Source organism: Kogia breviceps, chromosome 5 (assembly GCF_026419965.1).
Source record: "Kogia breviceps isolate mKogBre1 chromosome 5, mKogBre1 haplotype 1, whole genome shotgun sequence".
NCBI classification, from domain to species: Eukaryota; Metazoa; Chordata; class Mammalia; order Artiodactyla; family Physeteridae; genus Kogia; species Kogia breviceps.
Genome location: NC_081314.1, coordinates 12,712,038 through 12,771,130, shown reverse-complemented (window position 1 = coordinate 12,771,130; position 59,093 = coordinate 12,712,038). Strand labels below are relative to the sequence as shown.

The 59,093-nt window shown below is 44.4% G+C and overlaps 1 protein-coding gene across 1 annotated transcript; it reads left to right on the top strand.

Annotated features, from left to right (window-relative positions):
• The first annotated feature begins 15,492 nt into the window (after positions 1-15,492).
• Positions 15,493-54,058, top strand: GRK7 (G protein-coupled receptor kinase 7). The gene is given in 7 exon segments (XM_059065266.1): positions 15,493-15,561; positions 15,563-16,102; positions 17,707-18,144; positions 43,983-44,027; positions 44,029-44,270; positions 53,657-53,924; positions 53,927-54,058. Coding segments are annotated over 7 exon segments (1,734 nt in total).
• Positions 54,059-59,093: the final 5,035 nt, after the last annotated feature.

Genomic DNA, 59,093 nt, shown 5'->3' with positions numbered 1-59,093 from the left:
AGAAAGTTCCAAAAAAGCAAAACAAATGTGTCATGCACTGGCAATTATTTACAAAGCATTCACATTGTGTTAGGTAGCATAAATAATCTAGAGTTGATTTTAAGTATGAGGAGAATGTGTGTAGATTCCATGCAAATACCACACCAGCTTCCTCAGATTTTGGCCTCAGGAGAGGGTCCTGGGACCAATCCCCAGCAGACACTGAGGGATGACTGCGTACGGCTATGAGGATCATTTCTTGTGTGGATCATGAAAACCCATTTCTCTTTTATTTGACAGAATGTGATATGTATGAGCTCCCTAGCATTTCTGGGGCAAGAACAGGCGGCCCCTTAAAGTAGTTGCTCATATTGGCGCCACATCCTTGCCTACCAGCATTGCCGTCGGTTCTATCAACACCCCCCACACCCTCATGTTTGCCTGGTGGTACCCTTCTATGTAGAGCAATGGGAGAAAGGGGCCTGCCATTGACAGAAAGACGCCCTTAAGGAAGAAAATAACATGTAAAAAGTCATTTCTTTCTTGAAGGGTATAGATCTGTGTTATTGAAGAGTGTAGCCACTAGCCAATAAATTTAAATTAATTAAAATAAAATTAAAAATTCAGTCCTTTAGGGCTTCCCTGGTGGCGCAGTGGTTGAGAGTCCGCCTGCCGATGCAGGGGACACGGGTTCGTGCCCCGGTCCGGGAGGATCCCACGTGCCGCGGAGCGGCTGGGCCCGTGAGCCATGGCCACTGCGCCTGCGCGTCCGGAGCCTGTGCTCCGCAACCGGAGAGGCCACAACAGTGAGAGGCCCGCGTACCGCAAAAAAATAAAATAAAATAAAATCTCATTCTCATGGCCTCTCCCTCACAGTCCCAGGATGGCTGCTGTTTTGTATGCCTCGTATTCACATTTTTGGAGAAATGTGAGGGGGGAAAGGATTTTTTTTCTTTAGAAAGACTTTGACTCCTACTCGGGAAGGGCTGTCCTTCCCAGTGTCTTTAGTCTATTACTCATTGGCCAGAATTACGTCACACAGCCCCTTCTAGATGCAAAGGGAAAGAGAGATGAAGATTGGCTTTCCAGCTGTTACAGTAGAGGAATAAAAGAGGAAGAGTAATTGGGAATAGGTGTTGAATGAATCGACCTATATTATCTAACACGATTCATGTTAGCAAATAACTTAACGATTGTTTATAGATGGGGAGTTGCTGCTACATGTGAAACCATATGCCCCATAGGGTTCACAGAAGCTGGTGACTAACAGAATCCTTGAGCTTGTCTTACAGAACAGCAAATAAGAGAACAGCTTGTTAAAAACCCCTCTGCTTGTAACCTGCCTTTACTGGTTAAGCTCGCTTTACTTTTTTTTTTCCTTAACTGCCTACTCGCCAAGCTTCACACAGCCTAGGTAATCTGTCACAAGAGTCATTAACCACCCCTATAGATAACACCTCTGACCTATGGGTTGCTAGTAATGGGGGCTTAAGTTGTTTTTTAGGAAATTGGAGTCAGCTCTTGTCCAGTTTGAGCCAGATAAGGCTGGTTGGGATCACCGATCTCAAAACTGGGCCTGCACGGGTGTCCCATGAATGACCTTTTGATGTTAGAGGGCCAAAAACTCCACCCTCAGACCATGCTAAGCACCTCCATTTTATTTTTATTTATTTATTTATTTATTTTTGTGGTACGCGGGCCTCACTGTTGTGGCCTCTCCCGTTGCGGAGCACAGTCTCCGGACGCGCAGGCTCAGCGGCCATGGCTCACGGGCCCAGCCGCTCCGCGGCACGTGGGATCTTCCCGGACTGGGGCACGAACCCGTGTCCCCTGCATCGGCAGGCGGATTCTCAACCACTGCGCCACCAGGGAAGCCCGAGCACCTCCATTTTTGATCATGCATCCCACGAAGAAGCATGTAACCCAGATACACCTGCACAGAACACTGATTATCTCACTGTTTCTCTACCTCCAGTCACCCTTCTCCATGCCTAAGACCACTCTGCTCATTTATCCCATAAGTATCTCAAGTCCCTCGCCTTCAGGGAGGCAGATCTGAGACTTGTTCTCATAGACTCTTAGAATTGGAAAGGATCTTAGAGATCATTTTCTGTCTGAAATGACATCTTTGTGTTTATGGTTTTTTTGTTGCTGTTGTTGTCTTGTTTATAAATTTATTTATTTTTGACTGTGTTGGGTCTTCGTTGCTGCGCACAGGCTTTTCTCTAGTTGTGGCGAGCAGGGGCTGCTCTTCGTTGAGGTGCGCGGGCTTCTCATTGTGGTGGCTTCTCTTGTTGCGGAGCACAGGCTCTAGGTGCACGGGCTTCAGTAGTTGTGGCTTGTGGGCTCAGTAGTTGTGGCTCGTGGGCTTTAGAGCACAGGCTGAGTAGTTGTGGTGCACGGGGTTAGTTGCTCTGAGGCATGTGGGATCTTCCCAGACCAGGGCTCGAACCCGTGTCCCCTGCATTGGCAGATGGATTCTTAACCAGTGAGCCACCAGGGAAGCCCGTGTGTTTATGTTTTTTGATATGCTGACTTGTAAAGCAAAAAAATTTAATGAGACTTTAGTACATGTCCATTATGACACAAATTTGCATAGTCCTTTAATAAAATTGTATGTCTCAAAAATATAACTCTATAAAAAATCATGTTATACAGGCTGTAATACCACTTTTATATATTTTCCCTAACCAATTTTATGCAGAGATTATAGAGTAATTGGTCTTTGTATTTTGAAACTTTGAACTGAAATAGCACATGGAATCTTTTACAAATAAAAATGGTTACTTCTACAGTCGTCCTGAGAACTTTAAAGTGTTTGGAAAGATATAAATTTAATGCTCTTACCTAGCTATCTCATTTCTGCCTTCACTGCCTTCCTGCAAAACATTCAGCTTCTCTACTAAAGAACATGATCAGTCAACAGAATACTGCCTGATGAGGCCATATTATCAACAAAAGCTTAATTAAGGAGCTGGATATTGGGCAAAATAATTGAAAAGATACTTCAAAAAAGAAGATATACAAACGGGCAGTCAACACATGAAAATACAACTTACATTCCTCATCAGAAATGCAAGTTAAAATTGCCATGAAATACCTCTACCCACCCTGTAGAACAGCTCAAGTTTAAAAAAGACTGATAACACCACGTCTTGGTGAAGATGTGAAGGCTCTGAAATTCTCCTACATTGCTGGTGGGAATGAAAAGTGGAACAGCCATTTTGGAAAACAGAAAGCAGTATCATAAAAAGTTAAGTCTCCATCTATCCTATGACACAGCAATTCTATTCCTAGGTATTGGCCCAAGAAAAATGAAAACATTTGTCCACAAAAAGACATAGATGAATTAAATGAGATTTTTCATACTTATACTAGCGCCAAACTGGAAACAACCCAAAAGTCCATCAACAGAAGAATAATGTTCTATTCATAGAATGGAATGAATTGAATAGCATTTTTTTAAAAAGGAAAAACTGATACATGCTACAATATGGATGAATCTCAAAACATTGTGTTGAGCAAAAGAATCCAGTACTTAACTACATGACTTTGTTTCTACAAAGTTCAAGAACAGGCAAAACTAAACGGCAGTGATAGAAATCAGAAGAATGGTAGCTTCTCAGCGGGGCTATTGACTGGAAAAGGCAGAAGAAAGTTTTCAGTGGTGATAGAAATGTTCTATAAGTTGACTTGGGTGATGATTACATGAGTTTATACATTTGTCAAAACTCTTCCAACTGTACACTTAAGATCTATACATTTTACTCTATGTAAAATAAACCCGCATGTAAAAAAGAGAAATGGGGACTTCCCTGTGGGCACGGTGTTAGGAATCCATCTGCCGATGCAGGGGACACGGGTTCGAGCCCTGGTCCGGGAAGATCCCACACGCCGCGGAGCAACTAAGCCCGTGCGCCACAACTACTCAGCCTGTGCTCTAAAGCCCACGAGCCACAACTACTGAGCCCACAAGCCACAACTACTGAAGCCCGTGCACCTAGAGCCTGTGCTCCGCAACAAGAGAAGCCACCACAATGAGAAGCCCGCGCACCTCAACGAAGAGCAGCCCCTGCTCGCCACAACTAAAGAAAGCCTGCGTGCAGCAACGAAGACCAAAACGCAGCCCATAAATAAATAAATAAATTTAGAAAAGAGAAAGGGATATTATTATTTAAGATCACAGCCAACGCCCTTTTACATTTGCTACTAAGTGGAAAATACAAGAAAATGCATTAATGGTTGTTCCATTCGTCTTATTGTTCAACTCTTCAAGAAAGCACTCAAATCAAAATAATTGTGCTTTCTCATCTTGTTCTGGTCCCCTGTGGAGGTAATCTGAGAAAGCTCCTTGGAGTTCATTAGAAGGGCTACATTTTCAAGAAGTTTAGCAAAATGCAGAAGAAATAAGTAAAGCAAGAAGTGATTTTTTTAAAAGAGCAAACGTTTTATTCTTTCCAACTCTCTTCTAGAACGTTTCTCAGGGTTTTCAATGTACAAAACCTTAGAGCTGCCCCCTATTATAAGATGGGAATTTTAGGGTAGCCTGAAATTCTTCACTGAACTCTAAACTGAACAACACTAACTCTGAACTTTTCTAACAGGCTTAGAACTTCTTAGGGATAAAGTTATGGATGTGCGTCTTTCCCAGACCTTATGGTTAAAATAGCCCTTGCCAGCCCTGAGGCTGTAGTGTTGGGTTTCTGTTGGACAGATGGCCCAGAACTGAGGTTTTATGAGTGCATAGATACCTAATAACGCTTAGGAATGCTGAAATCCCCCCAACTCCTCCACAGCCCTGCTGTTGGGTCCTTTAGGCAGATGCAAAGTCAAAGGAGTTTACTCTTAAAGTCCTTATGAGGTCTCCACACGCAGCCCTCAAATCCATCGTCTAACCGTGTGAATACTCCAGGTCCTCCCAGTTCAGGTCAGACCAACCCTCTGCCAGCTCCTCCTCCGTGGACCAGGTGGGAGGGGCCCAAGTTCTCCACACGAGACCTCTCTCAACTCTGGCCACAGTGGTCCGGTGGGAGCTCCAGCTCTAGCACCCTGCATGCACCCCTCCCTGCCTGGAAAACTCAGAGTCTAACCACCATCATCTGCTTTGAGACGGTCAATCTCACCTGCTCTCCATCCCTAGTCAGCGCAAGAAACCCGGGCTTTCCCAGTCACCTCGCATTCTCTGCAATCTAATCCGAATTAGTTCTTTAAATTCCCTTTTATTCCTTCGTCTCCCACTCCTCCCCAACTTCTGAAAGGCTTCCTCTGTGCCCTCTGATATTCACACCAACAAAACATCCTCCACCCTCATCTTTCTCCAAAAGTTCCTTTCACTTCCTTATTCTCGCTTAAACCTGCTTCTCCCCGGAGAACACTGTTCCTTCTGCAACCCTCCTGGCTCCCTCATACCGCTGGACCTGGCAATGTGTGAGATGCCTTCATTTCTCTCTGTTGCTGCTTCCCTCCCTAAAACCACCCAGCTTGGACTCTCATGTCATTAGACTCCACTGCTCGCTAATGGCCTCACACGTCACTCCCCTTTGTTGGATGAAGATGCTAGCTCCTGGCTCTCTGTCAGTCTCTCCATCACTGCTCTTTGCATAATTCTTGGTGATCTCATCATTCACATGAATGATGCTTCTAGTACCCTAGCTTCTCAATCCCCTGACCTCCTCTCCTCCAGTGATCGTGTGCTCTCCACCCCTACCTTGTGCTCACTCCACTGGTCACACCAGAGCAAAACTCCTCAAAAGAGAAGCTTACGCTGCCTGCTTCCAATTGGTCTCCTTCCATTCCCTGTTGAACTGACTCTAATAAGGGTTCCATCACATCACTCCAAACTGCTCTTGCCAAGCTCCCTAGTGACCCTTAAATTGCAACATTTTTTGTTTCAGTATTTTATTAAAGTACCATATTTAATTGCTATTCATCAGAACTGTGTTAACTTTGTCTCCCTCGCCACCACCCCCGACCCCCCCTCCAGAAGATGTAGCACAACACAGTAATGATTTCAAATATCCTTGATCATGATAACCAACAGAAATATTTCAAAGTCAAATTTGCTAGTAAAAACTAGACCTTGGAAAAATTCTGAATTAAAGCTCTTGAACAGAATTCATTTATCTGCCCAAAGAATCAATGCTGGTGTGCCACCCACCTGACAGTACTACTAGGTTAGTTGGTTGGTTGGTTTTTCTTTATACATAGCATAACTTCTCATCTTTAAGTACCCACTTCGTTGCGGAGCACAGGCTCCGGACGCGCAGGCTCAGCGGCCACGGCTCACGGGCCCAGCCTCTCCACAGCATGTGGGATCTTCCCAGACCGGGGCACGAACCCGTGTCCCCTGCGTCGGCAGGCGGACTCTCAACCACTGCGCCACTAGGGAAGCCCAAGTACCCACTTTTATAAGTAAAAGCAGTATCTTTCATCCCATTTAATATTCCTTTTCAGCTTCACAAAGAAACCAATAAATAAAACTGTCAAGACAGTCAGTTAGTTCTTCAATCCTTATCTCGCTTGGCCTACCAGCAGCATTTGTCACAGCTGATCACTCTCTTCCAGGACACCCTTTCTGCACGTGGTTCCTAGGTTAGCATCCTCTGCCGGCTTTCCTTCTTCCCCAGGGCCCTCTCCCCCTCCCCCCCACCTCTAGGGCTCAGTCCTTAGCCTTCTTCTCTGATATCACCCCAGTGTGTTGCATCCGGTCCCACGGCTTTACATGCCATTTATATGCAGGGTGACAATGAATATCTCCAGCCCAGGCCTCTCCCCTGTGCTCCAGACCCATAGATCCAGCAGATTAAGATCTCCATTCGGATGCCCCGTAGGCAGTTCAGATCGAACAGGTACAAGACTGAGTTCCTCATCTTCCCTGAAACCTGCCCCTCCAGAGGATTTTCAGCTGAGTTTAGGGGAAATTCATCCTTCCAGTTACTCAGGCCCAAAACCCCGGAGTTCACCCTGTCCTCTGTCTTTCTGCCACACCCCACATCCAACTCAGGAACAAGCCCTCTTACCGCCTCAACTGACCTCTCGTCAGAGCTACTGCCATAGACTCTAAATTGATTTTGTTTTTACTCTTGTCCACTTCAGCCTATGATCCTGTCAAAACGTCCATCCACCATAGCATTCCTCTGCTGAAAACTTCCAGTGGCTTCCAGCTCTCCCACCTGAGCTCAGCCGCCTGCCAACCCGCCAGCTGAATGCAGCCACTGAGTGAGACTGGCAAAGAGCTGCCAGTCAAAGTACAGAATCCTGAGAAGTTACAAGCCATTATTTTAGGCTATGAAGTTTTTGGGTAGTTTGTAACACCACCATTTAATATATTATATATTTTACTTATTTTGTTTATTGATATTCTCATCCACTAAAATGTAATGTCCATAAAGACAGGGAGTTCTGTCTATTTTGTTTACTGCTGCATACCCAGTGCCTAGAACAATACTTGACATAATATGTCCTATCTATCTATCTATTTACCTATCTTCTCCCTCTCTCTCTCTCTCTCTCTGTCTCTCTCTACCTGTGGGATGAATGAATACACAGATATATAGTTGATGTATTATACAATAATATATAAGTTACAGGTGTACAAGAGAGTGATTCACAATTTTTAAAGTTTATATTCCATTTATAGTCATTATAAAATATTGGCCATATTTCCAGTATTGTACAATATATCCTTTAAGCTAATTTTATACCTGATAGTTTGCACTTCCACAGTAGTCTTTTATGTTCTACTAAAAATAACTTTGACTTTTACTCCCTTGTTTCACTCTTTATAACCACAAGAACTTTTTCTTGCTGTTTCCCACATTTCCCCCACTTACCAAATATATGTTTAGTGGACTTTATTTTGCTTTTTCTTTGTTAACATTATATTGTTTGGTCTTCTCTAATAATCTCTTGGTCTTTAATAAAATCTCTCACTCTCTGGAGACTTGTTTATAGATGTTTAAAATCTCATTGTGTGAACACATACAGTTCATTTTCTTTTGTACATCTGCCATGATCCATTTCCAAACTGAACCTCTATCGGGAAGTATTTTCTATTTCCTTCAAATATACCAATTACTTAATTTTCTATCTCAGCTATTATGGCTCTTTGTTTAAGAAAAATATACTCGGGCTTCCCTGGTGGCGCAGTGGTTGAGAATCCGCCTGCCGATGCAGGGGACGCGGGTTCGTGCCCCGGTCCGCGAAGATACCACATGCCGCGGAGCGGCTGGGCCCGTGAGCCATGGCCGCTGGGCCTGCACGTCCGGAGTCTGTGCTCCGCAACGGGAGAGGCCACAACAGTGAGAGGCCCACATATAAAAAAAAAAAAAAAAAAAAAGAATAATATCCTCTGTTATGGGCGTGTAGTCATTATTAGAACAATTAGATTCTTGTTTTGAGAGGAAGATATTTATGTTATACCAGATTATGGATCCTAAGGTTCAATATTTATGAATTTAATTTATGATAAAAACAAGAGACTTTAAACAAGGTCTACAGATTCTTTGGGCCTTTGCAACTTCTTCTAAGTAGCCTCAAAAGCAAGATTTCTTGGTATGGCTTTTAAAGATGATCAGGATTCCTGTTGATGAAAGGATTTTTTCCTTCAGATGCACAGTGACTGTTTCACTATCAATTGCAGTAGAGCTGAACCAAAGGCTTGGTGTTATACCATGACACCATGTAAGCCTCAGAACTAGAAAGCTGCCATTTTGGCAGGAAACAAAGCACAAGAATCATTTCTGCATAAAATCCTAGTTTCTTCCAGTCCAGAAGATCATTGGATCACACAGGATCACTTCACACAAATGGAAAATCACGTGGTAAATTTTACCTTCCTCACTAGACGATAAGTTCCGTGGGGGCAGGGACCACATCTGCCCTGGCTCCCCACTGTGGCCACAGCCCCAGCACAATGCCAGGCACATGGGAGACCCCAATAAAGACATGCTGGAGGGAGGAAGAAGGCAGGTGGCAGGGACCTTATTCGCCATTGTACCCCTACAAACTGGCTGTGATTTCTGACACACAGTAGGTGCTTATTCAATGTTCTGAACAAATGAATGCAGTAATACATACGGGCTGACAAACAATTTTAGGATAAGCTAAATTGGGCTGGGTAATAAAGAAACCCCCAATCCTCGACAATTAACACATAAAAGTTTCTTTCTGGATATGAGATTGTATCAAGGAACTATTGGTAACTATGTTGGGGGGACAATGGCATAATAGTTATGCTGATCATGGACATGTTTGTTCTCAGATATGTCCCCTGACTTTGCCCTTCTCTGATCTGCATCTCAGGGGGCTCACCTCCCAGCCTCCCTTGTTGTATCAACCTGCTAGGGCTGCTAACAAAATACCACAGAATGAGTGGCTTAAACAGCGGAAATTTATTCTCTCACCGTTCAGGAGACCAGAAGTCCAAAATCAAGGTGTCGGCAGAGTTGGTTCTTTCTGAAGCCTCTGTTCTGTGCTTCTCTCCTAACTTCTGGTGGTTGTCAGCAATGTTCCTTGGCTTGTAGACGCAGTACTCCAACCTCTGCCTCCGTCTTCACATGGCCTCTTCTCTATGTGTCTCCTCTGTGTCTCTGCATCCTAATCTCTTTCTCTCTCTCTCTTTTTTCTCTTTTAAAAAAAATAAAGATACCAGTCATCAGATTTAGGGCCCACCCTAATCTAGTATGACTTCATCTTGACTTGATTGCATTTGCAAGCTCCCTATTGCCTAATAAGGTCACATTCACAAGTATTGGGTTTCAGGACTTGAACATATCGTTCAATCCACTATAGGCCCCCTCATGGTTCCATGGCCCATTGGGTGTTTGTGGCCCCAGGCTCTGAGAACACACCTCCTCCAGCCCTATGGGTGGGAGCAGCTTTCTGTTAGAGCTAATCTCTGAGCTGCTTCAGCGAACCCTGTTTGTTTAGATTACACAAAATACATAATATACATGTATGCATATGTACCTATATGTATGTATATTATATATACAAAAGTATTTACAGATACAGTGACATGGGATTTTCTTTACAATACTCCAGCAAAGAAAAGGGCTGGGGAGAATCCTAATGTAAGCTGTGGACTTTGGAGGATTATGATGTGTCAATGTAGGTTCATGAATCGTAAGAAGAGTACCACTCTGGTGGGGGAATGTTAATAATGGGGGGAGGCTATGCATGTGTGGGGACATGTGGGAACTCTCTGTACCTTCTTCTCAATTTTGCTATGAACCTAAAACTGCTCTAAAAAAGTCAAGTATTTAAAACAAAACAAGGGGGTGTTAGATGAAAGTGAAAGAATATTGGCAAAATGCTAATAATGCTGATGATAAAGTTGACTGATGAGCATATGGGAGTTTATTTTACTATTCTCACTACTTTTATACACATTTGAGATTTTTCCAAAACAAAAAGATCTCTAAAAATGGTGTGATAAAATGGTGATTTATCCCTTATAGAATTTTTATACTTAGTTCTATGAAAATACCTTGTGTATGACTCCTTTCTTACTTCACTAAGAAAACCTCAATTGTCTGTAGAACCCTGTTGAACACAATTCAGCAGGCCCACCACTGCTCTTACTATTCAATATTTCAATCGAAAAGACAAGGTGCTTGGGCTTCCCTGGTGGTGCAGGTTGAGAGTCCGCCTGCCGATGCAGGGGACACGGGTTCGTGCCCCCGTCTGGGAAGATCCCACATGCCGCAGAGCGGCTGGGCCCGTGAGCCATGGCCGCGGAGCCTGTGCTCCGCAACGGGAGAGGCTACAGCGGTGACAGGCCCGCATACCACCAAAAAAAAAAAAAAAAAAAAAAAACCGAAAAAGAATAAAGGGGAGATTGAAATTAGTGGATATCAAATTTTAAGTCGATGTTATTTAAAGCTGAAAAAAATTTATATAAAAAAAAGACAAGCTGCTTGAAAACTAAATTTCTGTGTGAAAATTCTGTGACTACATTGAAACAATAAAGTTTATCTAGTTCCACCTCTTCTCTGTTTAGTATCAGTGAATTTTAACAATCAAGGGATATCCTTGATTTCTTAAAATTATTAAAATGTGAAGTGTGGTCAGCTGTGGTTGGAAGGATAAGACCCTTTTGCTTTTTCTTCCAGTAGAGGGCTGCTACTGAATGAAAAAAGCAAAAATCTTTACCATGGAAGGATTTAAATCAGAAGTTGAAGAACAATCTGGGTTCTTTGGGTGTCCTAATGCTAACATATTCATCTGCTTCAGAACTTACACCGCTCAAAATACCTTCTGTTTCTGAGACCACATAATACCAAGGTCTATTATTTCATAATTCTTGAACCTCAAATATGTGTTATTGGACCATGCAGATAATTGTGCATTGTAAAGGATGGTCACGTTCTTCCTAGAAACCTAGCTTTACATTTTCCTCATCCTAGGGTGTATTTTCAAAATTAAAAATCCTCAGAAAGAGAAGCAAACCAAGCATACCCTATTACTAACCATTAACCTAAACTTTTAAAAAACTGTTCTTTGTGGGCTTCCCTGGTGGCGCAGTGGTTGAGAGTCCGCCTGCCGATGCAGGGGACACGGGTTCGTCCCCTGGTCTGGGAAGATCCCACGTGCCGCGGAGCGGCTGGGCCCGTGAGCCATGGCCGCTGAGCCTGCGCGTCCGGAGCCTGTGCTCCGCAGCGGGAGAGGCCACAACAGTGAGAGGCCCGCGTACCGCAAAAAAAAAAAAAAAAAAAAAGTTCTTTGTGCTTCAGATGTTGTATGACATCACAGCATTTTAAAATTTAAGAACATACATGTCATAAATAATGCTTTAAACCACATGATACAAAATGTAGACCTGGGTAAAGAGCATATTTTCCTTTTCTTTAGGTTACAAAATTAGACATAAAAGATACTAAAATATTTTCATTGTTTTTCTTCCTAGCATGAAAGTTGTTTTTTCCTTCAAACTGAAATATCTCCTCTTTTCACATGACAGAGTTTAGTCTTCCTTTTTATGGCAGAATATAGTAAATCACTTAGTTGCAATAGTTTGTTGTTCTAAGTCTTGCATGTCACTTAATGAATCCGATCTCCCTGTCTTCCTGCTTCACGGGTCCCCACAGCTTTCCAAGGTCATGTGAGACCCTGAGTTGGCAGCTCTATGCTAGATGGGCATGGAACTCACCTTCTTCCACATTGCTTAGGTATCTCATGTCTCCAATCTGCATATCAGAAAAGCAAAATTCTGGATCAGGTTTTGATGATTGATAGTCACTATTTAAAAGTTAGGGACTTCCCTGGTAGCAAAGTGGTTAAGAATCCACCTGCCAATTCAGGGGACACGGGTTCGATCCCTGGTCAGGAAAGATCCCACGTGGCGTGGAGCAACTAAGCCCATGAGCCACAACTACTGAAGCCTGCGTGCCTAGAGCCCGTGCTCCACAACAAGAGAAGTCACCGCAATGAGAGGCCCTTGCAACACAACAAAGAGTAGCCCCCACTCACTGCAACTAGAGAAAGCCTCCACGCAACAACGAAGACCTAATGCAGCCAAAAATAAATAAATAAATACATTTATTTATTTCATTTTAAATAAATAAATAAATGTATTCATTTTAAAATAAATAAATAAAATAAAAGTGATACTTTTATACTTTGATAAAAAGTATTTTATCAAATATCATTTGATCACCTCTTTGTGCCAGGCACTATCTGGCATTTAATTCTCTCAATAACTTACTCAAAAATCAACACTGATATAAATGGAGTATAACTTTTAAAAATTGTGAATCACTATATTATATACCTGTAACATGTAATATTGTACACAAATTATAATTTTAAAAACAAAGAATTATTAGCTCTGTTTTCACATAATGAGACTGAGACTGAGATAATTAAGTAACTTGCAGAAGGTCACACAGCTAGGACTTGCTAGAGCCTGGACTCAGCTCTCCCAAGCAGTGCTGGAGTTAGTGCTTGTAACCATAGGGCCACATCTCCAATCCAAGATTTCTGATATTTTTCCCCTTTGGCGCAGGTATTCTGAATGTGCCCAGCACCTGGCTGTGCTTCTAAGCTAAGGATTCAGTGCTGTTCTTTAATTGGACCTAAAATTACTGTTTCATCAAGTTGGGAAAAGCCCTGGACCCTAACTGTTAGTAATCACATAGAGTGCTCCATTTTAAATAGACTTTTTTTTTTTCAGCTGGGTAAAACTTTGAAAATAATGGTACTCTGTTTAAAATGGCCAGGGGTCAATGTATAATCATTTTATAACTTCTAAACTTTGTGTCAGATATTATTTAAATCCTGTTCTCATCAGTCAGATCATTTTTAATTATTAAGAGAGTTTTTTTAACCCAGATGGTCTATGATATTCTGATTAGAAAAAAAAAAACCATAAGAAAAATTTTCTCTTATTTATGAATGACAAAGCTACATGCAAAAGGTTTGTCTGTGCTGTCCAAAAAGGTAGACACTGGCCACATGTGGCCAGTGAGCATTTGAAATGTGTGTGGCTAAAACTGGTAAGAGTAAAATACAAAGCATATTCTGAAAACTCAGGACACAAAAAAGATGTAAAATATTCCATTAGCAATTTTTATATCAATTATATATTGAAATGATAATATTTTGCATATACTGGGCCAAGTAAAATATATTTTAAAGCTAACTTCACGTGTTTCTTTTTACTTTTTTTTAACGTGGTTGCTAGAAAATCTGAAATTCTGTATGTGGCTTTGCATTTATCTATTGCACAGTGCTGGGTTAAGTGATTACTCAGGGATAAAAGAAAGTATCAGTGTGAGTGAGATCAAGCAGCTCATAGCAGATATGGCCATCAGTGAAAAACGTTCTTTTTTCAGCGATAAGGTTAAGTAGTCATGTGATGACAATTCTACCATTTTCTCAGAGTTCTGCCCTGTTGCCACTGTATTCATAAGAACCCCAGGAAAAGGCATTTCCTCCTTAGGAGAGAGTCTCAGACTGATTTTTCACTACTCAGAAATGTGGGCCTGGAATGCCATATCAAGAACAAAAAATGTCCCAACATTTCTAGCGTGGGTTGCCAAGCAGATGGCATGGTTCTGAGCGGTGGTCCCTCGTGCAGATCCCCCACCTCTGCCATTGGGCTGAGGGTTTACAGCACAGCAGTGCAAAGCCAAAGGGCACCCACGAGTTCATTACATAATTCTTGGTAGCATGAGGCCAATTGTGTATCTGCTCTGGGGGACAGTCAGCAGGCTCTGTCAGGCAGACCACAGACGTCATGATGATGTTTTGACAGAGTGTGCTACAGGTTGTTTGTTTGGAAAAAGACTCACCAGGTATTCTTCCTCCCCTTTCTCCTTCCTCTCTCTCTCTCTCTCTCTCTCTTTTGTTCCCCCCTTTTAAACACTCTGGCATAATACTGAATGACTTTGTTTTTAAGCTGCCTTAGCCTTGCTTTGTGAAGAAAAAGCCTGAGTGTTCTTTCCCTGTAGGACACAAGTGTTATTTTTGGAGCAGAGATTCTTAGCCTGATCTCTGTCTAAACCAATTTCTGTTCTTTGTGAGGTCGTGGTCTGGGGCGGCTCTGAGTGATCTCTGTGGAGGGAAGCTTCCTGGCTTCATGAGGGAGCCTGGGTCGAGGTGTCAAAGGGCCACCCCTGGAACCTCATGGCTCGGGGTCTCCACACACAGCTCCGTCGCCTTCAGATTCCCCTTGCTAGGCTTTTCCCCTTGGAATAGTCTGGACCACATGATGTGAAGTGGTGTGATTTTCCTGCTGATGTCATTTCACGGGATGTTTTGGGTCAAGGTGACCCTCCCCTTTTTAACTGGGTACTGTAGGTCACAGACTCCTCAGAACTAAGAAAGCCATGGCTGGAGGATCTCTGTAGGCTGTAGACTGTGTCGCCGGCTATGGGAGAGCCACAGTCCACTCTGAGGGCCATGACCTGGGTTCCCAAGGGCCTCTGGGAACATGTCTTGTGACTCACAGCTCAGAGCATCCCCTTCTGTAACCTGCTCTGGATCAGGCTGCTAGACACGAGGAAGGAAACCTCTCCAGCTTCTCACAGCTCCTCTTCCTGATCTGTCATTCCTAAGAGTTTACTTAGCTTGCACCTGCTGGGAAACATGTAAAATCAGACACAGTTGAAAACACTGCCGTCAGCAACAAATAACACACCACCTTATGATGACTCCTTTCCTTTGGAAATTGGTAGCTGGGGATTCAGGGAGCAGGTGTGGATGAGAGAGGTCCCATGATGAACAGGTAGACCCTGCAGGTGTCACAGACTGCTTTCCCCTCGGTGGGTGACCTGTGAGGTGCCCTTCCCTGGCCGGCTATACATAGCCAACAAAGCTTCTTACAGGAGAAACCTCTTTCCTCACCCTCCATCAGCCCCACCCGCAGACCTGAAGCTTCGCTGTAAATCCCGCAGAAGTCATTGCACCTCGGACCGGAGAGCAGCCAGCTGGCCCGGGCCTGACGGCGTCCCCGCAGCAGCCCTCCATCCTTCCTTTTCTGGGCCGAGGGAGCACTATCGGTGCTCAGCCATGGTCGACATGGGGGGCCTGGACAACCGGATCGCCAACACGGCCTACCTGAAGGCGCGGAAGTCCTTGGATGGATGCCGACAGCAAGGAGCTGCATCGCCGACGCCGGACCCTCATGCTGCCCGGGCTGCAGGGCTGCGAGCAGCTCCGCCAGGCCCCGCCCAACGACTTCCACATCCTGTGAGAGCAGCAGCCCATTGGCCGCCGCCTCTTCCGGGGCTTCGTAGCCACGGTGCCTGCGTACCAGGAGGCCGTGGGCTTTCTGGAGGAGGTGCAGAGCTGGGAGCTGGCCGAAGAGGGTCCCGCCAAGGGCAGCACGCTGCAGGGGCTGGTGGCCACTTGTGCGGCCTCCCCGGGGCACCCACACCCCTTCCTCAGCCCAGCTCTGGTCACCAAGTGCCAAGCAGCCACCACGGAGGAAGAGCGAGCATGCCTGGTGGAGCTGGCCAAGGCTGAGGCCATGGCCTTCTTGCAGGACCAGCCCTTCCTAGAGTTCCTGGCCAGCCCTTTCTATGACAAGCTTCTGCAGTGGAAAGTCTTTGAGATGCAACCCGTGTCAGACAAGTACTTCGAAGAGTGCCGGGTGCTGGGGAAAGGTGGTTTGGGGGAGGTAAGTGTTTCAGAATAGCCTGGCTGGAAGACGAAATAGACAGCATAATAGAGTTTTATTTTGCCTCGTTTTTTTGTTTTTGTTTTTTTTCTTTTTAATCTCAAGGGAAGTTAGAACTAATCTCAGTGCCTCATGTGGAGAAAGAATTCCTAGCTTGCTCTCACGTCTTCTTTCCAGTCACCGCGTGAAATAAAGTGAGAATGGCATAGGAAAAACTAACAAAATGTGGAACTGGCCAAGAATCTTTATCGTGGGGTCTGCAACAGGCAGACACACGCTGAAATGCCCCTTTGGTGAATGAAAGCAACAAACAATGGGAAATCCCCCTTTCCCCTTAATTGTGGTAATGGAGGTAATTTGAGAAAAACTTCAGAGAGCTAAGAAAACACTCATCTTGAATTAAAGCCTGGAATCCGTTTTGCACCAATGCTGTGCTCAGTTTTCTTTTTTTTAAGTTGAAAAGAATTCTTTAAGGTAAAAGTCACATTAGCCATTAAACCATTTTAGAGTGTACAATTTAATAGCATTTGGTACATTACAATGTTGTGTAACTATCATCTCTATCTAGTTCCAGGGTATTTTCGTCACCCCTGTGACCATTAACAATTACTACCCATTTCCCCCACTCCCCCGACCCACCCAGCCCCTGGCAACCACTGGGCTGCTTTCTGTCTCTATGGATTTGCCGATTCTGGCGTGTCATATCAATGGAGTCATACAGTATTTGAGCTTTTGTGGCTGGCTTCTTTCACTGCGCGTGAGGTTCGGAGGCTCATTCACACTGGAACATGTATCAGTACTTCATTCCTTTTTGGGGCTGAATAACATTGCGTTGTATGGGAATACTACATTCAATTCATGTATCCATTCATCTATTGCTGGACACTCGGATTGTTTCCACCTTTTTTTTTTTTTTTTTTTTTGGCGGTACGCTGGCCTCTCCCATTGCGGAGCACAGGCTCCGGGCGCGCAGGCTCAGCGGCCATGGCTCACGGGCCCAGCCGCTCCGCGGCATGTGGGATCCTCCCGGACCGGGGCACGAACCCGCGTTCCCTGCATCGGCAGGCGGACTCTCAACCACTGCGCCACCAGGGAAGCCCTATTTCCACCTTTTGACTAGCGTGAATAGTGCTGCTGTGAACATTTACGTACAAGAATTTGTTGGAATACCTGCTTTCATTTCTCTTTTGTATATGTCTAGGAGTGGAATTGCTAGGTCTTGGGGCAATTCTATGTTTAACGTTTTGAGAAATCACCAAACTCTTCCAAGTTTTAAGTTCCCACCAGCAACACGTGAGCGTTTCAATTTCTGCACATCCTTGCTAGCACTTGTTATTTTTCCTTTTTTTAAATTATGGCTTTTAAATTATTTTTTAAAATAATTTGTAATTATTAATTTTTTTAAAAATTATTGTGGGGGTGAAGTGATACCTCACTGTGGTCCCAACTCGATCTCGAAGAATCCTTCACACTCACAGCTTCTCTCTTCTCAGAAGCCTGCCGTCTTTCCACCTTGGTGGTTTTCTGCTCCTCCACCCTCTGTATCCCCCTTCCCCTTCCTGTCTCCAGCGCTGTCTTCCTCTCCCTTTCTTTCTCTCCTTAAGGTATGTGCTGTCCAGATGAAAAACCCCGGCAAGATGTATGCCTGTAAGAAACTGGACAAGAAGCGGCTGAAGAAGAAAAATGGTGAGAAAATGGCTCTCTTGGAAAAGGAAATCTTGGAGAGGGTCAGCAGCCCTTTCATTGTCTCTCTGGCCTATGCCTTTGAGAGCAAGTCCCATCTCTGCCTGGTTATGAGCCTAATGAATGGGGGAGACCTCAAGTTCCACATTTACAACGTGGGCGAGCGGGGCCTGGACATGAGCATGGTGGTCTTCTACTCGGCCCAGATGACCTGCGGCGTGTTGCACCTCCACCCCCTCAGCATCGTCTCCCGGGACCTGAAGCCCGAGAATGTGCTTCTGGACCACCTTGGCAACTGCAGACTGTCTGACCTGGGGCTGGCTGTGGAGATCCAGGATGGCAAGCCCATCACCCAGAGGGTGAGTGGCTCTCCATGGGCCCAAAGGTGGGGCACAGAGTCGGAGAGGAGGGGAGAGGGCCGTTCTATTCCCAGGGCAAGCAGAACCTTGCACTTAATGCTTCTAATTTCCTTGTTCTTAAAGTCCTTATGTTGTCATCTTGCCTTAAGTGGAGTGGTATCAGAGGATTAGCTTAACTGGCTATTTGGGGGCTACTTTGCTTTCTTCTCACTGGAAGCAGAGGGGAGCCTTCTTTGTGAGTTGGAGATGATCTGTGCCTTCACTGTGAGATGGTAAGAGCTGAAGCCGTAGCCAGGATCTAGGTATGTGCCACCAATAACCACCTCCCTGGTGCCATGTTCCTGAGTCAATAGAGCCTTGGTTTCCTTTTCTGGAAAATTTTAGGGGCTGGACCCTAAAATTTCAGGATTCTAGGAGGTAACATTTAATAGGATAAGAAATAGAAGAAACCCCAGCATTTAGCATCTTAAAGTAAGTATCTCCTTTTCTGTTGAGTGCACACCGGGGGAATGTTTTACATTGGACAAAGGTGAAATTTTAAAGGAAAATATATATACAAGACAACAAAGGCAATTGATGTTTATTTTGATCAATTTGGTTCAAGGTGATGGCAGAGAATTCTTGGATTAAAAAAGGAATTATAATTAAGCAATTATGTTAAGTGAACACTACAAAAACCTCTCGAATTCTGACAGTTCTTTACGCTGAGTTTCTGTGCACAAAGGTGGGAGAATTCCCAGGAAGATAAGGGCCCAAGTCAGCTTCCTAAGTACCCACTTAAAACTTTGTTTTTGCACAGTTTCCAGCTTACGAGTCAGAGAGGACAATCGCAGGCAAGGAAGTGAGAAAAATCATGGCAAGTTTGGGAAACCACAGGTGAATTTATGTGGCTGTAATGTAAGGAATGTTGACAAGATGTGGAGGGCTCAGATCATGCAAAGGCTTTGGGAATTCTTTTTTGTGAGGGACAAGAAGCCATTGAAGGGTTTTAAGAAAGGGAATGGTGTGATTAGATTTGCATGTTTTTATTTTATTTTATTTTATTTTTTTTGCGGGCCTCTCACTGTTGTGGCCTCTCCCGTTGCGGGAGCACAGGCTCCGGACGCGCAGGCTCAGCGGCCATGGCTCACGGGCCCAGCCGCTCCGCGGCATGTGGGATCTTCCCGGACCGGGACACGAACCCGTGTCTCCTGCATCGGCAGGCGGATTCTCAACCACTGCGCCACCAGGGAAGCCCTAGATTTGCATGTTTTTAAACACCAATTTGGAGTGTAGATGAGAGGCAGAGGAGCTAGTTAGGAGGCGTATGCGGTGGCTCAGGAAGAGATGATGAGGCCTGTATAAGACAGTAGGATTGAAGAAGTGGGAATAAAGCGGAGCTGTTGGAAGGAAACCTGATGGGACTTCAGGACCAGCTGGGTATGAGGGTAAGTGATGCGGAAGGTCTCTAGCTCCAGTGATTGCAAGGAGGGAGCCGAATTCTGGGAAAGCTGGTAAGTTTAACTGTGAGTGGAGTGTACATGAGGCTCCTATGTGACAGGCAGGTCGACCTTTAGATAAAGATCTGGTGCTCTGATGAAAGGTCGGAGCTAGACATTGGGATTTGGAGTCATCATGACTTGGGAAGCAGCAGACACCACTGGGTTGTTTGGGAAACAGTGGAGGAAGAGGACCAAGGAAGGTAGCTAAGGAACATCAACGTGTAGGGGGTGTTGAAGAACAGGGGCCTTGAAGAGGTTAAAGAAGTAGGACGAGAGTGACAGGGTCATGGGAGCTGTATCAGTTAAGGGTTGATTTCAGCAGCATATCATAGAAAATCCAAATAATAGTGGATTAAACAAGAGAGGGGGTTATTTTTCTTATGTAACAAGTACTGTGGAGATAAGCGTGGTTGCTATTAGTTCCGCAGCTCCAGGATCATGGGATCGACATCTCTGTCATTTTGTCCTTTTTGACGTGTGCAAGATGGCTGCCCTAGCCCCAGCCATCAGGTCCATGTTCCAGGCAGGAGAAAGGAGGAAAGGTCAGGAGTAAATAGGCATGCACACAGCAACTGAATATGTCTCCGAATATGAACTTCCTTGGAAGGCCCATCTGACAGCTTCCATTTAAATCTCATTGGCTAGAACTATTATCTGGCCACCCCGCCTGAAGGGGAAGCTGATAAATGACTTTTTTTTTTTTTTTTTTTTTGGAAGGAGAAACGCAGGATATGGAGCAGGTAACTGGCAGCCTCCTCCACAGGAGCCAAAGGAGAAGAGAATTTAAGGGAGGAGAGTGGTCAGCACTGTCGAGTGCTGCCAAGAGGTCAGGCAGGCAGTGGGATTTGACAGTCAGGAAACCACAGTGTCCTCAGGAAGAGTGATGTTCAAGGTCAGAACTCAGACTCTGGAGGTTGGATTGACCTGGGAGTAGACAGTGAAACAAAGGAAGGAGGGAGGCTGGTCACTACAGGGAGACACAGGGAGGAGGATGGAGTTTTAAGGAGGGGAGATTTAGATGCTGAGACAAGAATCAGGAGAGAAAGTGCTGGTTCTGTAGGAAGGAGAGGCTGAATGAGGGTGGAGAAACCGAGGAAGAGGTGGGGATGGGATGGAGGACTTCTGTATCACTGTCTCCTAAGTTGGGGTGGAAGAAGCGGGAAGATGGCAGGGAAGCAGAGTGTTTGCCTCCGTGGGACTTTGCTATGAAAACAGAAACGTTGTGGGACTTCCCTGGTGGTGCAGTGGTTAGGAATACACCTGCCAGTGCAGGGGACACGGGTTCGAGCCCTCGTCCGGGAAGATCCCACATGCCGCGGTGCAACTAAGCCCGTGTGCCACAACTATTGAGCCTGAGCTCTAGAACCCACGAGCCACAACTACTGAGCCCGCAAGCCACAGCTACTGAAGCCCGCAGGCCTAGAGCCTGTGCTCCGCAACAAGAGAAGCCACTGCAATGAGAAGCCCACGCACTGCAAGGAAGACCCAACACAACCAAAAATAAATAAATAAAAATAATTTTTTTTAAAAAAAACAAAAAACGGAAACGTCGTGAATCCATGTCTGTCTATGCATGGAAAAACCAAAGTGTATTTCTTCAGGATTTTGAATTTTCATTGTCACTTATGCAGAGGAGAAGTGTTCCTTCTGAGGGTCTCATAAGGCATGTATCATGCTAATCGGTGGTACACAGAGACACGTAGCTCTGCCTCTTGTAAATCCTTTCTCAGTCTTCCTCCAGCTCTATTCATGGGTCAAGAGGCTATTTAAGGACAGTTCCTTCAGTGGCTCGTGTGTCCAGCTGTCTGACTCTTTTGGAAACTGGAGGAAGCTTTCCATGCCTCCTCAGTATTGTCCACTATAATGAATGCAGTTGGTGGAGAAGTTTACTCACTAGAGACCTCTCGCCCTTTTGCCTTTCCTGAGTCCCTCTTTGTCCCATGAGACCAAATTTCTGGGTTTAGACCACTTGCCCCAGTCCTCAGACCTGCCTCCAAAGCCCAGGGGACCCTCAGGAAGGGTGCAGGGTGGGGAGGGGAAGAGTCAGAGAGAAAGTTTAGAAGCCATAAAAAGAAAGACAGAAAAAAAGGAAAGCATCCCTCTTTCACTGTTTACCCCTCCACATAGCTAAGTAGAACCCCTCGGTTTCCTATTTACTGTAGCCCCCACACATGTAACTGGGCGCCCAAGTGGATTTTAAGGTCATTATACTCACAACATTTCACAGAAATGAAAAGGAACATATTTACAGGACTTCTGTAACCACTAACATTGTTTTGATGTCAAGATACTGTATAAAGAAGTACTGTGAACATTATGAAGAAGGTGTGAAGGAAAAATCACCCTGATTATGAAGGTTGATACCTGCCTGAACTCTGTGCAATCTTCCAGAAAAGTTAAGGCATCATGGCTTTGGAGACATGGCTAAGCTGTTTCTCATTCAGCTACTCATTCAGTCTTTTGTAAGCTAGCATTGCTTTCTGCTAAATATGAAAGAATGCCAGATTCTCAACAATTTCAATGCCAAGGTCTCTGTGAAAATCTCCTGGCGTTTTCCTCCTGTCACAAGGTGGCTTCTGCAGCTCCAAACATCAAGTCCACATTCCAGGATGGAAGAAAGGAGGAGAAAGGAGAATGCTTACACCCCATTGGCCAGGACCATGCCACATGTTCACCTCTAGCTGTAAGGGAGCCTGATAAATAGTTTTTCATTGTCCAGCCTCTATTTCAGGGGATAATAAGGGAGGTGGGGAGTGAGATCAACTGTTGGATGAGCTGACAGCATCTGTCACCAGCCCCTAGGAAAAAAGTATTGATAAAGATGAGGAAATCTGGTTCAGTTTTTAACTCACACAGGCATTAAAATTAGCAAATAATTGTTACAATGGTGTGGTAGGTAGAATTCTAAGATGACCTCCAATGACCCTTGCCCTTGTATAATTTTTTTCCCATGGACTTGTGGGCAAGACCTGTGAATATGGTGAGATATCACCCCCGTGATTGTATTACATTATAAGGCAAAATGGATTTTGAAGATGCATTTATGGTTACTAATCAGTTGATTTTGAGTTACTCAAAAGAGAAATTAACCAAGTGCGGCTGACCTAATCCCGTGATTCCTTTAAATATGGGTATAGAGGTCAGAGACAGCAGAACTCAGAAACTGAAAGCATGAGAGGGCTTCAACACACCATTGCTGGCTTTGAAGATGGAGTGAACCACATGGCAAGGAATGTAGGTGGTCTCCAGAGCTGAGAGCTGCCTCTGAATGACATCCAGAAACATAGCAGGGACCTCAGTCTTAACAACCACAGTGAACTGAATTCGGCCACATGAACTTGGAAGAGGATCCTGGGCTCCAGATGAGAGTGCAGCCCAGCAGAGTCTTCACTTTGGCTTTGTGAGATTCTGACCAAAGAACCCCTCCAATGCTGTGCTCAAACCTACAGAACCGTGAGGTAATAAATGGGTGTTGTTTTAAGCTACTGAGTTTGTGGTAATTTGTTACACAGCAATAGAAAACCCATACAAGTCATTAATAAAGGAAGATAGCCAATGGAAAGATGAAAAACAGCATCAACATTAATGGTGACGATAGCAAGGTGTTGGACACTGTTAGAGGGACGTTTTCCTTTCCAGCAGGGATCAGTACACCTACCATCTACTACAGATATCCCACAGAGATATTGCGGGTTTGATTCCAGACAGTTTTTGGTTTCCCAGTGTATATAAAAGTTATGTCTACGAAGTATGCAATAGAATTATGTCTAAAAAAACTATATACATACCTTAATTTAAAAATAATGCTATTGGAAAAGTGGCACAACAGACTTTCAGGGTTGCCATAAAGCTTCAATTTGTAAAAAATTCAATATCTGCGAAGTGCAGTAAAGCAAAGCACAATAAAACGAGGTATGCCTGTATAATAGAACTTGAAACTCTTAATTGAATTTGAAACTCTGGAAGTGATTCTTCCCAGTGTGTAACCCTTCCCTAGGTATAGAGCTGAGCCTCTCTGAAGGGACACAGGCCCTATCAGGCTATTTCAGGACACCAGGTGAAATACTTTGGACATTGCTTTATAGGCAGCAGGGAGCCATTGAAGGTTTATCAACAGGAAATAGCATGACCAGAGTGATTCTTTTTTTAAAAAAATTTTATTGAAGTATATTTGATTTATAATGTTGTATTAATTTCTGCTATACAGCAAAGTGACTCAGTTTTATATATATATATTCTTTTTCATATTCTTTTCCATTACGTTTTATCACAGGATACTGAGTATAGGTCCCTGTGCTATACAGTAGGACCTTGTTGTTTATCTATCCTATATATAATAGTTTGCATCTGGTAATTCCAAACTCCCATTCCTTCCACCCCCTTTCCCCTTGGCAACCACAAGTCTGTTCTCTATGTCTGTGAGTCTGTTTCTGTTTCGTAGATAAGTTCATTTGTGTCGTATTTTAGATTCCACATATAAGTGATGTCATATGGTATTTGTCTTTATCTTTCTGGCTTCACTTAATATGATAATCTCTAGGTCCATCCATATTGCTGCAAATGGCATTATTTCATTCTTTTTTATGGCTGAGTACTATTCCATTGTATATATGTACCACATCTTCTTTATCCATTCATCTGTCAATGGACATTTAGGTTGTTTCCATGTCTTGGCTATTGTGAACAGTGCTGCTATGAACATAGGGGTGCATGTATCTTTTTGAATTATAGTTTTGTCTGGGTATACAGATTGATTCTTTAAGGAGATGACTGACACTATAATGAATTCAAGTAGAGGGAGCCTGGGGTTCAGGAGAAAGGGGGGCCGGTAAGGAGCTACTGTACTAATTCCCACATGAGGTAATGAGGGTTGAAGTAGGGCCCAAGGCTCTGAGCAGTCTTACATCCAGAGCTCAGCTGCCTGGCTTCACCTAGGCTCCATCAAGACCTACGTCTGTACTCACTTCTCTTAAATCATGCTGTCCCCAGTGGAGGGGGCGGGGTTGTGCAGAGAATGGAGTCACTTCTAGAAGGTGGTGCCTTTTGCCCCGTGGAGCCCCTGGCTGCTGGTAATTGGGCAGTGACTCAGGAAGGAAAGGCGAGGGTTAGATCTGCTCGAGTCTGAGAAGGACTGAGGCAGACACACGACAAGAGGCAGGGAGGCTTAAGAGCACTGGCCTGGGAGGCAGAAACCCTGGCTTCCTGTTGAGACTTATCTCTGACTCACTGTGTCTGGCATCTCAGGCAGGCCCCAGAACATCCTTAATCGCTAAGATTTCATGAGTCTATGAGAAACGCCCAAGGTAAACACATGGAGTAGGTTTTACTATGATTTACTGGGATATCAGTAAGGGTTCTTACCAGACAAAGGGAAGTTCCTTAAAATGAAATGAATGGTTTACATAACTAAGAAGCCCAGAGTGACCCAGGGTCAGAGCAGCATCACTGGGAAACTCTCCTTCTGTGTCCCAGTTCTGCTCTCCTCGGCGTTGGCCTCACTGTCACTCTCAGGGGCTCCTGAGTGGAGGTCACCGACAGCTCCACGCATATCCTCCCAACCGAGCAATCCCGTGGAAAGAGAATAGTGCTTTACAAACGGTTCCTTCAGATTCCCAGGGAAGACTCTCGATGGACAGCTCAAGTCACATGCCCAACCATAACCAAGTCCATTAGCCAGCCTAGATCTCTGCTGTGCTCAGGAGCCAGGGAGAAGTTCTGTCCTGTATATATATCAGGAACTGAGGGCAGAGGAAAGTGTTCTCCAATGGAAAGTAGGGATGGAGGGACTTCCCTGGCGGTCCAGTGGTTAAGGCTCCGTGCTTCCAATGCAGGGGGCGAGGGTTCGATCCCTGGTGGGGGAACTAAGATCCCACATGCCGCGTGGTGCAGCCAAAAGAAAAAGAAAGAAAATAGGGGTGGAAGAGAATGGTGAAATGGAATTCAGATAAGCAAAAACAGTGGCTACCCCTAATAACTGCTGTTATCTCAAGGGTTTGAAAAGTTTTGAAGAGTTCTGACCTCTTAATCAAGGGATGATGGGATCTGGAGCCTTTCTATAAAGACTTACAAGATAAGGAGTATTATGGAGATGGAGAAATTGAGACTCAGAGAGGTTAAGTTACCCACCCAAAGTCACATCTCTCATAGGTGAGATGAACCCAGGTATGCCAGATTCAAGAGCACTTAACGGTTTTGACTTCACCTTGTCAAGTTCACACACAGAGCGGAATGTGGCCTCTGGTTTGTCATGCTATAAAAGGCCCTCCACTGAGTAAAGCTCAGAATGAGTGCATGTGATGACATAGCATATCTTCCTCAGTCTGGTCTGATATGGATCCCAACCTGAAGCCTCGTCAAACCTCTAACCTCTAACGGAGTTAAGACTTGGGAAAAGGATTGGCCCAACCTTTACAGGGAACCATGTGACTAATATCTCGGTCAGCCTTCCCACACCCAGGCACAATATCAGTAAACGTGGTCGCAGCCACTGTCGATATTCACCTTTAATAAATGTGATCAGCACCGCTGCCTGTTCTCAGCTGACATCCACATGCACACAATAAAACTAACTCTTAGCATGTTTAGAGCTGCCAGGTAAATATAACAGGAAAATTGGGCAATGGGGCTTGTGCCGGGACTTTTCAAATTCAACCATCTGCGTGGAGATCAGTGACCTTCAGATAGTGTGGAACATGGGTCAATCCTTAAAACTTGCTATATTGTCAGGAATTGGAATGAAGTTAGTGCAGTGACCCAAAAGCTTGTGATATGTTTGGTTACCATGTCCTGCCTCTAACCGACTCCTCACATTCAGAGGGATAATGTAATAGAGTTTGAGCATAATATTTATTTTGAAGCTTCTGTCGTGCCGACTACAATGCTAGTGACACACTGAATAAGTGATTTTGTCTATTTATTTGTAAAATTTATTTATTTTATTTTTATTTATTTTTGGCTGCGTTGGGTCTTCGTTGCTGCACGCGGGCTTTCTCTAGTTGAGGCGAGCAGGGGCTACTCTTCGTCGCAGTGTGTGAGCTTCTCATTGCGGTGGCTTCTCTTGTTGTGGAGCACGGGCTCTAGGCACGCAGGCTTCAGTAGTTGTAGCTCCTGGGCTCAGTAGTTGTGGCTCGCGGGCTCTAGAGCGCAGGCTCAGTCGTTGTGGCGCACGGGCTTAGTTGCTCCACGGCATGTGGGATCTTCCCGGACCAGGGCTCCAACTCGTGTCCGCTGCATTGGCAGGCAGATTCTTAACCACTGTGCCACCAGGGAAGCCCTGAATAAGTGATTGAAAAAAGATCTCTGAGTGTGTTTCATCAGAAGTTAATACCTACATACATCACAACCATTATGAACCTGCTCCAAAAATTTTTCTCTTCGAGAATTTACTTCTGAGAACCACACAGGACAAGCATTCTGGCTACTTCATGGTCACATATTGGTCTCTACCAAATTCATAACCACCATCGTTAACTAAATTTAGTTCTAAGTTACTTCTGACCACTTCAAAAATTTCACATCCATTCTCAAAGCATTTACCACTATTAAGGGCATTCAGAAATATTCATTACAGTCTTGGAATTACTTTTTAACATTTCTTCATTCAAAAGGCGTTCATTAACTGATTCATGCATTCACTCGTTCAACCTATATTAATTGAGCATTTCCCACATGCCAGGACGGTGTTAAACATAAGGCACAGAAAGAATTGTGTCAAAACAAAGCCAAAAACCTGCTTATTATCTATCTATGTCTTACTTATTCAGACCGTGTCCGATGTCTTAGCCTATTGGTCAGTTGAGCAATTTTTTATCATAAGAGTATCCAGACATTACCCACAAATCCTGGCTGAACACAATGCCTAACCAACCCTGTCAATTCTATTTTAAAATATGTGAATATAGCAATTTACAGCCTGACTCTGGTCTCAAAAATTGTTAAAAATAAAGTTTAGATTTACTGAATTGGTAAAATATTTAAGCTACAGTATATTTCAAGATGCAGCAATAAAGTATGCATATGTATTCTATTTTTTAAAAAACTGGCAGGGGGAGGGATAAATTAGGAGTTTGGGGTTAACAGATACACACTACTATATATAAAATAGACAACCAACAAGAACCTACTGTATAGCACAGGGAGCTCTACTCAATACTCTGTAATAACAACTATACTCCAATATAAAATAAAAATTTCAAACAGATAAGCAAACAAACAACAAAAAAAGAAAACCATGGGGCATAGAATGATGAGCAACAACAGATGTGATTTCCTGCCCTATGGATCTTACAGTCTAGTGGGAGAGACAGAACTTCATAATCACCCGAATGAATGTAACGTTTCAATGATGACAACTGCTGGAAAGATGTGGTACATAGGGCCCTCCAAGGAGGATTTTTCTTAACACGTGAGGCTCCAAGCATCAACCACAGGGGCAATACAACTTACTGATATCAGGAGGACACACAGGAATTCCCTCGGCAAAGCAGCTGGGGTGGTGTCTTGGTTGGGTTCCCTGGAAACTACTTTGAGACAGATTTCCATGTGGAGGATTTATTAGGGAGCACTCCCATAAGATACGTGCATGAGGAAGGCAGAATTGGGTAGAGGAAGGAGCTGACCCCCACTGAGGTCACTCCTTCAGCGAGCTCTGGAGTTGGGATGGCCCTTCCAAGTTTCCCAAACCGAGGTAGGGGTCCAGGCTTTAGCATCTCTCCGAGGTCAGTCGGTGATCTCGGGCAGCTGCCAGAAGGAGGAAGAAGCTGGAGTGAAGCAGTTCCCTGCTGCAAAGGGCAGTTCTGGGTTCAGCGGGGGTAGGGGGCTGGTAGGTGGAGCGGGCAGGGGGCAGCTCTGAGCCATCGGCAGTCAATAGTCCCAGCCAGGGCTGGCTACTTGATGTTCAGGGCTCATAGCAAAATGAAAATAGAGGGGGCTTCCCTGGTGGCGCAGTGGTTGAGAATCCGCCTGCCGATGCAGGGGACACGGGTTCGTGCCCCGGTCCGGGAGGATCCCACATGCCGCGGAGCAACTGGGCCCGTGAGCCATGGCCGCTGAGCCTGCGCGTCCGGAGCCTGTGCTCCGCAACGGGAGAGGCCACAACAGCAGTGAGAGGCCCGCGTACCACAAAAAAAAAAAAAAAAGAAAGAAAATGGAGGGCCCCTTATCCAAATATCAGGCAAAAGCTTTCTCCTTTCTTCCATGCTCAATCTTTCCACAGATCGTGGTGTTTTTTTGTTATTTGCTATTTTTTTCTTTTTTTTTCCCCCAAACATTTAAAAATATCTCGTTTATTTATTTTTGTATTTTGGCCACACTGCGTGGCATGCAGGATGGTTTTCCAACCAGAGATGGAAGGCGGGCCGCTGCAGTGAAAGTGCCAAATAGTAACCACTAGGCCACCAGGGAACTCCCTGTTATTTGCTCTTTCATGTTGCACTCCCTCAGGCTCTGCGATCCACCAGGATTAAGTGGAGACCCTCACAGACACTCAGGGCCTCACTCTACAACTGGACCCAAGGAAGCACATGCCTGACCCCAGCCCTCCCTGCACCCAGTGCAGGCTCCCACCAGTGGCAAAGAGTAGCCAACAGTTGCTGAGCAGAGTCAGGGTGGGGGGGCAGGGAGATAGCCCTGAGCCCATCACTGGGAGGCAAGGAAGCGTTGTCAAGAGATGGCACTGTGTGTGAGCCGAGACTCCAAGACGCAAATTCATGCTCCACTGTCTCATTGGACTTAACTTACAAGATACAAATTCAAACGTTTGTCAAGACAGCCTCCACACAGCATTAGACCCCAGCACGGGGCTGATTCTGAGCACAGGGCCCCACTGGACTGCACAGGAGACCAGCCCTGGGCCCAGCAGCTGGGGAGTAGAGGCCAAGATCCTGAAGAAGGAACCGGGCAGAAGACCTCAGTATCCACTCCAGATGAGGCAGAGCATGGCAGGCAGTGGCAACAGCCAATGCAAAGTTCATGCTGCTTGGGAAAGGAAGCCAGGAAACTAAATGCACAAAGCAAGAGGGGGCATGATTCACATGAAGCTGGAGTGGTGGGGGGGGCCAGACCAAACCTGGCATGACAGGCCGTGTTAAGGACTCTGGTTTTTTGCTTAAGAACACTGGAAAGCCTTTGAAAGCCTTTAACCAAAGGGGGCAAGAAGCTTAGAATTCTGTTTTGAAAAAGAATCACTCCATCTGAAGTGAGAGCAGATCAGAGGGGATTTGGGTGGATGGTGGTCCTTTGTAATCCAGGTGAGAGATGATGGCAGCTCAGCCAATAGGAGGGGTGGTGGAGCCAGAGCGCAGTGTTTGAACTGGAAAGAGATTCCAGAATGACTGGGCTTCGGTGATAGTTTGGACATGGGCTAAGGGAGAGAGGGGTGTCAAGGGTGATTTACTAGGTGACATTGCGTCACAGGTACAGACTTGGCCCTGAGTACAACAGGATACCAGGCAAACAAATGCCTGCCTTCATGAAGCCCAGGACAGGGAAGAGACTGATAAGTCAAAGGGCACTGACAGTACAGCAGTCAGACTGTCCAAGCTGAGTGCATAGGAAGGGCACCAGCCCGACGTCGGGCCACGGGGTCAGGAAGGGCTTCCAGGAGGAAATGACAACTGAGTCGAGGCTTACAAGGCAAACAGGAGTGAGGCAGGTCGTCATCAAAAAATCTACAACCAGGGCTTCCCTGGTGGCGCAGTGGTTAAGAATCCGCCTGCCAAGGCAGGGGACACGGGTTCGAGCCCCGGTCCAGGAAGATCCCACATGCCGCGGAGCAACTAAGCCCGTGCGCCACAACTACTGAGACTGCGCTCTAGAGCCCGTGCTCCACAACAAGAGGAGCCACCGCAATGAGAAGCCCGCGCACTGCAACGAAGAGTAGCCCCCGCTCACTGCAACTAGAGAAAGCCCTCACGCAGCAACGAAGACCCGATGCAGCCAAAAATAAATAAATAAATAAAAATTTTTTTTAAATCTACAAACAATAAATGCTGGAGAGGGTATGGAGAAAAGGGAGCCCTTCTGCACTGTTGGTGGGAATGTAAATTGATACAGCCACGATGGAGAACAGTATGGAGGTTCCTTAAAAAACTACACATAGAACTACCATACGACCCAGCAATCCCACTACTGGGCATATAGCCTGAGAAAACCATAGTTCAAAAAGAGTCACGTACCACAATGTTCATTGCAGCTCTGTTTACAATAGCCAGGACATGGAAGCAACCTAAGTGTCCATCAACAGATGAATGGATAAAGAAGATGTGGCACATATATACAATGGAATACTACTCAGCCATAAAAAGAAACGAAATTGAGTTATTTGTAGTGAGGTGGATGGGCCTAGAGTCTGTCATACAGAGTGAAGTAAGTCTGAAAGAGAAAGACAAATACCATATGCTAACACATATATATGGAATCTTAAAAAAAAAAGGTTATGAAGAACCTAGGGGCAGGACAGGAATAAAGATGCAGACGTAGAGAATGGACTTGAGGACTTGGGGAGGGGGAGGGGTGAGCTGGGACGAAGTGAGAGAGTGGCATGGACATATATACACTACCAAATGTAAAATCGATAGCTAGTGGGAAGCAGCCGCATAGCACAGGGAGATCAGCTCGGTGCTTTGTGACCACCTAGAGGGGTGGGATAGGGAGGGTGGGGAGGAGGGAGATGCAAGAGGGAGAGGATATGGGGATATATGTATACGTATAGCTGATTCACTTTGTTATACAGCAGAAACTAACACAACACTGTAAAGCAGTTATACTCCAATAAAGATGTTAAGACCAAAGAAGTGAGGCAGGTGAAGGGAAAGGAGAGTGGGCTTGGCACAAGGATCAGCATGGGGGGGGGGGGTCCTCAACCGAGGGCGATTTTGGCCCCTAGAGCATTTGACAATGCCTGGAGACCTTTTTGGTTGTCATGACTGCGGAGCTGCCACTGGCATCGAGCGGGTAAAGGCCAGGGATGCTGCGAACATCTTACAATGCACACCACAGCCCTTCCCCCCAAATAATGATCCACCGTGTCCATAGTGCTGCAGTGAAAACCCTGACCAGAGGCCTGGGGCTCAGGCAAGGACAGTGTGACTCTGCAGCTGCCTAGAGTGTGGAGTCACAGGCTGTGAGGGAGACAACAGGTGCCACCAAGAGCGGAGCCTGTGTCAGGCCCTAGGAGGCTGGAGGAGTCAGACAAGGGCATTCGAACCCAATGCCAAGGGTTCTGGGGAGCCATTGAAGGTTGCCAGGCAGGAAAGTGACAAAATCAGCCTTGGAGGGGCCAATAAGAAGAGAGAGTTGGGATGAGGGAGGTAAAGAGGAGGGGAGGGCAGTGTTCACAGCAGCGCTATTTACAAGAGCCAAGACATGGAAGCACCCACCAACAGACAGTTGGCTTAAGAAGATGGGGTATAAAATATATGTACAATGGAATATTACTCCTTCATAAAAAAAAGAGTGAAATCCTGCCATATGCCGCAACGTGGATGAGCCTAGAGAATATTATGCTTAGTGAAATAAGTCAAAGACAAATACTGCATAATACCACTTACAGGGAGAATGTAAAAGATAGTACAAGTGAATGTATATGCAGAACAGAAACAGACTCACAGATATAGGAAACAGAGGGGAGAAGGAAGAGAATCAATCTGGCACTCTGCGTGGCTTGGTGCGCGGAGCATGGGTTGGCCCTCCGTCTTCCGTGGGAAGTGCCAGGCTGGCACATTGTCTGTTGAGTTGTGGCAGTGAGGAGAGAGAGTCGTGAGGCTTGCAGGGTGCAGCGGGAGAGGGCTGTCACGCAGGGTGATGCGATGCGATCCAGGGAACAAACCGTTGCCGCAACGCCACCTAATTTGATGCAAACACGTTGGAAGCTCAGAGCCTCCTTTCAGATCAAGTGCAGCTGATGAAAGACGGTCCACAGGATCAAAAAGATGGAAGGAGAGTGAGTCTGCCAATCTGGTTCTGCCACTTACTAGGGCTGCTGTGTACAGATGCACAGGCTGACCACAAACCCAGGCAGAGAACCTCCTTCTAACTGGCCCAGATGTGCCACTTAGACTTGCCATAGCCCTGCATGTGACCCCAGACAAGTCATGCCTCTTTGAGCCTGATTAATACTGCTCCCCTCTTAGGCTGGATGAGAAGATTAAAGCAAGATGAGTGCCTAGCAGAGGTCTGTGCTTTGCTCTCTGAGGGACACTAGGATCCAGCAGGACCCCAAGGCTGCAGCCGGGTGGGCAGTGGATGAAGGCGCAGCTCGCCTGGAAGCTGAGCCGAGCCAGGCACGTGCCATTGTCTCACTTCCTCACAGCCACGTGGAGCTTCGTTTGTGATTTCATTCTGAGTGTCTTAGAGGCACCGTGGAAAATAGGCATCATCAGCCTACTGCTGGACAGATTCGCAGAATATGAAACCACCGAAGAACACACTCCAGTGGAAGAATCTCAGCTATTGATCTCTGATGATGTGCCAGGCCCGTCTTTCAATCTGCTCGAGCCTTAGAGGCTTCTGGGTTTTTCTTGTTGTGTAGCTGCCCTGCCTGAGACAACCAGAACCTAGCTTGGACACCATGGTGGCTAACACCTACTGAGGGTTTGGAAAGGCACGCAGTGTGTCTTATGGCTTTAATCTTCATCACAGTCCTATGAGGTAAGAGCTGTGAAGCTCAGAGAGGTTGAGTAACTGGCCTGGGGGTGACCAGCTAGTAATTGGTAGAGCTGAGATCTGCACCAGAGCAGACTGATGCCAGACTGTATAGCTGCAGAATTAGTTCTTGCAGGGATCCCTCTTTTGGATCGCCTCTTCCCAGGGGTGTCAGGGGGAGCAGGAACGCCCCTCTGGTGAGGCTCCCCCTCCCACCCAGAAGTCGCTGGCAGAAAGCGACGGGGAGGGAGGGCAAGGAGTAAAAGTTAGGTCGGCTCTCTGGAGGCTGCAGCCCGGGGCTGAGCACACAGGGCGGAGCCTCGGAGCAAAGTCCCCTGGGGTCCCGGGCCGCATTCCTCTGAGGTCTGCAAAGGCCACCGCTTAAAGGCGCAGAGGAGCAGCTGGGAACGAGAACAAAGCGGCCGGGCCCCCCTCGGAGGAAGGAAGGAGCGAGCCCCAGGAAACAGCCGATAGCGCTAAGCTCAGCTTGTTTTTTTCCTCTGCTCAACAGTTCTCCTGCCACGGCAAACAAAAGATGTACATTCTGATTCCCTCTTCTGTTTGGATTGTGCTGTCGAGTGGATCTGGTTTGTGATGAACTGGGGGGAAGAGGCATCCGCGGGCGGTTTCTTGCTCCGCCGGCCAGTTTGCTGGGCCATCGGGAAACGCAGAAACAGCTTCCTTGACCGCGTCTTTCTCCCCGCGCGGCTCAGTAAATCCAGCCTGGCCTAGCCCCACCAAGGGCACCAGGATACAGGCATTTCTTTTAATGAGGGAATTTAAGGTTGCCGACTTTTCAGGTTCACTGGGACCTGGAAGTGACCTTGACCTTGAAGGACCTGCACATACACACGCAAGCATGCACGGGGACACGCACACTTCTTTTTTTTTTTTAAATGGAATTTAACATTTATTCATCTGGCGATGGGCATTTAGGTTGCTTCCATGACCTGGCTATTGTAAATAGTGCTGCAATGAACACTGGGGTGCATATGTCTTTTTTTTTTTTTTTTTAACATCTTTATTGGAGTATAATTGCTTTACAATGGTGTGTTTCTGCTTTATAACAACGTGAATCAGCCATATGTATACATATATCCCCATATCTCCTCCCTCTTGTGTCTCCCTCCCACCCTCCCTATCCCACCCCTCTAAGTGGACACAAAGCACCGAGCTGATCTCCCTGGCCCATGCGGCTGCTTCCCTAGGGGTAGGACGGGAATAAAACACACTTCTTAATGGACGTGTAAAACTAGTCATATGAGAACTATGCCCTCTCAGCCCCCCACTGAAAGGCCACTTCCTGTTCTCAGCACTGCAGATGAGGTCACAGTTCGCTCCTGCCCAGAGCCACACTGGGCTACTCAACGTGCAGACCCCGCCCCGCCTGGGCCCTGCCACTTGGCTCCCATGGGCCCAGGGGTGAGAGCGACAATAACTGCAGGGTCAGTGGAAGCCAGCATCCAACAGCATGAGCAAGGCAGGGCGTGTCCGCCCGGGTCCCCACAAGCTGGCTCTGATCTTGATCCCAGCTTGGGGTGTCAACCTTCCTCAACGTCTGGACGCCTGTAGGTGACAGGTGGCCTTGATGGGACTAAGCAACCCACCTGTGATGACAGTGGTAGATGGACTTCTTGCTGCCTGCGGGGGGGAGGGGTTTGGACCCCATCTGGCTTCCTGATGCTTGATGCCTTGAATGCTGGGCATACTTTGTTTTGCCTGACCAGGTGCTGACGGAGTGGACTCACCAAAGGGCACTGTAGAACCAAAGCAAAACAAAATGAAGCAAAAAAAAAAAAAAAAAAGTTAAACTATACACAAATAGCTCCACTGAGTTCTGTTGCTGCTGACACTTGGGTGATCCATACAGCCCTGGCCATGGCGGTACTTGGTCTCACGGACTGAAAGGGATTGTTTTGATGCCACGGAGACTGATGTGCGGGGGCCCTTTGTAACTGCAGGAGTTAAACTGAGCCACGAGAGGTCAGCGTGGTTAGACCTTGCCCCATGCTGCCTGGCCCCGTTCTCTCCTCCCACCCCATTCTGAGGAGGCAGTTCACATGCAGAAGACAAATGACATAAAGGGCAGGCAATTAATTTTTTCAGCTGGAGGCTGCGATGGAATTTGGGTGCTTAGACTCTGGCGTATGCTGCTAATTCCATTCTTCTCCTCTGTGAAACACCTCCACTCTTCAAGGAGGTGGTGCCCTTCAGAATTCCATCACTGACATTTTCTGTCTTTAGGGCCAAGAGGTAGAGTCCTGATAATTATTTGGAAGGAATCTGAGGTTACCCTGCATGCTATTAGCGCTCTTTCCACGATTCCAAGGGGGCTATAGTGCTGTAAAGACGGCCGGCGATTCTTCACTAGTTTCCTGGGGGTGGGAGCAAGTTGGTCCCAGCATGGCTCAGGGTCTGGCTCCCCACCAGCCAGCAGCCTCTGTGGTGTGGAGTGGCCCAGCCAGCTTGACTGAGCAGTGATGCAGGCAAAGAACAGAGAACTTGATGGGAAAAGAAGAGAAGCAGCTTAAGCAAGAATGGACCAAGATGAGGGCTTAGTACCTGGCAGATGAGGAGAAGGAAGGGGGATACTCGAGAGGGAGAAAAGAAATCCTGAAGGGATCTTGGAGGGATAAGAAAAAGCTACCTCGCCTGTTTCCACAGAGGCAGTGTAATGCAGTGGTTCACGGTGCAAGCCTGTGCGTGAACCTTGTGTGGGCAAGATTTAACCTCTCTGTGGCTTAGTTTTCGAATCTGCAAATGGGAGGATAAAACAGTCTCTACCTCATAGGTTTATCGTGGAGATTAAACAAGAAGTGCACGTTAAGCACGTGACAAAATATTTAGCATGTAATAAACACTCAATAAGTATTGCCCATTATTATTTCCAATTTTTCTCACAATCCTTCGTTCAGGACTGGCATATGCTGTCCACTTTCATCCTACACCTTCTACTGAGCGACTGATGTTTTATCCAGTGTCCTGATTAACGATTTTAATCCTTAAAGTCACTCGCCTCTGAAATCTGCTCACTGGAAACTTGCCACACGTGGAACAAGCTCACAATAAATGTGGCTGAGTAGAACTTACCAAATCACCCCCGTCTGAAACGCAGTTGGATGTTGTTTATAGTCTTTCTTCATGCCTCTCCCACCCCAGCTCAAGAGACTGATCCAGTGAGAAGCCTGACCCAGGAACATATAGCCCAACTCAGAGTTGTAGAGAATGAAATACCACATACAGGGAGACCCTCAGCCCCTTTCCCATCTCAGCTCCCACAGTGAGGGCAAGCAGGCTGACACCTCTCAGGTGGGATATTGGAGGATCTCCCTCTGGGGAAACTGAGCAGCCTAACACAGAAGGTCTACAGATACAGGTAGGGTCCCCAGTGACATGGCCTGACATAATCACCCTACAGTGAAGCCCATCAGTCAACAAGCTTCTTGTCAGCTCTTTGGTGTCACAGTCTTAAATACAAACAAAGAGCCAAAGATCACTTGTCATTTGAAAAAACCCTCCAAAATGGAAGACAATGCCAAAACAAACAGAAGAAAGAAACTGTAGGAAACAGGAACAATGCAGGGAGTAGAAAAGAACAATTTTTTTAAAACCCACAATTAATATCTTTTGAGATTTAAGGGAAGATACTGCATCCATGAAACAAGGACAGATGTTGTAAAACAAAGAACATTCAGAGAAGAACAAGGACATTTGGAAATTAAAAATATATAAATATGTTTTCAGAACAATGTGGATAAATCTCAAAAACATTACGTTAAAGAAGTCAGACACAAAAGAGTATCTACCATACAGTTCCATCTACGTGAAATCCAAGAGCAAACAAAACTAATATATATGGTGACAGAAATCAGAAAGCAGTTGCCTGGGAAGAGGGGAGGAGAATGAACCAGAAGGGGCACAAAGGAAATGAATGGAAATGTTCTTTATCTTGTTTGGGTTGTATTTACATGGGTGTAGTCAATTATCAAAATTTACTGAACCAAAAGTTTAAGCACATTATTCTGTGTTAATTATATATTAATAAAAACATATTTGCAGAAATGAAAAGTTCAATAGAAGTTTCTAGATCTAGCTATCAACTTAGAGAAAATACAAAGAATAGAGGAACATGTTAAATAACACCACAGGAATGCAGTCAGCATAATCTGTCTGTGGGAAACTCTGCAGTTTAACCAGTTTTTTTTTTTTTTTCCAACAAAATCTTGCAGGGGGTAAGGAGAGAAAGAGGAAAAGCTTATATAGTCACAAAGATTTGAGACATATCAATCAATCACACTGTGTGAACCTTATTTGGACCTAAATTTAAACAAACTATTTACAGGACAAGTGTATAGGACAATTGGGAAAGTGTAAATATGTCCAGATATTTGATAATATTCAAGAATTATTGTTATATTTAAAGTGAGATAATGGTGTTTGCAGTGCTTTGTGTTTATTTGCTTGTTTTTTTAAGTGACCTTATCTTTTAGAGATTCATAGTGAAATACTTACAAATGATATCTAAGTTAGTGGCAGGGGTGGGGGGCGTTGAGAGTGAGTAGGGACGCAGGAAACAAGATTGGTCACGTGTCGATAATTGTTGAAGCTGGGTATAGAGTACACTGAGTTTATTATTCTAATGTCTTTTCTTTTGTGTATGTGTGAAATTTCCCATTAATAAAGTACTGTTAAAAAATAGAAGAGTTAGAAGAAAAATTGAGGAAGTCTCCCGGAAAAAAAAAAAAAAAAGAAAAGAAAAGAAAACAAAAGACAAAGAGATAGAAAATAGGAGCAAAAATAAGAAACACAAAGGATAAGTTCAGGATTTTAAAAAAGGGGGGAGGGGAGAGAGAAGAAAGAAAATGAAAGGGAGAAAATGATCAAAGAAATAATTTGAGAAAATTTCCCAATACTGACAGCCACTAGTTTCTGGATTGAGAGGCCAGCCAGTAGCCAGCATCAGGGATGAAAAATACCCCACAGCAAAGCCTATCACTGAGAAATTTCATGAAGTTGGTGTACTGGGCCACAAACCTCACACATCCTCTCTACGGCCTCCTTTTCTCTCTCTCTTGGGCAACACCCTGTTGGCACCACTTGTAGGCCAAGTTGCTCCTCCACTTTTAGAGCTGGGTGAAATATTCTACTGTAGTATGATGTGGGACCTGGTTTTCCAGGCAACTGCTAAGGGTCTGGATGACATATCTGGAAATAGAGACAAGCTAGCTTTGGGGTAATTCTTTTTTTATTTCATGCTTTAACAATTCTATTTTTGGGCTTCCCTGGTGGCGCAGTGGTTGAGAATCCGCCTGCCGATGCAGGAGACACAGGTTCGTGCCCTGGTCCGGGAGGATCCCACGTGCCGCGGAGCAACTAAGCCCGTGAGCCATGGCCGCTGAGCCTGCGCGTCCGGAGCCTGTGCTCCGCAACGGGAGAGGCCACAGCAGTGAGAGGCCCGCATACCGCAAAAAAAAAAAAAAAAAAAAAAAAAAAAATTCTATTTTTTATTATTTTTAGGGCTGTATAATCTCAATATATGATTAAACATTTACATGTCAGAGAATTCAAAATGACATTTCTTTTTTTTAATTGAAATATAGTTGCTGTACAATATTATATGTTATAGGTGTATAGTATAGTGATTCACAATTTTTAAAGATTTTTAAAAATCTCAATTTTTATACTCCATTTATAGTTATTATAAAATATTGGCTATATTCCCTGTGTTGTACAATATATCCTTGTAGCTTAGTTTATACCTATTAGTTTGTACCTCTTAAAGCCCTACTCCTGTATTGCCCCTCCCCACTTCCCTTGCCCCACTGGTAACCACTACTTTGTTCTCTGTATCTGTGAGTCTGCTTCTTTCTTTGTTATATTCACTGGTTTGTTGTATTTTTTAGATTCCACGTATAAGTGATATCATATGGGGTTAACTATTGACTAATGGAAGTAGGAGATGGGAGGGAGCTGGGCAGATAGATGCCCCTCCTCTGCTCTCCCCTGTGGTTCTTCCTTGTGACTCTTGCAGAAGAGTTTCACGTGCCTGATGAACTAGCAGCCAGTGTGGTAACGTCTGGCATCACATCCCCCCCACCCCTCACTCCTTTTTTCCCTGTGCGTTCTATTATGAAAACTTTCAGACATACAGGTCAGTTGAAGGAATTCACAGCAAGCACCTGTACACCAATGACCTACCTTTGACATTTTAAACAGCTTTATTGAGATATAATTTAGATACCATAAAATTGACCCATTTAAAGTGTACAGTTCAATGGCTTCTAGTATATTCACAGAGATATACGAACATTATCACAATTTTGGAATATTTTCTGCACCCCCAAAAGAAACCCCCTGCCCATTAGCGATCCCTCCCATTCCCCTTCTCCCAACCCTAGACAACCACTAAAATTGGTTGCATGCAATTTTAGATATTGCATTTCAGTGGAATCCTACAGTAAGTGGTCTTTGGTGACTGGCTTCTTTCACTTAGCTTCATCCATGTCATAACATGTGTCAATACTTCATTCTTTTTTATAGCTGAGCGATATTCCATTGTGCATTATTAACATTTTATTAGACTTGCTTTATCACATGTCCACCCATCTATCTATCCTTCTGTTGATCCATCTTATATCTTTCATGTATTTCCCCCATTTTGTTGTTGTTGTTGAGCACACAAAGCGGTTTATTGTGAGTCATTCAGGGTGAGGTTACATAAGATAATAAGAGCAAGGATGAAAGATTTGCAGTGTTTTTTGTTAAACATGTGCTTTGACCTTCACATTTTTTTTTTTTAATTTTGCGGTACACGGGCCTCTCACTGTTGTGGCCTCTCCCGTTGCGGAGCACAGGCTCCGGACGCGCAGGCCCAGCGGCCATGGCTCACGGGCCCAGCCGCTCCGCGGCATGTGGGATCTTCCCGGACCGGGGCACGAACCCGTGTCCCCTGCATCCGCAGGCGGATTCTCAACCACTGCGCCACCAGGGAAGCCCGACCTTCACATTTTTAATACCATGCTCTCTGACGTAAGAAATTTATAAATATATATCTTATTTTCTGGCCTAGTCAACTTTCTTTTTCCTCTGATAAATATTACTTTCTTCCTTTTCAAAGAACTTAAAATTAGAGAATGAGCTTTTAAAACTGAGATATTTAAAAAATGAGTGTGTATTTCTTACATGAAAACTAAACATTATGAAGGACTTATTTTAAATTTTACTCGTGTTCTCACTGGATATTTCCCCCATTTTTTAAGCTTTTTCCCAACCGTCAGTGCCTTCACCTTGCACACCTCTCAAGTAAAGCTCACATCACATTATCACATGACCACCCTCGGTGCAACATGTGAGGCTGGGAGATGGAGTGCTTAGCCTTCTGGCTCTATAGTAAAGGGACAAAGGGAAAAGGGAGCCTGGGAATGGACTTTCGCTACCTTGGCAGACAATGTTTCTCAATTTCATCTACGTCTCCCCCTCCAGTCTCCCCTTCCACCATTGCATCCCACAGAGCTTATACTCCAGAAATGCCAAATTACTTAAAGTTCCCCGAGCACCCCACATGTTTCTGGGCTCCATCTCTTGCACATGTCCATTACCTGGACAGTCTTCTCTTTGTGACAGGTTCTTCCCTCATAATTCAGCTTGGCTGTCACTTTTCAGTGAAGTATCCCCAACACACACGTAGACACACACACACACACACACACACACACACACACACACACACACACACACACACACACACCCTCTGGCCTCCCTGTGTTTGTTTTCCACTCCCATTAAGGCATTTGCCCTCCTTTACTAAATTAACCTTTTGACCTGCCTCCACCAGCCTATAAATCCTCAAGGTCAGGGGCCAGGCCTAGTATGTCTTGGTATCCCTAGAAATCACTGCAGGGTGTGGCTTAATAAATATTTGTTGGATAGTGAATGGAAAACATCTGGTTACCATCTTCACTATTATTTACGTAAGAAACGTTTTGTTGGGATTGCAGCAAGGGAGGCTCAGGGGTAGATACCCAGTTTGATACAAAGATGAGTAAGACTGTATCCTGGGCCTCAGAGGAGCCTACAGCACCCTTTTGTTTGGGCAGATGTAACACTGGACAAGATGCCAGGACAACAGATGTAAACTGGAACTGTCCCAGGACAACCGGAACATATGGTCACCCAAATTACATACACACTTCTATGAAAACAGCAGTGCCATGCTGACTCATGCACCGCCTGTCAGACCCAGGTCACTTCCACAATTTTCTGGCTCAAGCCAATTACTCCTCATTAGTGCTTAGGTCATTTATGTTTTTCATTGTTGGTATCCATGTAAAAATCATCCATGAAATTTAATATTCCTAAGGTATTACATACATTGTGTACATTAAAAACATATATTTAAACAACTAGACAGAAAAAAAATCACCCAGTAAACAACTAAAAACACTTTCCAACCTTTTTTGACGTACTGAATTCACATTTATAATCAGGATGCAAAACCCATTACATATATGCACTTCTTGGTATTAACCGTAGACTCTCGTCTATTTTTTTTTTTTTTTTTTTTGGTCGCATGGAGGGCACGTGGGCATGCCCCCTGCAGTGGAAGTACAGGGTCTTAACCACTGGACTGCCAGGGAAGTCTCCTGGTCTATTGCCTTTATTGAAAGGCATTGGGTATTTCCAGCTTGCAACCATTATGAATAATGACGCTATGAACATCGCGATGTAGATTCCTTTCCCTTTCCTCTGAGTCAATTCTTTGAGCTACTTGCTCCAAAGTCAAGTGACCTGGTGGAAGAACAGGAACAGTTGATACATCTCATTTTCTATCCTCTGTGTCTTACTGCTCTCCTAAAGATCTGAGTCAAATTACAGAGCACATCTGTTTCTCAAAACTCTGCCAATAATTTGTGTTCTCATTTTTATGTAAATATTAATAGAAGCTTATTGTCATTTTAGGGTGTTCTTTGCATTTTTAAGTGCTGCAAAGGTTATACGTTATACTTTAATCAAAAGCAGCTTAGTTTTTATGAAAACATTATAATGTAAGTATATATTTTATAATTACAAGGTATGTTGCAGGTATTCATTAAATATTTGTTGAATGAATGAACATATTGAAATTATACTCAGTTACAAAGAGACAGATGCTGCACAATTCCACTTATATGAGGTACCTAAAATAGTCAGATTCATAGAGACAGAAAGTAGAATGGCGGTTGCCAGGGCCTGGGGAGTTGGGGTAATGGGGAGTTGTTTTTTTGGGGTTTTTTTGTTTTGTTTGGCTGCGTTGGGTCTTTGTTGCTTCATGCGGGCTCTCTCTAGTTGTGGCGAGCGGGGGCTACTCTTTGTTGCAGTGCTCAGGCTTCTCTTTGCGGGGGCTTCTCTTGTTGTAGAGCACAGGCTCTAGGCGCGCGGGCTTCAGTAGTTGTGGCACACAGGCTCAGTAGTTGTGGCTCAAGAGCGCAGGCTCAGTAGTTGCGGCACACGGGCTTAGTTGCTCCACGGCATGTGGGATCTTCCCGGACCAGAGCTTGAACCCATGTCCCCTACATTGGCAGGCAGATTCTTAACCACTGCGCCACCAGGGAAGCCCGATGGCGAATTGTTTAACGGGTATAGAGTTTCAGCTTTTAAAGATGAAGAGTTCTGGAGGTTCATTGCACAACATAAATGTACTTAATACTCTTTAACTAAACACTTAAAATGGTAAGATGGTAAATTGTATGCTATGTGTATTTAAATATATATATATATATATATATATATATATATATACACACATTAACCCAATGGTCATTTGGTATATATTGTCGGTAGAAGTGTGCCTACAATATATAGTCTTGCATGTTAGATGAAGTTTCATGTGTGTAATTTTATGGATTCAAATTTCTGTATTAAATTTTCAGTGCAGAGGCAAACAGGCAAAGATGACTGATATATTAGTATCATTACATAGCAAATAGAGTAAAAAAAATCATAGACTAGATAATATTATGTGAACGTCCAATATTAGCAATAAAGAACTCCACTTAAAAAAAATCATGCATCTAATTTTCTATTATCTGTGAATAAAAAGCAGAAGCAGAACTTAGGGGGTCTTAGAGACAGCCACGTGAACTTTTTACCTTAAAGATGAGGTGAGGGGACTAAGAGAGTCTAGGTGATTTCCCCACTTCAAGATCAGCCATATCTGTCTCTTTTATAATGCACTCCAACCAAATCCTCTTTATGTCTCATTGGCCAGAATGGATTTCATGGCCTGCCCTGACTGCACCAGAGGCTGCTGGGAAAGCAGGGAATAGAATAGGTTAGACACATGGCCACTCCAAGTAAAAAGGAAAGAAAAGGAGAAAGGGTATTGAGTAGGCTGTCAGCAGTGTCTGTTCAACTCACATTAGTGTTTTTGTTTTGTTTTGTTTTTGTTTGGGGCATTGCAGGCTAGATCCAATGATTGTATGACTTACAATCCTAAAATCAGGGACTTCCCTGGCGGTCCAGTGGTTAAGACTCCATACTTCCACTGCAGGGGGCATGGGTTCAATACCTGGTCAGGGGAACTAAGATCCCACATGCCACGCTGTATAGCCAAAAAATAATTAAAATAGTAAAAAAAATAAAGAAAAGGAGAATGGGTATTGTGTAGGCTATCAGCAGTGTCTGTTACACTCACATTAGTGGTTTTGTTTTGTTTTGTTTTTGTTTGGGGCATTACAGGCTGGAACCAATGGTTATATGGCTCCTGAAATCCTAATCCTTTTTCCTAATGGAAAAAGCGAGTTATTCCTATCCTGTGGACTGGTTTGCAATGGGATGCAGTATTTATGAAATGGTTGCTGGACGAACACCATTCAAAGATTACAAGGAAAAAGTCAGTAAAGAGGATTTAAAGCAAAGAACACTGAAAGAGGAAGTCAGATTCCAACACAATAATTTCACAGAGGAAGCAAAAGACATTTGCAGACTCTTCTTGGCTAAGACACCAGAGCAACGCTTAGGAAGCAGGTAACTATCATATAAAGACATGATTAGTGATGTCAGCATTTCCACAGGGATTTGGAGAATACTTTGGATTAATGACAAAGGCTTGGCATTAAGTAGTAGTAGTATTTTCCTGTTATTATTTGTATATTATGTGGTTAAGTATTTTCAACACTTTCAAACACTATGAACACTTGATATGGAACAATCTCCAAGATGTATTTTTTAAAAATAAATACTGCAGTTTTAAAATTAATTATTTTTAATTAATTTATTAATTAATTTATTTATTTTTGGCTGTGTTGGGTCTTCGTTGCTGCACGCAGGTTTTCTCTAGTTGCAACAAGCGGGGGCTACTCTTGGTTGCTGTGCACTGGCTTTGCATTGTGGTGGCTTCTCCTGTTGCCGAGCATGGGCTCTAGGCACGCGGGCTTCAATAGTTGTGGCACATGGGCTCAGTAGTTGTGGCACATGGGCTTAGTTGCTCCGCAGCATGTGGGATCTTCCCAGACCAGGGCTTGAACCCGTGTCCCCTGCATTGGCAAGTGGATTCTTAACCACTGTGCTACCAGGGAAGTCCTCCAAGATGTTTTTTTTTTTTTTTTTTTTTTTTTTAATTTATTTTTTTTGAGGCCTAGGGCCCCAAGATGTATTTTAAAGTGAAAGATTCTGCCCCTTTTAAACATCTCTGTAAAATATCATTAATCAGTCAACAGATATATATTAAGTACATATGATGTTGCCAGCTATGTTCAGTACAGTTGAAATTAGTTTTGAGGAAAGTCAAGTTTTATTGTGTACAAAGGAATAATAAGATCAAGATATTTTAGAAGAAAAAAATAAGAAAACCTGACCTATGAAAAGACCTGTGGCAGTAACTGTGTTATGTAGGGAGAAAACCAAGGGTTTTCAAGTCACAGACATAGACTCACATCCCAGCTTGGCTACATATTGATCATTTTACCCCAAGCAACTGAATTACTTTCTTGGAGTCTCAATATCCTCATATATAAAATGGGTTTTTTTGTGAGTGTGATCGTTAATTTTATGTCTTAACTTGACTAGGCCACAGTACTCAGATATTTGATCAAACACTATTCTAGATGTTTCCGTACAGGTATTTTTTAGGTAAGATTAACATATAAATGAGTAGGTTTTGAGTAAAGCAGGTTATTCTTCATTATGTGGATGAGCCTCATGCGATATGTTGAAGGCCTTAATAGAAAAGGACTGACCTCCCTGGGAGAAGAAGGTATTCTGCCAGCAAACCACCTTTGAACTTGAACTGTGACTCTTCCCTGAGTCTCCAGCCACACAGCCTACCTTGCAGAATTTGAACTTGCCAAACCTCCACAATTGCCTGAGCCAGTTCCTTAAAATAAACTCCCTCTCTCTCTCTCTCTCTCTCTCTCTCTCTCTCTCTCTCTCTCTTTCCCATACATACACACGTACTGGGGGGAGAGGAAAGAACTTTTCTTCTACCCTCTTAGGTTTAGGAATGGAAGCCTGAAAATTAAACTGTCAAAAGATGATTAGCAAGAGAAAGACAGATTTTTATTTATGTACATACACAAGAGTTCACAAAAAAATGTAACTAGGTGGTAGTTAGAATTGAGGGCTTATATTCCATTTAATAGGGAAAGGGGATGGGGAGAAGGTCACTTACAGGAAAACAAATGATTTATTTGAAATAGTGGGGTAAGGGCATTTATGGGAGAACAGTTGACTTTTAGGAAAGATAAATGGCCCTTAGAAGAATAGATGGGAGATATAGCTTTGTGGCAATGTCTATTTAGGTGTGGTGCTGGGTTTTGTCACTGGTGATAAGTGTAAATCTTTCCTGGTTCCAAAACTCCTGAAATTCCCTGGGAGAATATTTATGAGTTGAGTTTTTTTCCAAGGTTCTGCTTATCTTAAAGGCAGACAAGGGGAGTTCAGGGAGTTCAAAACCTGCATCTGGGGCTTCCCCGGTGGCGCAGTGGTTGAGAGTCCGCCTGCCGATGCAGCAGACGTGGGTTCGTGCCCCAGTCCGGGAGGATTCCACATGCCGCGGAGCGGCTGGGCCCGTGAGCCGTGACCGCTGAGCCTGCGCGTCCAGAGCCTTTGCCCCACAAAGGGAGAGGCCACAACAGTGAGAGGCCCGCATACCAAAAAAAAAAAAAAAAAAACCTGCATCTGTTGACTCTCAAATAACGTCAGCTCAAAATAATTTTTATGCCACTGTTGTGCATTCTGGACCCTTCAGCACCCTTTTGGTTCTGTTTCTCTAAAGAACCCTAACTAATTCAGTGGGATATTTTGAGGTTTAGATATAATGCTTGCAAAGTTAGATATAACATAGGTTAGAAATCATTCAATGTGATAGCAATTATTATTAATTAGTTTTAAGGGTGATATCAGATAACATTTTGACTAAACTACGAGCTCGTGTGTCTTAAATTACTTGGACTGAATTTTCAAAATCTATAAATACATACAAAAAGAAAGTTACAACCATAAAGTAATATGACTGATTTTTAATATTACACCAAAACTTAGCCAGATTACTCTAAATCTTCTGAGTAGTTGTCAGTGGAGGCTCTAGAACAGGGCTGCCTTAGCTCACAATGTTTATATATGGAGGCAAGCTTTTTATTTCATTTTATTTTATTTTTTTGCGGTACGCGGGCCTCTCACTGTCGTGGCCTCTCCCGTTGCGGAGCACAGGCTCCGGACGCGCAGGCTCAGCGGCCATGGCTCACGGGCCCAGCCGCTCCGCTGCACGTGGGATCCTCCCGGACCGGGGCACGAACCCGCGTCCCCTGCATCGGCAGGCGGACTCTCAACCACTGCGCCACCAGAGGAGCCCAAGCTTTTTATTTTTGATCTGATTTTTTAAAATAGCGAAACAAAATTCATTCGTAATGACTTTCAAAGCGTTTCAAAGATAACCAAACTAACAAATGAGTATTTTGAAATGAGATGGAACTCTTCACTGATGTGAAAGTAAAATGTGGAAGTGATTTTCCTGTGTAGATGCCAACGTTGTTGTATTAGTGTGGTCACAATAGGCCATGTTGTGATAACAAGCAAATCCCGAAGTCTCAGCGGCTTAAAACTAAAGGATTATTTCTCTTTCGCATGAAGTCCTTTATGGGTCCAGGGATTCTCCAGGTATCTCCCTTCTGAATGGTGACTCAGAGCTTCAGGCTGCTTCCACCTTTCAGCCCCACTGGAACTGGTGGTTTCGCTTGCTATGGCAACAAGAGAGAATGCAGAGAACGTGGGGAGCTTTGTCCTGCCTCAGACCCACTTTACAGGTCATTTCAGATACACGTCTGTCGGACAGAATGAGTCCTCGGGCCCTGCCTAAGGGCAAGGGAGCTGACTAGTGCTGCTTTCTGTCTGTCCAGGAAGGAGAGGAGAGCTGGATATGGTGAACACAGACCAGCTCTACCATCTTGGCTCTCAAGCCCATGCGGGGGGCATCAGCGGGTGTACCAACAGTGGCCAAGGCAGTGAAAGAAGCAAACAGTCTCTTTAGGTGACTTCCCCGAAGGAAACACAATCCACCTGGTGTCTTTGAATAAAAATCTATCTCAGTACTTTATAAGCACACTTTGAATCTGTAAAATGAAACATTGACTAACTTCTCCAGGAAAACGCCACCTTAAAGCACTGGCTCATGGCCTGAAGCTGCTCTGTCAAGCAAAACCTTTTTAAAAAGCATTTGTTGTTGTGACTGTTTTGTATAAAAACTGTTTACAACATTAGAGAGAAAGCATATAAAAACCAGTGAAAGAGAAAACCTTCCAACGTTTTCACTTCAACTCTGTATTTTTTAAACATTCATTCAAATGAGATAATGTTTGATTACTTTCATGGGCATGCTCCAAAGCCGAGCAAATACCTAGACAATGTGTTACACAGCGGAGAGGTCAAGTGCCCCCTGCCTGTTGCATTCACGAGCATTTGAAAGGAATTTTAAAAAAACCCTTCTCCTTCCTTAGACATCGCTGAAGGGAAATCTCCTCTTTTGTCTTTATGGGTCTGTGAATTAATTTTGCAGAGAAGCCAAAAGCTTTTCTGATCCTCTCATAGGGACTCCAGATAGGGTCAACGATGGTGTTTTCCAATAAAATAAAAGGTGAAGACTTAAGTATTTTTGCAGGATTTATTCTGATCAGACAGTGCAGCCAAATAAGGGCAAATAACCAATCAAGTCTCTGACTTAAGTGCTTCTCAGGCCAATAGCCACTGTTCTTGGCAGACCAAACCCCACGGTGGGGTCCTCGTGTATGGGCAGCTGGTACCTTTCCTTCATTGACCGTTATTAGAAATTCCACTGTAATCTCTGTGAGGGGTTTGGTAACACAACAGCCCCTGTCAACGCTCTGAAATATATTCAATAAGCAGGAGAAGTGTCCCTGCAGCTGCTGATTTGGCCCTTACACAAGGTGCTGCCACCCTCAATAGTCTCCCCTATTTGCCCAAGGGCACTGCATGAGGATGGGCCAAAAGAGCCCTGAACAAATCTGCCAGGGAAAGGTTCAAGAGTCAAATAACCTTCACTCTAATTACACAACTGAGGTAAGCATGGCTAGTGCAAAAGAGCCAAGTGATCAGCTTTCCGGTAGCCTGGACACAGAGGGAAAGCAGCAGAAGTTGGAGAGCATAGTCTTTTGTTGTTAGTGTCAGCACCCACAGATATTTATTGGAAAGGGGCATAAGGCATGGGCCCTGCCCTCCAGGGGCATCTAGTTGGGGATGTGGAAGAACATAAAGAAAACCTCAGCGTGGCCCGTTTTCCCCCCGTCTTCTGTGACTAGTTGCAACAAGGCTGCACTTGGCCATCCCTAATGGACAAGCCAAGGCCATCCGGGCCTGGTTGAGATGTTAGTTAAGAACTGTGCATTTTTTAAAAAGTTTATTCTATTGAAGTAGAGTTGATTTACAACGTTGTGTTAATTTCTGCTGTACAGCAAAGTGATTCAGTTATACATATATATACTCTTTTTCATATTCTTTTCCATTATAGTTTATTACAGGACATTGAATATAGTTCCCTGTGCAGGACCTTGTTGTTTATCCATTCTATATATAATAGTTTGCATCTACTAATCCCAAACTCCCAGTCCACCCCTGCTCCTTGGCAACTGCAAGTCTGTTCTCTACATCTGTGAGTCTATTTCCTAGATAAGAGAACTGTGCATCTTTTTTTTTTTTTTTTTTTTTTTTTTGCGGTACGCGGGCCTCTCACCGTTGTGGTCTCTCCCGTTGCGGAGCACAGGCTCCGGACGCACAGGCTCAGTGGCCATGGCTCACGGGCCCAGCCGCTCCACGGCACGTGGGATCCTCCCGGACCGGGGCACGAACCCGTGTCCCCTGCATCGGCAGGCGGACTCTCAACCACTGCGCCACCAGGGAAGCCCCAACTGTGCATCTTGATGTGAGGACGGGTATGGAAAGTTCCCCATGGTCACTGAGCCCATGGGCACTCTCCTTTATCCAAGTTAAATCTGCTCAGAGTGACTTTAAAGGTGCCCTCTTGACCTCTGGTATGGTGTGTTCATACCTGCCAGCGGCCATCAAGATGGTACAAGCTTCTTCCTCATGGCACCTGGTCCATTCTAACTCCTCTGTTCTCTGTGAGACACACAGGCCTGAGGTTCATTCCTGATCTACTTGGGTGGAGTTTTACCTCTATCCTTGTTCTGACACATTTAAAATCTGGTACCAACCCCCATTCCTCAAATCTTTCTGATACTTTAAAATGTTGCTGTGTAAATTATAACTCAATAGATCAGACTTTTAAAACAAATCCATCCTTGAAGTTTCAATTCATCTTAATAACCCTCCCTCAAGGCTCTTAGTCTACAGGATGTAAACCACACAGACATTGGTCAGTAGGTTCTTTTTTTTTTTTTTTGCTGCGTTGGATCTCCATTGCTGTGCGTGGGCTTTCTCTAGTTGTAGCAAGCAGGCGCTACTCTTCATTGCGGTGCATGGGCTTCTCATTGTGGTGGCCTCTCTTGTTGGAGAGCTTGGGCTCTAGGCTCACGGGCTTCAGTAGCTGCACCATGCAGGCTCAGTAGTTGTGGCCACGGGATTAGTTGCTCCGTGGCATGTGGGATCTTCCTGGACCAAGGATCGAACCCGTGTCCCTGCTTTGACAGGCCGATTCTTAACCACTGCACCACCAGGGAAGTCTGGTCAGTAGGTTCTAATAGACGGCAAGCCTGCATTTCCCTTTCTTTCAATTCATGAAGACTCAGTGGCTTTGGGGAGAACAGAATTACCTTATAGTATCTTATGATACAGTTTTCCATACCTCTCTTTTCAGTGGGGTCATAATGGGAAAAGTCCAAGGAGTCCTAGATGGGCCTTTCTGGATGGGGCTAGGCTTGAATCACAAAACAAGAACTGGGGAATTGCTGGGCATCAGAAGCCTCTGACTGAGTTTCGCTTTTCCATAATCATACTTGACTACAATTTTTCCTTTGAAAAATTCACCTATATTTGCTGGCTTCCTCAGATACATAGCTATTTATAAATGCAAAAGCAAGTATAAAGAGGTTAAAAGAGGTTTAAAATACAGTTAAAAGACAGATGGGGTTGCTGTGATGGTTAAATGTGACAAAGTAAGTGAGGAGCATAACGTCGTGTTAGTCAAGAGTAGTTCTGAATAAATGTTGGTTATTTCCACTTGCTATTAGTAACGTCATTATTGAGTTTAGACTCTAGTCATCTTACTGGACAGAGTCTGCTGCAGTAATCCTCAAACACGGTAGGGAGTCTGTGAAGGGGATGTATGTGGGAAGCCCTCAATCCCTTTCCTAAAAGCTTTCTGATTACTAGAACAAAAATGAAAAAGGGAAGACCATGAATGTAATTAGCTTTATTAAGGTTGATTTATGATAGGAATTGACTTCTCCCAAAAGGAAGACATCTCTTAGTCAGACCAGCATACCTACTCATATAAAAGAAAAAAAGGGGACTTCCCTGGTGGTCCAGTGGTAGAGAATCTGCCTTACAATGCAAGGGTCACGGGTTTGATCCCTGGTCAGGGAACTAAGATCCTACATGCCGTGGGGCAGCTAAGCTGGCATGCCACAACTACTGAGCTCGTGCACCTCAGCTAGAGAGCCCATGTGCCCTGGAGCCTGCACGCCACAACTAGGGAAGAGAAAACCTGCACACCACAACTAGAGAGAAGCCTGTGCACCATGATGAAAGATCCCGTATGCCTCAACGAAGATCCTGCATGCCGCAACTAAGACCCGATGCAGCCAAAAATAAATAAATGATAAATAATAAATCTTTTTAAAAAAATGAAAAAGAGAAAAAAATAGTTTGAACCTGATGCCACAAAACAGCCCTCTTTTTATTTCTTTAAAACTTGGACTCAAGAAGAACCAAGAGAAGTGCATGGTAGACCACCCCTAATATGGTCCCCAAAGATCCCTACCTCCTGCCATCCACACCCTTGAGTAACCCCTTCCCTTAAGGATGGGCTGGACTTACTTGTTATGTACTGATTTGCTTCTAACAAGTAGAATATGGCAGAAGTAATGAGATGTCATTTCCAAGATTAGATAATAAAAATACTGTGTCTTATATCTTGAGCTCTCTCTCTGTCTCTCTTGCTATGACCATCTGTCCTGAGGAAAGACAGGTACAATGGTATCAGGCAGCCCTGTGAAGAGGCTCACATGGTGAGGGATGGAGGCTTTCCCATAACCATATGAGTGAGCCTGGAAACAGATTACCCCAACCCTGACCCCCCACCCCAGTCGAACCTTCACATGAGACCACAGCCTTGACCAACAGCTTTACTGTGATGTCTCTAGAGACCTTGAGTCAGAGGCACCCAGTTAAGCCAAGTCTAGATTCTTGCCCCACAGAAACTGTGAGATAATAATAAATGTTTTTGTTTTCATTTTTTAAAATAAAGCCTTTAAAAAATATATTTATTTATTCATTTATTTGGCTGCTCTGGGTCTTAGTTGCAGCACACGGGATCTTCATTGCTGCATGCAGGATCTTTAGTTGCAGCATGTGGACTCTTATTTGCAGCATGTGGACTTTTTCTTAATTGTAGCACCCGGGATCTAGTTCCCTGACCAGAGATCAAACCCGGGCTCCCTGCACTGGGAGCACAGAATCTTAACTGCTGGACCGCCAGGAAAGTCCTAAATGTTTGTTGTTTTAAGCCACTAAATGTTGGGGCAATCTGTTACACAGCAATAGGTAACTAATATAAAAGGTTACACAAGTAACTGGAAACACACATTTTCCCCCCTTATTCTAAAGCAAATACTAGAATAATTTCTAGCATGGGGAAGGAGGGTTTGATAACAAACAACTGTAGTCTTGAGCACCGAATGTATGCTCAGTTATGCTGCTAAAAATTGCTAATGGATTATTTAAAAGTCTTTAAAGATTACTGTGGCAGTTGAGGGAGGTAGGTGGGGCTCCTAGAAATCATATCATATGAAGAGTGAGGAGATCTGACTGCTGTCTTTTAAAATGGAAGTGGTGGGGCTTCCCTGGTGGCGCAGTGGTTGAGAATCCACCTGCCAATGCAGGGGCACGGGTTCGAGCCTTGGCCTGGGAGGATCCCACATGCCGCGGAGCAACTGGGCCCGTGCGCCACAACTGCTGAGCTTGCGCTCTAGAGCTCGTGGGCCACAACTACTGAGCCCGCGTGCCACAACTACTGAGGCCCACGTGCCTGGAGCCCGTGCTCCGCAACAGGAGAAGCCACTGCAGTGAGAAGCCCGCACCCAGCAATGAAGACCCAACGCAGCCAAAAATAAAAATAAATAATAAATAAATTTTTTTTAAAAAAATAAAATAAAATAAAATGGAAGTGGTGGTCAGGTAAGAAGAGACATGCTTCACTTGTTCTGTGTAACCCTGAAGGACAGAGCAAGAGGCAGTGAGTGACTTGGAAGCTGCAGGCAAGCAGGTTCTGACCCAACTGAATTTTGCTGGTGTTTCCATAAAACACCAAGAACAAAAATCATGTCAACTACTTGGCTGTTTAAAAATTACATTTAATGTGAAGGTGGCCTACAAACAATGAAAATGCTACTATCTGCATATAGTAGAAGTGTGGGGTAATTTTTTTTTTTTTTTTTTTTTTTTTGGCCATGTGTGGCTCGTGGGACCTTAGTTCCCCAACTAGGGATCGAATCCAGGCCCTCGGCAGCAAAAGCGTGGAGTCCTAACCACTAGACCACCAGGGAATTCCCTGTGGGTGGTTTTGAAAGTTGTTATTTTTCTAAATTGTTCTTTATGTTATATTGTCTCTGCAATTAAAGTGAAAGGTATTCTAGGAAAAGAAGGCCACATATTTTGAATTGCTAGAACAGTTCCTGTTTGGGTTTGTTACTGTGTCTCAGGCTGGCCATCTCCTTTCTTCACAGAGAAAAGTCTGATGATCCCAGGAAACACCATTTCTTCAAAACCATCAACTTTCCTTGCCTGGAAGCTGGCCTAGTTGAGCTTCCATTTGTGCCAGACCCATTAGTGGTTTATGCCAAAGATATCGATGAAATTGAATATTTCTCTGAGGTTCGAGGAGTCAAGTTTGATGATAAAGATACGCAGTTCTTCCAAAGATTTGCAACAGGTGCTGTCCCTATAGCTTGGCAGGAAGAGATTATAAAAACGGGACTGTTTTGCCGAATTGAATGACCCCCAACAGGCCCGCAGGTTGCGGGGAGGGTAATTCGTCTAAGTCTGGTATATGTTTGCTATTATACGTTGTTCTCTCTACCGCACGGGCAGCAGGAGTATCAGCTGACATAATCCTCAAATGTTCCTAATATGTGAAAATCTGTTGAATGAGCACTGATCAGTCAGGAAGGGCATTTCAACCACAAAACAGTTCAAAGGATAGGTGAACTCACCACTAAGACATATTTTCTCTCCTTCCTTTCTTCCTCCCTAACTTACTTCCTTTCTTTATTCTTTCTTTCTTCCTTCATAAAGAAGAGTACAGTCTCAGTTTTCACTGAGACCTGGGAAAAGGAACATTCAGGTTTATTTTGCTAAACTAAAAGCATGAGCCTTTGCCATCATGTCCCTGATAATTACACAAAGTCCTAGGAACAGAGAATGGAACTTTGTGGTGTGCTCAGAAAACGAGCATTTGCAATTCTGAGTAAATAATCATTTTAGTTTTTCTTTGTTTATATCTTTTCTTCCTTTCATCTTTCAGTATTTCTCCTGCTTCTGTACTTATAAAAGGGATTTTGAACCTGGAAAAAAATATTTCTCATTTTCCCCCTCCCTGCAAAAAAGGAGTGGATTGTACTATTTTGGAAATATTTCAGATTACAGAATAATTTTTAATTTATAGAGTCTCTTTTTCATATTTCTGAAATATTCTACCATTATAATGTTGAAGCATGTTAAATGTAAATACACATGAGGTCTGGGGTTAAAGTATTCTGTAAGTTGAGTTCTTTAAGTAGTATTCTACAAATTGCTTACCTGTATAATTCCGTATGCCATCGGTTCCCAAACTTTGCTGAACTTTGGAATCACCCAGAAATCCTTTAAAATACTAACATGTGACTCCCACTCCCAGATTTTAATTGGTCTGGAGTACAACCTGGGCAGCTAGAGTTTCAAAAGCTCCCCAGGTGATTCCAGTGTGCAGCAAAGTTTGGGAGCCACAGTCATGCAGATTTAAATGTTATTACATATGGGTCCTTGTTTTGGTTGCTCAAAACCTCAGTCTTGGGCTTCCCTGGTGGCGCAGTGGTTGAGAATCCGCCTGCCTATGCAGGAGACACGGGTTCGTGCCCCGGTCCGGGAAGACCCCACATGCCACGGAGCGGCTGGGCCCGTGAGCCATGGCCGCTGAGCCTGCGCGTCCCGAGCCTGTGCTCCGCAACGGGAGAGGCCACAACAGTGAGAGGCCTGCGTACAGCAAAAGAAAAAAAAAAAAAAAAAAAACCTCAGTCTTACTTTTTCTTTATTTATTTATTTTGTGGTACATGGGCCTCTCACTGCTGTGGCCTCTCCCGTTGCGGAGCACAGGCTCGGGACGCGCAGGCTCAGCGGCCATGGCTCACGGGCCCAGCCGCTCCGCGGCATGTGGGATCCTCCCGGACTGGGACACGAACCCGTGTTCCCTGCATCGGCAGGCGGACTCTCAACCACTGTGCCACCAGGGAAGCCCTGCAACCATTATTTTTACTTTTCTCAAAATCCTTTCATCTGTTTCATCTGCTGTGATCCTCCCAGTAGCTCTGTAATGTAAATAAAGCTTGAGGAGAGGTTTCTGAGTTCTCGAACTTGAGCATGCATCAGAATCACCTGAAGGGCTTACTAAAACAGATTTCTGAGCCCCAGCCCATTCTGATTCAATGGGTCTGAAAGAGAATGCAATAACTTGTTTTTTGTGTGTGTGGTACGCGGGCCTCTCACTGCTGTGGCCTCTCCCGTTGCGGAGCACAGGCTCCGGACACGCAGGCTCAGCGGCCATGGCTCACGGGCCCAGCCGCTCTACGGCATGTGGGATCTTCCCGGACCGGGGCACGAACCCGTGTCCCCTGCATCGGCAGGCGGACTCCCAACCACTGCGCCACCAGGGAAGCCCGCTTGCTTATTTTTAAACAGTTAAAATGAGCTTATGTTTTTAGAGAAAAATTTTATATATAAACAAAATGAAACATCAGGGGAAACACAGACATATATGAGTGAACTATTCAGACAAAGAAGAACCAAGGAGAAGTCATTTTTATTCTTCCAGTTTGTCAGGGATTGTTTGAAATGTTTGTTTCTTAAAGGGGGATATGGAATTAATAAACCGCTTGAAGGGGCTTAGAAGTGCCTTGCAAAGCAGGAGGTATGGGTGATGTTTTCACAGGAAACAGTGGTGAATGATTGCTTTTAGGTGTAATTTTTCTTCTTTTCTTTTTTCCACCACACTGCGAGGCATGCTAAGTCTTAATTCCCCCACCAGGGATTGAACCTATGCCCCCTGCAGTGGAAGCGCAGAGTCCTAACCACTGGACCGCCAGGGAAGTCCTCAATTTTAGGTTTGTAAGCCACAAAGAGTTAAAAAGTATTCCCAATTGTTCACTTTGAACATCAAATTCAAGATGTTTCTCATTTAGGTGACCAGGCATGAATGTGAAATAATTGAATAATTTAAACTTTGCTTCTTAGGAATTGCTCATTTGAAGTCATTGAGGGAATTCCCTGGAAGTCCAGTAGTTAGGACTCTAACCACTGTGCACTTGCACTTTCACTGGGCACTGCAGTGACCTGGGTTCAATCCCTGGTCAGGGAACTCTGATCCCACAAGTTGTGTGGTGCAGCCAGAGAGAATACTACATCGATTTTTAAAGATCATTATTATTATATTGTGTTTATCATTAAGGCAGTTTAACTGATGTTAATTTTTGGACAGTAAAACATGATGAAAATAGTGAAAATATATAATACTCGCTTCTTAAATGATTGTTCTTGGCAGTTATAAGCCTTAAAAAGAAAAAAAAATAGATACAAGATTTTTTTGGTGGTGGGGAGGCCAGTCGGGAAGATTTACCATATTAGCCATTTTGATCATCAAAAAAGTAAAAAGACTGAATTTTCTTGGATCATCTGGGAAAACTAATTGCAGTCGTTTAGGTTTAATTATTCTTTCAATAAATATTGGTGCCTGCCATGCGCCAGGCTTCATTTTAGTTTGGGGAGATATGCTGGGTTTTGCCCCTTTAAACTTTTTAGATTGGAAAGCACTTTTGTTCACCCTGTGTATCACTAAACTTTTCTGTCTCTCTGGGTAGAGATGAGTTTTGTTCTTTCCATTTTTTTCCTAAGTTTTCTGCACTGAACATATCTTTCTTTTAAAAATCAAGAAAAAAAAATATTTTTTAAAGCAAGGCAGGCCCTGTCATAATTGGAGCTGGGTGTGTGCCGAGGCTGGCTCCGGCAATAACCAGACCCTGAGGACCTCCTTCCTGGCCGAAAGACATGAACTAGCCTGGGTACCAGGAGTAAGTCCAGGACTCCTGGTCTGAGCCAGCAGGGTCTCCCTGGACAGAGCCAGCAGTTGGTGCGTCAGGTTGAGCCAGATTAGTGGTCCCACAATCCAGACCATGAACTGTGGCTAGTTGGTGGCAAAGTTTTTACCAAACCTCAAAGAAAAAAAAGAAAGGACAATGCAGTGAGTCTTTCAGGTGCTATGTTCTTCAAAATATCTTATCACATAGCTGAAATGTCTTCTGAAGTAGTTGATGTTTGACAGAAGTAAAAATTGAAGACCAGTGACTATCCCTCAAGTATTTTTTTTGAAATCTTACTGATGCATGAGATTTCAAAATCTGGAGCCCCCTGGACTGGGTGACCTTGGAGGGCATTCCAACTGTAGGGAAACTGTGCTTCAGTGGGAAATGATGCATTCTCTAGAGGAAGATCTACAAACTTTTTCTGTAAAAGACCAGATAGTAAATATTTTAGACTTTGCAGATGACAACTAATTAACTCTGCCTTTGTAGTGGGAAAGCAGCCACAGACGAGGGAAAGGACCGGCTCTGTCTGTGTGCTAATAAAGCTTTATTTGCAAAAACAGGTGGTGGAGCTGGATTTGACCCACAAGCTGTAGTTTACTGATTGTAGTTGTAAATAAGTCTCATTATTAAACTGGCTGGGTTATCTGATTCTAACAGAGCTATTTTACAACTCTATAAATTATAGATAACCAATTGGGACGTAAATTAATTCTTGTCTATAGATGTTCAAATAACCCTTCCCCACTGAATTAGTTTGTTAGGGCTATGATAACAAAGTGCTGGGTGGTTTATACAACTGAAGTTTATCTCAGTTCTGGAGGCTAGAAGTCTGAAATCAATGTGTCATTGGGATTGGTTTCTTATGAGGCCTCTGTCCTTGCTTGACTTCTGGATGGGCACCTTCTGTCTCATGGTTCTCCTGTGTGGGTCTGTGTCCTAATTTCTTCTCCTTATAAGGACGACAGTCATATTGGATTAAGGCCCACCCTAATGACCTCATTTTAACTTGATTACCTCTTGAAAGACCTTATCTGCAAATACAGTCACAGTCTGAGGTACTGAGGGTTAGGACTTTAACACATGAATTTGGGGAGACACAATTCAGCCTGTAACACCCCTTAAGCTAATTTTATGTCCATTTGCTCGTTCGTTTCAACATTCCTTTACCCCATATAAACCTGTGGGGTTTATTGCTTCTCTGAACTGGTTGAAACGCCAGTTTCCTCCTTAAGGAGTTAAATAAAATCTTTAACATGTTTTCATTTTTATTTCTGTATGACAGTCATGATTTTACCCTTTTTCTTTTTTTTTTTGAGAATTATCCATTAACACAAGGCAGAATGTCACAATGCCATCATGGAAGCTGGGGCACATTTTAAAAATTCTGCTTCCATAAGCAAAAGTTCTCAGCAAGAGCCCTCTCTCTTTTTGTTCTCTTATGAAACACACAGCAGAGAGCAGAGCCCCTAAACAGAGGGCTGGTGGGAGCGGTGGTGAGCCCAGAAAGCCGCTAGCATTTCCCAGGGAGTTTGGTTGAGGTGCATGGGGCCAGCTGACTAGTCTATATTTTTAAACCTATTCTCCTCACCCTGCCTCTCCAGTCTGCATGGCCAGCTGTCACACACATTCCTACCATGCCCACAGTTCCTGCATACAGCAGGGGAAGCTATCCGGGATGAAGAGGCAGGGAGGAGAGAGCCAGGAGCCACAAGAACCAAAGACAGCTTCAGAAGTCCACCTGAATTTTTTTCAACAAGTGCATATGTGTGCTCTGTTTCACCTAAAGAGTCGGCTAAGCAGCATTGCCAGCATCACCCCTAATAGTAACACA